This window comes from Simochromis diagramma, unplaced genomic scaffold (assembly GCF_900408965.1).
Source record: "Simochromis diagramma unplaced genomic scaffold, fSimDia1.1 OVJJ01000604.1, whole genome shotgun sequence".
NCBI lineage: Eukaryota > Metazoa > Chordata > Actinopteri > Cichliformes > Cichlidae > Simochromis > Simochromis diagramma.
The window spans coordinates 5,287,057-5,344,751 of NW_024387416.1; the positions used below are offsets into that span (position 1 = coordinate 5,287,057).

The 57,695-nt window shown below is 41.5% G+C and overlaps 1 protein-coding gene across 7 annotated transcripts; it reads left to right on the forward strand.

Moving 5' to 3' along the window:
- Positions 1-14,443: 14,443 nt before the first annotated feature.
- On the forward strand, positions 14,444-40,398 carry LOC120721703 (interferon-induced very large GTPase 1-like). Of its 7 annotated transcripts, XM_040012186.1 has the most exons (9): positions 14,444-14,661; positions 20,669-20,722; positions 20,815-20,923; positions 21,953-22,192; positions 30,311-30,568; positions 31,205-31,462; positions 33,213-33,470; positions 33,858-34,115; positions 34,312-40,398. In XM_040012186.1, the coding sequence occupies exons 2-9, from the start codon at positions 20,696-20,698 to the stop codon at positions 38,973-38,975; spliced, it is 6,072 nt and encodes a 2,023-aa protein (XP_039868120.1). In that variant the 5' UTR covers positions 14,444-14,661; positions 20,669-20,695; the 3' UTR covers positions 38,976-40,398. The 7 variants fall into 7 exon arrangements, with proteins under 7 accessions (XP_039868120.1, XP_039868122.1, XP_039868121.1 ...); XM_040012188.1 differs by lacking the exon at positions 33,858-34,115 and having other exon boundaries at positions 14,445-14,661; positions 34,312-40,397; XM_040012187.1 differs by lacking the exon at positions 31,205-31,462 and having other exon boundaries at positions 14,446-14,661; positions 34,312-40,397.
- The last annotated feature ends 17,297 nt before the right edge of the window (positions 40,399-57,695 follow it).

The following is a 57,695-nucleotide window of genomic DNA, read 5'->3' on the forward strand; positions in this document are numbered from 1 at the left end:
TTCTAACAGTACACTTGCATACCTCTGTGCTTGTCTTCCTCCCCCTTTTGTGGTGGTCTGGACACTGTGTCAACCCTCCACTTCCAGGCAGTCGCTTGTCTCCCCAGATGCTTTAACCCAATTTGATTCCCCACACTAAAACAGTAGCCTCAGCCCTCTTCTGCTCCTTTTCTTCTCTCCCACTTTTCAGTCCAATGGCAGTCAGTTTTCTTCAGCTTTGTCCCGTGTCTCTCTTTGTCCCACTGTCTCTTTCATTGCCATCTCACTCCAAACATGGCAAATGTCAAGCTCAGACAGTCTTCTCAAAAGTCCTTCACACACAGTGAGGTTGCAGCTTGCTGGAAACGCATCTCCATCCATCCAACCTAGATGGTGGTTCTTCTCTTTCTGATGCCGTTTGCCCACAGCGCTGCTGGACCTCTCTGCTCAGAACTCTGGTATTGTCTCTTGGACTTCTGTCCACTGTTGATGTTCATGCTTATGCTTCTGGAACTGCACTCGGTGTCTTCAGGGAGAGATTAGCTTCCTTGGAGCTTGCTTGTTCAGGATGAGGACGGGAAGCTGCAAAACAATTCAGCCAAAAATTCTGGCTGGGTGTTTCTATTTTTTCTAATGATTTTAACCTCTAATTTTCTTCCGACTGCTGCCCGTGGAGAATTGATCCAGGTCCGTTCCCCACCTGTAATCGACAGACTGAGAAACTTTCATTATTCACTGTGACTGCATATGTTTTCATCACTCCTAAAGCAACACATCTCAGCTTATTTTGCTTTGAACTCTACTGACTTTAAACCCCAAAATGAAATTTTTATTTGGTCTTAAATGCAAACACAAAAATCTTCTTGATGTTGTTGTTAATTATTTTCATGCACAACACTCCAAATTATGTTTTCTTTTGTGTCCAGCAGGGGAAGAAGGTGACCTGTAGCGTCACTGCTTCCCCCAGTTGGAGACAATTTCCCACTCACACTTCCACACTTTTTATTTTCTTTGTTTTCATCATTTTCTTTCTCTTTTTTTATTACCCCATTGTTTTACACCCACACATTAAACTGTTAACTCACTCCTCCAACCTCATTTTCCTTTCAGCCCAACAGCTCTCATACAGTCAGCAATCAAATTCTCCATTCATCCTTGAGTACTTGGTCACCTTTAAATGTCACTGTTAATTTTATCAATTTATTTATCATTAGTTTAACACTAATCCACTGTTTATTTTTTATTTACTTTAGTTCATTTTCTATTTGATCACTACGATTTCTTGACTATTTATTATTTCACAGAAAATCAACTAATCTACTTTGTCTCCCTCTTTGTCATCAAGGAATTCACACACACTCACAGGCTGGTCACTCGCCCCCACCTTTTCTTTCTCTCTCACACACACGCACATTTTACTCTTCGTTCATTCCACCTGTGAACCCGCCCCTCGAGGCTGGCTCACACACACTTCATGCTTCTCGCAGTCCCATTCAAACTTTCTGCGAGACACTAATGCTGATTAAGGACTACGCCCTAAGCGGCACACAGAGCGGGTGCCGTCCGCTCTTGTGCACCTCACAAATTATTCAAACTGCGCCACGGAGTCGATACCGCGGTTTCTCTTCCCCTAAAAAATATAAAACCAAATTAAACCCCCAATTGACTTCACAGTTTGCAACGACTCATGACACGGCCTCCTGCCGCGATTTCTGCACACCACAAACACACACTTTTAGACACGAATTATTTTATTACTTCAATTGACTCCCCTACTTCAGACGAGACACAGACTCTAACTGCGCTTTCACACACACGCAATCTACACACACTGCAATCAGTGGGCTGAGCCAAGCAGTCGTACTCTCACTAACAAAGCAACTTCCCCCACTCTCATGCAGGTTATCAACCACGACTAGGATCCAACACCTAGCTTTAGTTATTTAAGGCGTCCCCGGTGCCCAGGTCACCAACCTGGCTCCTGTCCCACAGGCCCAACGACGCGTCCGAAGATGGGTTGAGTTTCCAAACTCAGAACATAGACACGGCCCTCAGCTGAGACAAGGTTTTTTAAACCCCGCTTTCTAACTAATAGTAACACACGTTTCCTGCTTTAACGCATGAGGACGGATCACACACCGCCACTTTTTTCCTAATAACTAAGACGGATCACACACCGCCACTTTTTTCCTAATAACTAAGACGGATCACACACCGCCGCGGATGAAACACAGATTCTATTAATCCGTAACAAACGTCTCCTGCTTTAACGCACCAAGATGTCCTGACGGGGCGCTAAACATCAACCTGAGTTCTCAGCAAAAGTCTCTTGCTTTAACGCACTGAGACGGACGCTAGCCGCCTTTTTTTTTTCTACTGAGTGAATTTACACTGGGATACGTTCAACTTAGCGAACGATAATTTAGGCTTTAAACAATATGCATGGTTCGAAAATAAACAGGTCGTGCTTACCTTTTAATCATGTGAGCTAGCTCTCTGTTCGCCTCGTTTCACGATCTCAGCTCTGCCAATTCATCTCTGCGCCTCGAGCGAATTCCAGGGGTTTCGGCACCAAAACTGTTGGGAAATCAGTTTTACCCCGGTTCTTTTATTCCTCGAGCATCCAGAGATGGCACCGGACTCAGTAGTCATTTTCACAAAATCTTTATTCATCTTTACTCATCTTTTACTCATCTTCATTTACTCATCTTCATTTATCTTTACTCTTCTTCATTTAACCTTCATTTAAGCATGCACTTCTAGAAGGGAAGACGAGGCCGGTGTCCCTCTCCAAATCTTCACCCCTTTGTTAGTTACAGCCAACTTTATAGAAGCGTCCCCATCATAAAACCCCCTACGGTGTGCTGCAAACTCTGTGTCTGTGTCTATGTGCACGAGCACATGAATGCCTACATGTGCGCGTTCCCACGTGTCTATGTGAGTGCTCGTGTGTGACTGTGTACGCATACCTGGGTGTATGTGTGAGTGCACATGAGTGAGTGTGCGTGTGGATGTGTGTGCGTGACAGTTAAAACACTGTGGGTGTAGGTAACTCCCTAGAGGTCATAAAACCCCTCTCCCTTCCAAACCACAGTTATCCAGTTACAAATCCTCTGGGGAATTTCCACTCAGTGGGGGAGAGGCCTCCTACAATATACTCCTAAGTTCACGCCACAGTGAACCCTTTATTACTTTAAGGGCAGTATCAATGTCTCTACAATAGTTCTACATTCTATGATAACACATTTCTAAACTCTAAAATAAGCTAAACATTCTACACCAGACTGGAAAATCCCTCCAGATGATAATAATGGATTGGATTTATATAGCGCTTTTCAAGGCACCCAAAGCGCTTTACAATACCACTATTCATTCACTCTCACATTCATACACTGGTGGAGGCAGCTACAGTTGTAGCCACAGGGGCAGACTGACAGAAGCAAGGCTGCCATATCGCGCCATCAGCCTTTCTGGCCATCACCAGTAGGCAAGTAGGGTAAAGTGTCTTGCCCAAGGACACAACGACCAAGAGCCCAGGGATTGAACCGGCGACCTTCCGGTTACAGATGCGAGTCCCAACCTCCTGAGCCACGGATGAGAGCTTTAAGGCATCAGACTACTGGAAATATGTGATGGCGAAGTACAACAGAGACTTTGCCAAACAGTATAATACAGAAGCTGCTGATATTCCTCCAATTTGGTGTTGTTTCACAAAAGAGGATGTAAAAAAAAGACTCAAAGAGTCCTTTAGCGTCCAATGAGACTACTGGAATTTCAGCTAATTTTCTTCTGGTGTAAAGAAAATACAAATATAATATATAAAAAAAAATTAATTATAGTTTACAATAAGGAAAGAAAACAACTACAGTTTGTGTTCACCTTCACCTGAGTCTGCATTTAACACATTTATTAAAAAAAATCTAGGTACAGTGGGGCAAAAAAGTATTTAGTCAGCCACCGATTGTGCAAGTTCCCCCACTTAAAATGATGACAGATGTCAGTAATTTGCACCAGAGGTACACTTCAACTGTGACAGACAGAATGTGAAAAAAAAAATCCATGAATCCACATGGTAGGATTTGTAAAGAATTTATTCGTAAATCAGGGTGGAAAATAAGTATTTGGTCAATAACAAAAATACAACTCAATACTTTGTAACATAACCTTTGTTGGCAATAACAGAGGTCAAACGTTTACTATAGGTCTTTACCAGGTTTGCACACACAGTAGCTGGTATTTTGGCCCATTCCTCCATGCAGATCTTCTCGAGAGCAGTGATGTTTTGGGGCTGTCGCCGAGCAACACGGACTTTCAACTCCTGCCACAGATTTTCTATGGGGTTGAGGTCTGGAGACTGGCTAGGCCACTCCAGGACTTTCAAATGCTTCTTACGGAGCCACTCCTTTGTTGCCCGGGCGGTGTGTTTTGGATCATTGTCATGTTGGAAGACCCAGCCTCGTTTCATCTTCAAAGTTCTCACTGATGGAAGGAGGTTTTGGCTCAAAATCTCACGATACATGGCCCCATTCATTCTGTCCTTAACACGGATCAGTCGTCCTGTCCCCTTGGCAGAAAAACAGCCCCATAGCATGATGTTTCCACCCCCATGCTTCACAGTAGGTATGGTGTTCTTGGGATGCAACTCAGTATTCTTCTTCCTCCAAACACGACGAGTTGAGTTTATACCAAAAAGTTCTACTTTGGTTTCATCTGACCACATGACATTCTCCCAATCCTCTGCTGTATCATCCATGTGCTCTCTGGCAAACTTCAGACGGGCCTGGACATGCACTGGCTTCAGCAGCGGAACACGTCTGGCACTGCGGGATTTGATTCCCTGCCGTTGTAGTGTGTTACTGATGGTGACCTTTGTTACTTTGGTCCCAGCTCTCTGCAGGTCATTCACCAGGTCCCCCCGTGTGGTTCTGGGATCTTTGCTCACCGTTCTCATGATCATTTTGACCCCACGGGATGAGATCTTGCGTGGAGCCCCAGATCGTGGGAGATTATCAGTGGTCTTGTATGTCTTCCATTTTCTGATGATTGCTCCCACAGTTGATTTTTTCACACCAAGCTGCTTGCCTATTGTAGATTCACTCTTCCCAGTCTGGTGCAGGTCTACAATACTTTTCCTGGCGTCCTTCGAAAGCTCTTTGGTCTTGGCCATGGCGGAGTTTGGAGTCTGACTGTTTGAGGCTGTGGACAGGTGTCTTTTATACAGATGATGAGTTCAAACAGGTGCCATTCATACAGGCAACGAGTGGGGGACAGAAAAGCTTCTTACAGAAGACGTTACAGGTCTGTGAGAGCCAGAGATTTTCCTTGTTTGAGGTGACCAAATACTTATTTTCCACCCTAATTTACGAATAAATTCTTTACAAATCCTACCATGTGGATTCATGGATTTTTTTTTCACATTCTGTCTCTCACAGTTGAAGTGTACCTCTGGTGCAAATTACTGACCTCTGTCATCATTTTAAGTGGGGGAACTTGCACAATCGGTGGCTGACTAAATACGTTTTTGCCCCACTGTATATCATGTTTATTAAATGATTCTTTGTGTTTTTCTTCTAATTAAGTAAATGTCACATAATAACCTTTATTCATTGCTTTCATTTATGATCAAATATGATCAAATATTTACATTTATGTTTTTAATTCTCATTAATAAAACAATAAACAAATTGAAAGAAGCAAAAACTTACAGCAGCAGCAGCAGCATTCACATCACTGCTCCTCCTACCCCTTGCTAGAACCAGGCTGACCACCGGCCAAGATCAATGAACATTTACTCCTCTTATTTCTTTAGAAAGATAAAAGCCAAAGGAAGACACAGAGACGGTGAGAAACCCCGCAGAACACCCATCGGCCAGCTATCGGGATAGCTAACATCCCTCTGACGAGCAGACTGGCTCCAGCTCAACATTTCCTCTTAAACAGAAAACATGCAGAGGTTTGGAACTCTGTTGAACTGTATTGCACAATCAAGTCCTTAATAGAAAGCATAATGCAGTTTTGATGGACTCAACAGCAGCGGAGTCAGCAACGGGTTGGATTAAATGCATCATATATCTGGCACTGCTTCTGTTGACACATGACCAATGTATCTCTCCCTGTCACTGCCACGATGATCTACAAAGGTGTTGAGTCTCCTGGCAGTTGCCCTTCGGATTAAAGAACCACAAGTCTGGGACCGACTCTGTAATTTAAATAAACTTATAGGAAATAGTTTAGTCATATTATAGTTCATTACCAGCCTCTGGAGAACTTCACGATATGTTAAGTACATAATTTAGCCATTTAAATCAGCTGTGTTGGATCAAGGACATCTAAAACCTGCAGGACACCTGCTCTCGAGGCCTGGAGTTGTCTACCCCTGCTCTAGTGACTGTTGACATGACAGTCAAAGGTTTGGACAAACCTTTAATGGTTTTTCTTTATTTTTACTACTTTCTACAAAAATATATAAAGCAAGATATATGGAATTTTGTAGCAAAGAAAAACTTGATAAATAACTCTAAACACGTTTTATATTTTAGATTCCTGACAATAGCCACTCTTTGCTTTGTTGACAGCACTGAAAACCCTGGACTTTCTCTCAATAAGTTTCATGATGTAGTCACCTGAAATGGTTTTCACTTCACATGTGTACCTTGTCAGGGTTCATTTGTGAATTTTCTTGCCTCCTGGAGCTGGGACCATCAGTTGTGTTGTGTAAAAGTCAGTCTAGTACACCTGACCTCTGACTAGTAGTGTATACAGTACTATAAAACTAAACTGTATCTTTTATCAAGTCTAAAAGCTAAATTCAGATTTATTTGAATCATATTAAACATGTTTATGCGTATAATTTAACTACATCTGACCTTCAAAATGATTTGTTAAGCTGAAAAATGAAATAAGTGCAGCTCATTTGTAGAAATTTCTGCACATTCTGCTTATCCCTCCTCCAGGGTCCCAAAAGTTAATTTATCTTGGACTCAAGTTATCCATGTAGAGTTTTTAAGGAACAAAAAAGGAAGTAGCTGCATCCAGCAGATTACAGGAAACCAGAAGAATCAGACTGGCATTTGCTGGAGGATGGATCATTTATTGATGTTTTGTGGATCGCTTCACTTCTTATTAAAAACTGGATGTACAAAACACCTGAATAAAAACACTCACCAGCAGAAGTAACACTTCTCCATTCTGCTAATAAATATCACAGTACCTGGCACTTGTTTTGAAATTCTGGGGCTCATAACTTTTTGAATAATTAATGTTTTGGTTTTATTCATCATATCCTTTGGACCTTTAGGTTGTCAGTATTTTTTTTATATATTATGTTACTCTCCAGTGGCTCTTGTTATTTAGCTTATTAGTCAAGTCTTGCATTTTATGTTTTTGCCTACAAACTAGATTTGCCAGCCTGTTGGTGTGGCAAATCTAGTTTATAGGCTCGGAGAACTGGTGTGACTTGTTGCCATCATGGAAGTGGCAAGCCCTGCTGCCATTGTGCCAGTGATCTATAAAAGCCCCCAGAGTGCAGTTGTGGTGTGGCGCTCCTCCGTGACACACCCCCATTGCACCTATATTGTCATGCACCTATATTATAAAATGATCGCGAGAATTACATAAATGTCCTGGCAGTCTGACTTCATGTTACACATCTTTATTGTTTTTATCTCATATTAAAAAATCTGCCTCACTAATTCCATCTATAGAATAATTATAAAAAAAAATAAAACACTGTGAAACATTGTGAAACATTGTTGATTGTTCATTATATACTCTAAAGGGAAGATGATTTTTACATAAGGCAGTGAGGAAGTTGCAATGTGTTTATATGGAAATTGATATTGTCAGTTTAATTATCATTTTAATCTCACATTTATTTATTTCCCACATAATATGGTATTTATTAACAGTCAGTAAAAAGTCACCCCATGAATGATAGAGACCTGTAAGTATATTATATTTGAAAGAACACTAAGAGTAGACTTAGTGTCACAGGATTATTCCATTACTAAATGGAATAATGCTGTAAAGAATGTTATTAATGCAGTTATAATGATGCAGATTATATGGCAGCAATAAAATAATTTCTGTATCTCCACACAGGGTTTTTCAAAGTTCAGTTCTGTTAGTTTCCACATGCCAGTTGTTGTGTGCTAAAAACAATGGCCACCAGGCCAAAGCAATGGTTTTGACTCGATCAGTGTTAACCCCGCCCCCTAGGTTTGATGGGTGAGGTTGATAAAAAATTTTCATGGTGAGACCTGAAGGAGTCAACTGTGCCAAAATGAATTAATTAAATACACCATTAAATAATTAGTTAAATGTGTCAATAATTAATTAATTAAATGTGTCAAAAACATTTTTTTAATTAATTATTTCCAATTTTAATTAATTATTGCCACACTTAATTAATTATTTAATGGTGTATTTAATTAATTCATTATGGCAGTCCTGGCACTCCATACTAAAAGACTGGCTATCTGTCAAAAGTAATGGTTTTGACTTGATCACCGTTAACCCTGCACGCTGACTTTGATGGGTTAGATTGAAATAAAATCCAATTCATGAACACAGCAGCTGGGCCAGGAGTGCCAATGTGAATTAATTAAATACATAATTAAATTATTGATTAAATGTTTCAATAGTTTATTAAAATTGGAAATAAATCAATAATTAATTAAATGTATTGTGGAGGTTTGTAAGCACAACACGAGAGATCTCACTCCAACTTTAATCTCGGCTTATTACAACTAAACACTCAAGGCACCAAAACCTAACCCTCTCACTTCCCCTCACGCTGGAGACACCTGGTGGTCCACCACAGTATAAAAAATTAAATGTATCATTAATTAATTACAAATGGAATTAAATACAATTGATAGGTTTGTAGCTTAACCCTATTCGCTGGAACGTTGAAGACAATGTAATTACACAGCAAAGCAAGACACGAGTAGGCAAAGTTCTTCATGTTTCTCGTGCACGGGAGAGAACCGGACAAGCGCCGTTCCTTCGCTTGACCCCACTTGCTCTCGTCCGCTCCCCTGTAACACTGCTCTTTTATTGAGGTTACATGAATATACATAGGTTCATTAACATATGACGTCTACATACACACAAAGAGTACCTTGCCTGTGGTTTTGTAAGTGTGTGTGTGTGTGTGTGTGTGTGTGTGTGTGTGTGTGTGTGTGTGTGTGTGCGTGGGGTCAGAGTGTGACCCCATAAATGACTTCCCTAAACCTGCTGGTCTGGAAGTCCAGCAGTTCATCTAAACAAAAGGCACTTAGACTAAAACAGATATAGATACATTTATCTACCATAAAACAATAAGACAAGGTACGACCTCTCCCATGCTCCCAGAATGTGGGTGTGAATGCCAGAGCACTCTGGAATGCACACAATGTCTCTGCAGATTACTAAGGATCAAACCTCTATCAATCTACAACTAATTATAAAACTCTAAGCATGTATAAGTAGATATTTCTAAGCATAAATGATAATCAACAATACAAATCCAAGAACAATAATTAAACATTTTAAATTAAATGAATGACCATTAAATAATAACATATGTGTTTAACTGATTATTTCCAATTTGTATAATTAATTACACATTTAATCATTTAATGATTAATAATTAATTTATTTTGGCACTCAAGGCCCCCCATATGGGGCAACAACTAAAACCGGTCAGTTCAATCAACTCAACCTGTATTTGCTGTTATAAATCTCTTTAACGAGGATTTCTGAGTTGCACCTACAGAAGACTAACTTTCCCTTGAGGAAGCCCAGTATACATCAGCGTCATGCATCTGCACCTCCTTTTGAGTATGTGCTGTATCTTCTTTCCACCTATATGAGCAATACAATCAGATAAGTAAAATATGAAAATTAATGGATTTTTTTCTTTTTCTTTCCTTTTTCCTTTTCAACAACCACCAACTAACCAGCATTTTTTGTTTTGATATAAAACAAAACTGGTCAAATGGGTGGTTTTATTATGGTCCTTTAAGATTATAAACTTTGTTAATCACATATTTTTGTATGCCCCTTCTTAGTTTGTTTATCTTAATAAAATGTATGTTTGTGGAGATTTTCATTAAATTAACTAATTTTTTCCTATGAATGTAACCATGAAGTTTAATACTTCATTATGCAGGAAAGGTGTGTATTTAACCTGTTTAATTGTTTCAGAATTCTCTTTATAATAAATACCCTTTCATGTGCAACACAGCAGGAAACCTTTCTGCACCATATCAGATGCAGTTTACTGTAAAAGGCTTTAGAAGAAATCATGTGATCATGAGTGAAAGTGAAAGTGTTCACCTCACAGCATAAAAGGAGTGGTCACAATCCCCCTGTCACTACCCGATCCGTACCGGAAACCTGATCGGTACCCCGCATGCGCGAAAGGTTTCTACTTCCGGTCGTAGCGTTTTACGATAGTTATGGGTCAGAGTATCTGTTAAGATGTTAAGAATAACAAGTATATCTTAAAATGTTTGCAATAATGAAGCATTTCAGTACAATGTAGACAAAAACGAAAAATAAAAAGAAAGTTACGGATCAGGACTCTCCGATCCTTACTGCGCATGTGTAAAGTCTGACCGTACAAATCGGGTCTACCCGATCCGTACCGCGCATGTGCAGATGTTTTCTTCTTCTTCTGTTCGTTTAATGGCAGTTTACTCCCCAGTGTACGAGGATACCGCCACCTGCTGACCGAGCGAATAAACCCTATTATAAACTGAATTATCGTCATTACAAACGTGTGTTAAATCTGATTTAGCGATAGTCGAGTGTGTTTATGCTTGTCTGTGAGGAGAGGATTGTTGGAATAGTGATGATGATGTCCACTATCACTGTCAATTGTCAGTAAACACTTCATCTGGCTGATGAATCTACACGTGAGATATTACAAAGTCTGCATTATTAACTCTGTAATTAGGCGCCATTCTTCTTATTTTACGGCGCTGTTGTTCAATCGGGGGACGCTCTCTGTTGAGGAGAAAAGCATGAATTTCTTTGTATACGGATTATCCATTGTTTAAATGTCCCGGGCAGTCGAAAAGGAGGCAAAGCTGTTGAGAAATGCTAGGAGCTAACTGGGCGCTAACCGTATCATTCAAATATATTGAATGTCGCAATGTTGGCAAAGAGAGGAAGTGACGTAAGATTTGCGCATGCGGGGTACCGATCGGGTTTCCGGTACGGATCGGGTAGTGACACCCTCTGCTCCACTTTACCTGCCAGTGTTGGTCAAGTTACTTGAAAAAAGTAATCAGTAACTAATTACTGATTACTTCCCCAAAAAAGCAATCCCGTTACTTTACTGATTACTTATTTTCAAAAGTAATTAATTCCTTAGTTACTTAGTTACTTTTTAAAAACACGATTTACAACCTGAAGAGGTGATAAAGCGATAGATCTTTCAGCCCAATTCTACTTTTTTTCTAATTAATTAATTTAATTATATGCAACATTCTCTGACTTAAATAAATTAGTTTAACATTTAAACCTATTTTCTGCACATTCCAGCACATAAAATAAAATATTTTTTGTGTTTACACTCAGTCTTTCAAATAGATGCAAGTAAAACACAGCAGAAAATAAATAAAGTCAAAGACTAGTGGTTCTTTTGCTCTATTTTCACCTGTAAAGCAGGAGTAGGGTAGGCGGAGGTTTACCCTGGTGCAGGTGTGCCGCGGTCAGTTGAAGAATCCGCGAGTTTCTCTGTGAATTTCCCATTATGTCGTTGCGCACTCGGTGCTTGTTTAGGGTTTTTTTTCCGCTGTAAAAAGAAGTTTTCTTCCCACACACAACGGACGCTAATGTTTTTGTCACTTTTTTGGAATCAAACTCAAAGTAAGGTCAGTACTTCCATGCTTTAAACGCTGCACGCTCATACTCTCTCCCACAATCGATATATGATCCACTGTTGATCTGCACACAGCTGTTGTCACTAACGCCGCACTCGCTTACGTCACCGTCATGAGACATTCTCGCAAAAAAATCAGTTTTAGTAACGCAGTAATGCAGCATTCCTACGGGAAAGTAACGGTAATCTAATTACCGTTTTTGCAATAGTAATCCCTTACTTTACTAGTTACTTGAAAAAAGTAATCAGATTACATGCCCATCTCTGTTACCTGCTCAAAGATTTTTAACAGTAAGGGAAAAATAAATAAACTCACCCTATATTTGCTGTTACAAATTTCTTTTCAAAGTTGTGTGACAAGGTTTTCTGAGTTGCACCTATAGAAGACTAAATTTCCCTTGAGGAAGCCCTGTATATATCAGCATCATGCATGTGTACGTTCTTTTGAATGCGTGCATCTGCTTTGTACTAGAGATGGACCGATCCGATATTACGTATCGGTATCGGTCCGATACTGACCTAAATTACTGGATCGGATATCGGAGAAAAATAAAAAATGTAATCCGATCCATTAAATATCACGAAAGCACCTCACAAAACTTGTAACACGCCGTAACTCACCTCAGAACGTTAGCACGTTGGAGCAGTATGCATCACGTGATAGAGCGGCTGTGGCATGCGGGACCTGTCGGTGGTCTGGATAGCATTTGGAGCTTCGCTAGCAACCCGGCATTTCATCTCCAACAAAGTTATCCCTGAGAGAAGTAAAGCAAGTGTGTAAGTCCATCTCTGAATGTTTGTAAAGCATTCCTGCGTTAAGCTTAACGAGCGACTGCCTCTCGCTCTCCGGCTGCTACTTCAATCATGAAACTGCTTAACGGAGCACGGAGCATATGCTGATCGGCTTTTCTGTCGCGACTCCGTCTCTCTTGTTTGCTTTTGGCCCACTTTGCACCAGAAAGAGGAAACCAGCGGCTGAACAACAGCAGCACGTTTAAGCTTGATCAGCTGTTGTTAGAATTTATTTAATATTACTTTCTACTCGAGGATCTTTTTCTACACAGCTGACGGCTGTAACTGTGCAGGGGCGGATCTAGCAAAGTTTAGCCAGGGGGGCCGATAGGGCATTAACAGGGAAAAGGGGGCACAAAGACATACTTCTCTTTATTATTCTCATTTAAAATGTCTCGCTTTTAATTATTTAATATTTATCTGAATCTTACACCCAAAGTTTTAATCTGATGTAAAATGTATAGAAGTCCATTACTGCATATAGTAACTGTTAAGTCTAATATACCCTAGTAAGCTACAGTACTTTTTCCTTTGGGAAGGTACCATCTGTGCAGTCTGCAATTTTGTTGAAGAAAGATGTTGAATCTATTTAATATTTCTTGAAAAATAATTGATTTCTGTGCATTTTTTTTTCACACTGCATCAAATTAAGGTTGATTACGTCGATTAAGCATCATGAGGTGGAGCGTGAGGGGTGGTTCCCTATTTTTTATTTATTTATTTTTGTTGTTGCTGGGAGTTGGAACCCTATTAGTTAGGTTGCTTAATATTTATGCTAAGTACTCTTTAAAATACCAGAATAGGGAGGATGGTGTAGGTTTAAGTTTATCAGATTGATCAGTATTGCTGAACTATGAAATATTTTTTTTTGCATACAGGTATAACAGAATAGCTTTAGTGTAGTTGTTGTTTTAAACTTGAGTATGAACTTATACAAAATGAAGCAAGATATTTAAAAAACAGTTTTGTTGATTAAAAAACACTATATCGGATTCATATCGGTATCGGCAGATATCCAAATTTATGATATCGGTATCGGTATCGGACATAAAAAAGTGGTATCGTGCCATCTCTACTTTGTACTTGTATGAGCAATGACCAATCAAATTCATTGTTAGTGAAGCTTGAGTGTATATACAAGTTTGAACTGGTGTTAAGAATTGTGGTTAGTGTTCATGAGAAACTGAAATGTATGGATACACTTCCAACGTATATGCCCTCTTTGCCCTTGAACAACAGATTTGTACTATTAGTAATTTGTAATGACATTTAACTTTAGCACTCAAAATGTAGTTGAATGGTTCAAAGTGAAAGTCTATACAACTACTAAGTTTGCTCTTGTTAATGTACTTAACTTGCTGTCAAAAAGTGCAGCTTATAGAATACCTCATTTAAATGTGGAACACATTGATCTCCTTTTTAAAAAGATTTTTGTAAGAAAAACATGAAAATGAATAGACCTTTTTCTTTTCTCTTGTTTAAAAACTCAAACTAAACTTTGTAAATCACATATTTTTTATTGCCTTCTTAGTTTGTTCATCTTAGTAAATGTGTGTTTGTGGAGATTTTCATTATATAAACTCTCACTTTTGCACGTGAATGTAACCATGAAGTTTAATACTTCATTATGCAGGAAAGGTGTGTATTTACATAATTTCCCCTAGGGATCAATAAAGTATTCTGATTTAACCTGTTTAATAGTTTCAGAATTCACTTTATAATAAATACCCTTTCTTCTGCAACACAGCAGAAAACCTTTCTGCACCATATCATCAGATGCAGTTTACTGTAAAAGGCTTTAGAAGAAATCACATGATCTTGAGTGAAAGGGAAAGAGTTAACCTCACAGCATAAAACGAGTGGTCACAATCCCCCTGCTCCACTCAAAGACGTCAACAGTAAAAGGAAGAACAATTCTACTGCCAACACGGCAAAAACAGGAAACTCAAAACAACAAAACCCCCAAAAACTGGATGACAGAATGAAATGTTTGAAACTGACAGATCTCTTTGATAAAGGTATGCTTTTTTTGTCATTTTTAAGCCATTTTTTGTCACTGTTGTTTCTGTTATGTGCATGACATGGAAGACTAAAAACCAAAACCATAGCAGATATGCTTTGTGTAACAGCAATAATCAGCCTAATGATTTCAAATGCGTAGCCATTAGTGATCTGTCGGTTGCGAACGAAATGGCTCGTGAACGATGCGAGCCGGCTCCTTATTGGGAGCCGTGGGGTTTTTTTTTTCTTTCTCCTGCCCTCTCTTTCACTTTTTTTCGCTTCATGCTGCAAGTCATCCTTGTGTTTGCGCTGAGCAGAGACCAAACAGAGCCTTGCGTGTGCGCCCCCTCTGCTTAGCGCTGAGCTGAGGGGGCGGGCGGGGCGGTAGTTACACTGCAGCAGCAATAGCACACAACAAGAGCAGGAGGGAGAGGGAAAGAAAGAGAGCCGGGAGCAAGAACAAGAGACAACACCCTCCCATTAGAAAGGTACAGTAAAGAAAATGAGTGACACCAAGAAAAGAAGCAAAGTCTGGAACCATTTCAATCTTATTGACAAAACAAAGGCAGAGTGTAGAGTCTGCAAGAAAAGGATATCATATAGAGCCGGCTCCACAAACAACATGCACAGGCACCTAAGAACTGTTCACCCATCAGTGCAATGGGAAGATAAAACGCAGTCAGTTGAGTGTGATATTAATATTTCTAAATGCCAACTTTTCCCTTAATTAACGATCTGGGCGTTCTTTCCCCCCCCCTTTTCCCCCCCATATTTTAATTTATATTTTATTGTGTTGTGGTTTGCAGTGTTTTGTGTTGTTTCACTTTAAATTTGTTCAAAGGAAAAAGCTGAAAATTTAAGCAGTTAAAAGTTGAAATGAATAAAATGTAAATAGTTGGTTTCTGTATTTTATAATTTATTTATTACATTTTATGTGGAGTGAATAAATAAAAGTATATTTACGGTGGCCCCTAGAGACAAAGCATGTACAAGACAAATGCTTTCAATTGTGTAATTTAAGTGATCTAGGTAGCTATAAACATATATAAATAAAACCATGTTTTTTTACATTAGTAATTCCTTTTGTGCATAATTTTATTTTGTTCTTGATAATAAATTAATTAAAGCAACAAAACAACCTAAAGAGCTGGTTGGGAGCCAAAAGAGTTGGCTCTTTTTAGTGAGCCGAGCCAAAATAGACGGTTCTCTAAAAAGAGCCGGAATTCCCATCACTACAAAATAAAAGCTTCACAATAACAATCAAAATACAATTTCTATGGCTACTTATTTGTCTCATTAGCATATAAATATATTCAAGACAGAACAGTTTGCACAGTCTGGATTCAAATTTGTTTTCTGTTAAATGCTCCCACACTTTTCAAAGTCTTTGTCCCTTTATGCCTCCATATTCTCGACCCTTCTGTTTTGCCATTGCTCTGATGTTTTTGGTACATTGTGGTTTGTGGTGGTTTTAGTATTGAGTACTGAGATAAGACGCGATACTGCCATTCAGTGTTGGGAAGGTTACTTTTAAAATGTATTCCACTACAGATTACAGAATACATGCCCCAAAATGTATTTTGTAAAGGATTCCATTACGTTACTCAGTGAGAGTAACGTATTCTGATTACTTTGGATTACTTAATATATTATCATGATTTTTACAACTACATGAATGTACTATTGCTGTGTGATTTATTACTATTACTGAAGGTGTCATGGTCCGGAGTTTGTGGACTCCGTGTTTATGTTTAAGTTTATTATTATTCTGTGGTTTTGTTTATTTTGGGTTGCTTTTTATGATTATCCCTAGTGTTTGTGTCCGTTGTACTCTCCTGTTCCACGTTTCACGTTCCTATGTTCTGTCTCCCCAGTCTGTGTTAAGTTTGCGTGTGTAGAGTTTAGTCAGTGTATTTCCTGTTTTATTTTGAAGTTCTGTGTCTCTTGTCAGTGCTTCTAGATTCGCTTCCCCTTGTCTCGTTATGCCCAATTAATCCCAGCCATGTCTCCCTCCGGTCTCCCTTTTCCTGATTGCCCTGTGTGTATTTAAGCCCTGTATTTTCTGGTGTGCGTTGCTGGTATGTCCGTGTTCATTCCCTGCTTCATCCTGCATCATTTTCTGTGTCTCTCTGCGTCATCCTGCATCATTTTCTGTGTCTCTCTGCGTCATCCTGCATCATTTTCTGTGTCTCCCTGCGTCATCCTGCAGCATTTTCTGTGTCTCTCTGCGTCATTCTGCATCATTTTCTGTGTCTCTCTGCGTCATCCTGCATCATTTTCTGTGTCTCTCTGCGTCATCCTGCATCATTTTCTGTGTCTCCCTGCGTCATCCTGCATCATTTTCTGTGTCTCCCTGCGTCTAAGCTGCCACCTTAAAAACCTCACAGTAAGGTTATAGGATTTATTATTATATATATTTAAGTACTGAACAAAAATCACACCAAAGGGAAAGCACGACCTCCCCCTTCAGCCTCTTGTGTAATGTAATAAATGCTGGGCAAGATTCCAGAAAAAAACAATGTTTAAAAACAAATGTCAAGTAGTGTTGAGCAATAGTTTTTGTTGCCTCCTTTTTTACTCTTTGTGTTCTGTCCTTGTACCTGACCAAAGGAATGGTTATTCTTTTCACTCTTATGGTTCTTAAAAGGAAAATATTAAATAAACACTACTTGTTTTTCAATATATTGTGTTGATTTTAAATTTACCGTGGCCTAGCCAAACTCCTTCTTTTGAAGATCAAAACAAGTAAAAAACAAGAAAAAAGTTTTAAGAAAAGCAAAAAGTAAAAGTAAAAAAAGTAGTGGAGTGGGGGAGGTGTTCTGAGCTTTACAATTCAGATGCAAAGCTGTTGATTTACTCCACTTCAAGGAGCAGGGATGGGAATTGATAAGAATTTAGACATTTTGATTCCATTATCCAGATCACTTATCTATTTGATTCCTTATCAATTCTCATTTGGTTCTCATTGGCTCTGTATTGAAAGTGACCACCATCACTTAGCAGTAGGGCAGGGCAATGTGGCCAAAAAACTTAAAGAGGTGCTTTGCAACATTAAACTGCAGTGTGCCAAATAAATAAGTCAAATACGTATTTTTTGGACCATAAGGCACATTAAGCTAAGCAAAACAAAACAGCCAGATAAGTCTAACTTTACTCAACTCATTCTTCTTGCTTCCTCCACTTCTGTAACATTGATTCATTAATGCTGAATTCTTTTGCAGCTGCTCTGTTCCCATGTTCCACTTAGTTTAAAATCCGCTTTGTATGCATGTCTTAACAGGTGCCATTTTGAGGTCCTTATACACACACAGTATGGTAATATTATTTTGAAGCACAGTACGTTTTACGACGCAAGGCTCCTGACTACGGTAGCTGTAATGCTCCAACAATCCGTCAAGCGGTGCGGTTTCATAGCTTACCAAAGTCATGCTAAAACATTTTTTGACAGATTTTTAAGTGCCGTGTACCATACAAAATCGCTTCAGGGTCAGTAAGCACAACCATAATTGATACATAAGGAACACTGTCAATTTTTGAGAAAAATAAAGGATTTTAAGTGTGCCTTATAGTGGGAAAAATACAGTAATAACGACAGGTCGTTGCATGTTCTACAAAAAATTGTGCTTTGGTGTGTATCTGATGGACAAAAGCCAAACCAGTTCCACACCACTGAAGTTGCACCATTTTTACAAACCAATTCTGCTTCATCTATTTCATTCCACAATCCGCTTTTGCCCTTCTCATTCTCCGTCGCCGCCGTGCTTTTTCAGCCACGTGCGCATGAAAACAAAGGCACTGCGCATGTGCGTTTTATCCATATTCTATCGTGATATTTCATTTTCTTCCTTTTGCTAACGGTTAATCTAGCAAGCGAATTAACAAAGTTATTTTAGATGTTACAGAACTGTAAGATGTTAAGCTGTGTATCTTTTTCATAATAGCGATGTGGCTGTATTTACCTTAATTTAAGGTAAACTGAGTCATCAGTTGCAGTAAACCAATCAGCAGATAAACTTCACTCATGTGCGATTCATTTGCAGTTTGTACGCGTAGGGGTGAATATCACCTGCTCTGACATCAGCGCGGGGCGACTGCTGCATGAGGACTACCTGCCGCCTGTGCGCATTTTCGCACGGGCGAGGTGCCCACGGCAGCTCCCGCTGCTTGTTGAGAGTAAGAGCAATACGTGCTTTGACGTGAAAGAGTTGTCATAAGTCTCCAATAACACCAGAAAAAGTCGCCAGACTTGTCGCTAGTCGCTTTTTGGAAAAAAGTCGCTAAGGGGGTCTGAAAACTTGCTAAACATAGCGACCATGTTGCTAAGTTGGCAACACTGCAGCCAGGGTAAGTACAAAGTGTAGGAGGGGCATGTTCACAGTCACTCCAGTGGGTTTAGGGGCAGGAGCGTGACATAAACACTCCACCTCAAGTCACTATGCGCAGACTCAGGCTCAAAGAGCAACATTGCAGCTCCCACAAGTGGGAAATTTTGGCTAATTTTTGTACAGTGGGAGGAAGTGCAGTCAGATCGTCCATCTTTTCTACAGTCATTGGTCTTGACAGGTCCCAATTTGCAGCCAGCCCCATTTGTTAAAGCATATAGTTAGGGCTGGATCAGGTGACCCTGAATCCTCCCTTAGTTATGCTGCAATAGGTGTAGGCTGCTGTGCCATGAAATTTTGGATGTCACTGCCCCTTGGCTGCTCTGAATTATGAGAAGTTCTTTGTCCCCTGGCTGTATCCCTTCTTTTTATTAATTTTGCTTGTGACTTGGTTTTTCCTTCTTTTTTTCTCATTCTTTTGAAATTGTTTTTATTCCATTGTATAACTTTTAATATTTCTTCTTCTTATTGTTTGATACTAAGTCTAAAACTGCTATATGGCCTGGACCCAGAATACACACTCAAACTGCTGTTTCTGTCCCAACCAGTGCACAGCCAAAGATCATCAAACAGAAACCTATTAATCGTTCCCACTTCCTTCTTAAACACAAAAGGCAATTAGAGTGAATGCACTGCCTAAAAGAAATCTGGCTTGCATTATCAGTGACTTCTTTTAAAACCCTGTTAAACTCATTAATTTAGGCTTTTTTTGTATATTTTATTATAGTTTTGATATTTTGGCATTCTTTTAACATTTACATGTTTATGTTAATTTTAAATTGCTTTTTTTAGAATCTGTTTCTATGGGAAGCATTATTATTATTATTATTATTATTATTAGTAGTAGTAGTAGTAGTAGTAGTAATAGTAGTAGACCAGGCCTACATGCATCAGACCAGGCCTACAAAAGTGGGGCATGTTCACAGTCACTCCACTGGGTATAACAAAAGGCCTGGTATGATGCACTTCTAAATTTGTAGACTAAGAACAAATTTAAGTACGAAAATAGTGATGAATCACAGATTTGTGCACGAAATGTTTGTATACAAGCTTTATGCGTGAATTTGTGAAGCCCATTATACTTATTTGCTTCTTTTTCATTTTACTACTAAAGTTTCAGTCTGTGACTTAGTGCATTAAGTTGTATAAGCTTTATCTGTACACATCTTTTTTGCTGAAGATGCAAAGGGTTTTTATCATTGTTATGGTGATTGGTGAAATTTCATAGTATGCCAGATATTACTATATAATGAGATGATTATTACTGTAAATAATAGAGACTAGGTTTTTGAGTTCAGCAAAGAAAGAGGACGTTTCAGCTTAAACAGCTACAGACTGTTTTAAAACAGTCTGAGTTTACAATTATTCTGAGGCTAAGGCCTAAACATTTCACCAGAATCTAAAACTTTGATTAGACAAAAGTATTGAATAGAAGATATCATGTATCGTGAAATGGTATGTTAGATTATTGTATGCAGATGTATGCACAGGTATTTGGACCCAGGGTTACAAAGGAGCCTGAAAATCAAGATTAATGTGATGATGACAGAGTTAAAACTGTTCAATTGTTGAAGGAGAAGGCTACAGAATTGGGTGTCATTTTTTTCAAGATTTGATAATTGGTCTCTAAAACTGTCAACAGAGAGAAGCTGTCTGGAGCAACAATAGGATGGAAGACTCTGTAACAACTATGGAGGTAAAAAAAAAATTGAAACAGAAATTCTGTCCTCTTGAGATATTGTTTCTGCAATATGTATGTTTATGTGTTTACGTGTCACTTCTCAAAAGGCAATCAGTGATCAAGATTTATATTTTGAGCTTTACTGTGAGGAAGTAAATGAACCTCCATTACCAATATGCTCTACCTGCGGAGACTTTCAACACATCATTACAGGAGGTAAAAAATCATGTTTATGCTTTTCATTGCTATGCCAGAATCACACAATAAAACGTTAACATTAATAGCAAACATAGGTGATAGGGAACATACATACATATGCTACAGTCACTGAGTAGGTTATGATACATTATATTGTGAAACCCTATTCTATACTGTGATATTCTATTCAGTGCTCAATTACAATGTCAAACGTTACCAATATATTACAGTTGTGGGATTTTTATAATATATGTGTATACTCAAACAATATTGGCACTGAGTCCTAGGTAATGTTTTTGCTTCATCAAGATTGATCCGCTCATTTAGGAAGTATCACGGCCATGGCAGCAGTCGTGTGGTGTAGTGAAGGAGGACCCAAAATACAGGCAAAGGCTGATGATATGAGTGAGCGTTTATTTACAGTAGGGAATAGCCAACAAATACAGGAGTGGCGAGGACAGAACTAAATATAACCCTAAACTGGGGAAACTAATAGCAAACAAAACCCGAAACAATAAGTCACAGAATAACACGCAGGGAAAAAAACATATGGAGATGACACAGGGGATGAAAATGGAAAACAGAGAGACAAATTACACAGGTTACACAGACGACGCGACAAGGAACACAGGCAGGCACACAGTATGAATACACACAAGGTAACAAGGTAATGTCACACCAGAGGGGAACACAGCTGAACGTAACTAGACAAGGAAGTAAAACAGAACACACTAACATGAGACAAGACCTTCAAAGTAAAACAGGAAATTCACAAACTATACTGCAACACAAACTCAGGGGCACAAACAGTGCAGGGGAGGGAACACAGGTAGAAATAATAAAACACTGAACACAAGAACCAAACCCTAAGAACTAATACAAAATCAGAAGAAACTAGAAAATAATGACACTAAACTCAAAAACGCTTGGTCCGCGACCCAGGACCATGACAGGAGGAGATGGAGAACATACAAATAATACATACATGATGATACATACAGTATGATCATTATAGTATGATTTTCCACATTATTGTTACTTCCACAGTTCCTTGTTGTCACGTGAACACAACATTGTTTAATATCAGAAGTGAGTTCGTTTCGCAACATTTGGACACTCCTGCTGGTGAAACGAAGAACTACATTGTCGCCAGCTGCAGCAAGGGAAAAAACATTCAAGAGACAAACACGCACAGCCCAAAGCCCAGCAACGGGAAACCAGAGGAAGAAATGTCCTGCCTGAATCCAGAAGAAAATGAGGATGCTGTGCCCTGCCTTGCACACACAAGTAAGTAAAATATGCACAAAGTTAGAAAAAAGGTAAGAAAATAGCTCATAAAGTTAGAATACATGGACTCAGTGTAAACACAAATTTCAATGTGAGAAACAAATCCACAAGTCAATGTTTTAAAATCTCCCTGATCTGAACAAGTTGTCCATCACGAACACTATGTTTAAACATAAAGATGTCCATAAGTGCACATGGCACCAGGACACCCTAGAACTCAGCTCAGTGACCAATTTTGTAATTGTCTTATTGGATCTGTGGCTGTATATTTTGGACACTCAGGTGAAGAGGGAAGCTGAGTTGTTGACTGGCCACCACCTGGTGGTGAGTTGGATCACATGGCAAGGGAGTATGCAGGACAGACCTGGCACACCTACACGTATTTTGAGGGTGTGCTGGGACTGCCTGGCAGTGCCCCCGGTCTATTCTTGCATTCGACTTTTAACAGAAAAGTCATTTCATAAATTTCAAACTTTGCTACAATTGTCTACATGAGCACTGAAGTCTCTCAGTAGCACCCTCAAGCACACCACCCAGTGACTTCTGAATTATCGTTTGACACATAAGCACAAACAATTGTCAGGACCTGTTTTCCAACCTAGAAGCACAGGGAAACTTGTCCACCAGAAAAAACCTCCAGTGTGCAGTCAGAAAACTGAGGGGATACAAGAGCCCCTTTCCAGGAGACTGGTTCCAGAGCCCAAGCCCAACTATATCTAGCCAGTATCTCTCAACCTCATGCGCTAGCTCAGCTCAGCCACCAGAGAGATGACATTCCATGGCCCCCAATCCTTGACTGGCACCCGACCCATAATGCACCTAACCCCTACAGCACCTCCTAGAGGTGGTGGGCCTACAGGGGAGCAGACCAATAAATGAGTAGAGGTCATAGAGGTCAACCACTAGGTGCCCCCCTCCTTCCCTTGGAGCCTATCTACTTGGTATCACCAAGCAATGGCGCTTTCTTCAGAAAAACTTTGACTTGGTTAGTTAGCTATAGATAGCTCCCAATATCAGTATCATTGTAGTGTCTTTGCCTAATAAATATATGTAAGTAAATATAAATGAATCTGAGTTGAATTTCATTTTGATAGCTTTCACTGCAAACCTCTTAACCCATTAATTTAAAAACTCAAAGTTAAGTTCTAAAAATATAAAGTGAATGGATTAAACTTTACAGTTAGTTTGACCATTCAGACATTTAATATATCCAGCCGGGCCCCATGGGCTAAGACCCATTAATCAGGCGCTCTCCGTTGAGCTCCTTCCCCAGTCCTGGTTCCAAGGTGAGGCCCCAGTAACCCTGCACCAGTCAGGGTTACTGGGGCTGAACAAAATGAAAACTAAAAGACTTTCAAATAACATGAGCCAATCGTTTATTTACACCAGAACATAAGTAACATAACAAGTGTTTAAACTGAGAAATGTTTACAATTTTATGCACAAAATGGGCTCATTTTATATTTTTCATTTTGCTGTTGTTTTATACAACTATTTCTTCTTCTGGCTGGTTCTTTTTTTGCAAGGTGTCAGAAGAATGTGAGAATCTCCGGCATGTTTGTCACAAATGGAAATAAGGGAAGTCGTTGTGTCTGTTAAAGCGTAGAATCAAATAAAAAGCAAGAAAATCCCCAGCCATCCCGCCCAATGTTCCCTCTAAGCTCCGTGCGTGCGCAATTGCACACTGCTGGCACGGTCTCTGCGCACAGAAAATCTACGTTGCTCTCAAAAAAAAATCTAACCTGAATTGAAATTAAAATTAAAACTTTAACAATTCTGTTTTTCAGTGTTAGTTAGTAAGTGACTGGCTGCTCCTGTATGGGATTAGAACGATGCCACCTTATAGTCCAGCCATTTATGCGATTCACATTCGTATACACGCAGCTAATCAACGTGGTTGACAGGCAATGACAGCGTCCTTATGTGCAGACACCAGTGTTTTAGCGAGCAAAGCCGCGTGGCTGATGTGGAGTGAAGCCACGTTAATGACAACGTGTACAACCATTGGAGATGTGAGCAGGACAGACGGAACAATTGACGGGAAAAGTGTGAACTTTATACCAGTTTTTAAATGGTGTTGATCAGCCACGTAAAACCAGAGTTATGATAAAAACATCTGCAATGTTTGGTTTTCTTTCTGAATACTGTCGTTGTTTATATTTACTGCAGGAAGAAACGGTAAAAACGGCATTTTATAAGGAAAACACTCGAAAGCACTCTCCGCCTGCGAGCAAAACCAAAACCAAAAAAACCCCACCCTTTCCTATTGGTCGAAAAATGTACCATGTTGACCAATCAAAAAATGATATAGCAACATGGCCATGACCAGTTGTTTAGGAAGGGGGAAGTTTTAGGAGTGACGGCGGTGTTTTGAGATGTGAGAGATTTGTGACGTTTAGCGCAAATCTTGTGTAGTTAGTGTGTAGTGTAGTCAATAGTTTTGTTGTGTGTGTCAGAACAATGAGGCGACTGCTGAATGCTACAGGTGTTACAGGAGTGATACATCTCCTGCTGTCAGGCCTGCAGGTATCAGGCTGTTGTTCTCCTTTATCTCATAGTGGACAGAAATCATTTTTTGGAGGGGAACAAATAAACCTGATTGTTCTGTAAATAGTTTGAAATATTTAAAAAAAACCGCCTTGGCTGCATTTTTAGGCAAACATGTGCAAAAATATTTATTGTTTATTGTTTGCAAAACTCAGTTACTTTTTTGAAGAAGTAACTATATAATTAATTGCCCAGCATTGGTCATTATATACTGTATTTTGCAGACAGAGAGTTACAGACTCTCTCCCAGACCACAGACTCATAATACAAGTCAGAGCTTTATTTACAAAAAAAACGAAAGTTGTGTTTTCAAAATTGGAGTTCAAGTTATTTTTAATTTCAATAGTGTTAACATACTACACAGGTCTTGAACAATTTTTTTTTGAAATTTTCATTGTAAGTGGGCTAAAGCAGTTAATTAAAAGTAGTCTAACATAAATGTAAACGCTGTAATTTGATTATTTTAATAAACCATGTAACTTGGATGGATTCGATGCTGGCGTGACCACAGTGCACACGTCTGCTGTTGCTCACAGTGGTCCAAGGGGCCGCTCAGGGAGTTTGTGTGTGCGCTCAGACACATGAAAAATTAGAGGGAACATTGATCCCGCCCCTCTCCTCCCTGTGCAGCAAGCAGCAGGCGCACCTTGTAAATGGAGGGCACTCTTACTCCTCGCAAATGGGTAATAGAAAATCGTTCGGTGCCTATGCATTCCCCAAAATGCGGTGGCATGATGCCGGGGCAGCATGGGTGCGAGCAACTTTTTTTTTGCCGATGCTATGATGCTGCCCCCACAATGATGCCGCCCTGGGCAACAGCCCATGTCGCCCATATCAAAAACCACCACTGATCTGAGGTATTTATAGTCCCCCACAATGTCCACGTCCCTAGATTGAAACAGGGGTCTTGTCTCTTCACGCTTACTGAGTCATCAGAAAATTTCTGATGAAAGCAGATCTCATCAGAAATAGCAGATCTCGGTGCAGTGGCTGAAGTCTGTGGTGTAGAGGGTGAAGAGAAAAGGGGAAAGGACAGTCCCTTGTGATGTCCCTCTGCTGCCGATCACCTTGTCAAATACACAGTGTTGAATACACATATATTGTGGTCTTCTTATCAAGTAATCAATAATCCAAGACACGACCGAGGCATCCACCTGCATCACTGTCAGTGTATCACCCAGGAGGGTCGGCCAGATGGTATTGAATGCACTGGAAAAGTCGAAAAACATGACTCTCAGTTGATTAAGCACGATGAATATGATGGCGTCTTCAGCTTCAAGGTAGGGCTGGTTAACGAACTGAAGAAGATTCTGATGTGGCATGACAATAGGTCAGAGGTGGACAAGGATGAGTTTTTCCAGGGTTTTCATGACATGGGAAGTTAGTACCACAGGTCTTTAATCCTGGGGGACATGGCGTCTTTGACACAGGAATGTCTTTCACAGCGCTGGGACCCTCTGCAGACTCAGACTCATCATGTGTCATTTTGACCCAGGGTTCTCAGTTTTCTTGTGTTTTTCTATTATGTTAATTTCATTTGTTATTTTAAGGATTTATTCTGTGGTTTCTAGGGTGTTCTGTTTAGTTTTTGTTTATTAGATTCCCCCTTGTGTCTTTGCCCTCTGTCTCCCTCTGTGTGTCTGTGAGTTCTTGTGCCTTGCTTCACTTGGTTACCTTGTTTCCCTCCTTGTGTTTTATTCCATCATGCTTCCCCAGCTCGTCATGTTTGTGCTCTCCCTTGTGCTCCTCCATGTTCTCTCTCCATCTCCAGTCTGCATCTGTGTGTACCCTCTGTTTTATTTTGATAGTCTCCCTTCAGTGTACGTCATGTTGTGTTTGCTCCTGCCCTGTCTCATTATTGTTATTCGTGTCAGCTGCTTTCCCCGTGTGCTCCCACATTCCTCGTTATCTTTCAGTGTATTTATGTCCGCGTCTCCCTCCGTTCCATGTCGCGTCTTCTCTCATGGCTGCGTGTCTCTCCCTGTGTCCCCCTGAGTAAATTAATATTAGAATTTCCCAGTTTAGTTTTGCATAGTTTCTTTTTTTGCCTTTCATCAAGCAATAAAGCTTTGAGTTCACGTCCTGCTTCCGTGAGTTTTGCATTTGGGTCTTTCTCTGCCTGCACACAGCTGATTCTTGACATCATGAACAGTTTATGAAAGACTCCACAAAGCTGGGGTCAAAGCCCTTGAGGACACAGGCAATCACTGCTTCTGGTTGAGCAGACTTGCCTGAGTAGAGTCTTCTGATTGCCTCTGAACTTGGTCATGAATGAATGTGACAGGTGGGGGAGGAATGTCAGGATGTTCACAGGAGGCTATGGTGCAATGTGGGGAGAGAGAACGGTGTGGCTGTGGATTACAGGCTGACTATAGTTAAGTCAGTATTGAGGTGAGCATTTACAGCAGTGTTGAATCTGTTCAAAAGTCCATTCAACTCATTGGCTCTAGCCTTACCGATGGCATGAATTGAGTGGTGGGAATATTGGCCTAGTGAAATTTTCGTTATTTTTATTAATAAACCGTGACTAGGGTTACACTTTTTAATGTTTCTCAGCTTGCTCTAATGGAACTAAAGGTGGTTTGTAAAGGGTCCAGCCCTAGTTTGGGGGACCTCTGGTGCATCGATGGAAGTGGGAGCCTCTTGAGCTGGCAGGGAGATTGTTACCATCCTTTTTGGGCGGTGTCTGCTCTCCACGAGTTCACTCTGTATTTAGAGGAAGGATTTAGTAGAGGTGGAGGATGAACTCGACCTGGGTGTCTATTGTCTTATGTAGTCTGGGAGCTCATTGAATGTAAGGGTGGGTGTACTTTTCCTCTGTGGCAGGGTCGGGTGGGCTGCCCCGGGCTCATTGGGGCTTGGCAATGCTGCTGCTGTGGCCCCCGGTACGGATAGGCCTGGTCCCCTGCCCTTGGTGGATTCCAGGGAACATGGGTGCCTACCGGGTTCAGCGGAGAAGCTGGCTCCAGGGAGGGGGTACTTTGACCCCCACCACCACCACCACCAATCCTTCCCTTCCCATCCCCACATGCCTCCCTACTCCTGCTCCAGCACACCACCACACAGCACCAGACATGCAGGGCCAAGAGGTACAGGTGTGTCACTGAGGTGCAGGGGAAGCATTCCTCCTCTGTCCCCTCTTGGCCACCTGTGCCTCAATTATATTCCACAACCGAGACATCCACATTACTTACACTCTCATAACACATACATAGCCAGGGACACTGCGCTGATCAACGCTGACTCTGCATTCACCAACGAGCTGAATCAGTTCTACGCCCATTTCGAGGTTAGCCAGGCGGCTAATGCTATCTACCGCCTGACTACTGAGGACAGTGACGTCATCAGCGAGAGACCGGTGACCAGCATCGCGGAGCATGACGTCCGAGCGGCACATAGGAGAGTGAACACAAGGAAAGCGGCGGGGCCAGACGGCATCACCGGCCGTCTGCTGCGCTGCTGTGCTGACCAGCTAGCAGGTGTGTTCACTTACATCTTCAACGAGTCCCTGGCGAAGTCTGTGGTCCCCACATGCTTCAAAAGATCCACCATCATCCCTGTGCCCAAGAACAGCAAACCCTCATCCCTGAACGATTACCGGCCAGTTGCACTGACCTCGGTAGTAATGAAGGTGTTTGAGAGGCTGCTGAAGAACATCATCTCCTCCTCCATCCCAGACACCACAGATCCGCTGCAGTTCGCCTACAGATCCAACAGATCCACAGAGGATGCCATCGCCCACGTCCTACACACCACTCTCAGCCATGTGGACAAGAAACAGGGTAACTATGTGAGAATGCTGTTTGTTGATTACAGTTCAGCGTTTAACACAATAGTGCCCTGCAGACTGTTCACAAAGCTGAGGGATCTGGGACTTAACAGCCGTCTGTGTGCATGGGTGTTGGACTTCCTCACTGGCAGAACTCAGGTGGTGAGGGTGGGCAGGTGCTTCTCCAACAGCATCACCATCAACACAGGAGCACCTCAGGGATGTGTCCTCTCACCACTGCTCTACTCCCTCTACACTTCAGACTGTGTGGCCACCCATGGCTCCAACACCATTGTGAAGTTTGCTGACGACACAGTGGTGTTGGGTGCCATCTCCAACAACGATGAGGCGGCCTACATGGATGAAGTGAAGAATCTGGCATCGTGGTGCCAGGACAACCACCTCCAGCTGAACGTCAGCAAGACCAAGGAGCTGGTGGTGGACTTCAGAAGGGGTCAGCACAGAGACTACAAGCCCATTATCATCAATGGAGCTCCAGTGGAGAGGGTGCAGTCCTTCAAGTATCTTGGTGTCCACATCTCCTCAGACCTGACATGGGCTGCCCACATTCAGGTCCAGACCAAAAAGGCTAGGCAGCGCCTGTATCACCTACGACAACTGAGGAAGTTCAGGGTCTCTCCAAAGATCCTCAGGATTTTCTATACAGGCGCTGTGGAGAGCATCCTCACACAGAACATGACATCGTGGTTTGGGAACAGCTGTGTGAAGGACCAAAAAGCTCTCCAGAGAGTGATCCGTACAGCAGAACGCTGCTGCAGGATTGCTCTCCCCCCGCTTCAGGACACCTACACCAGGAGATGCCGGACTACAGCAGCGCAGATACTGAAGGACCCGTCCCATCCTGGCAACAAACTGTTCCAACTTCTGCAATCTGGTAGAAGGTTCCGCATCATCCGGGCAAGGACAGAGAGACTCAAGAGGAGCTTCTATCCCCAAGCCATCCGTGCCCTAAACACACACACCCGCCCTCTCACATCATCTATAATTGACTGAGTCAGGACTCTTCCAGACACTAAACCAAGGCACAATGTACATTTCAATTCCTTTAATTTTAAATATGTTTATATTGTCTATCCTGTAAAATAGTCAGATGTCTATTCATATTAATGTACAGAATTCACCTGCTTGCTGCTACTACTGCACATTCACCCAATGTATATACTATATATATATGTATATATACATATATATATATGTTTTTCCTCTACACCCCCCCCCCCCCCCCACAATTTTTTTGCACATGTCGAGGAGCGTGTCAGGCTACATTTCACTGTGTGTTATACTTGTATAACTATGCATGTGACAAATAAAGAACCTTGAACCTTGAACCTTGAATATAGGGTCTTGGGGGTGGGCACACTAAACGGTGTCCAGAGGATGGCCTGTTTAGTCAAACTCACCTCTGTTGTCAGTGCCTACCAAATTGAGAGGCGGACACCGGCATAATGACTCAACAGATAAACCCAGTCTGAATGAGTAACAATACAAATTTGCACCAAAAATTAATGTTTTCATATTTTGTGCAAGGATTATTCATGAGTTGAAAATAAAATGTAATGCAATTCTATAATGATATTATCTGTTTGATAGCAACTTTATTATATATTGAAAAAGAATAAGATTAAAAAGTAAAGCTAATACTCAGCATGAGATTTCACTCTTGTATAAAAAATGGACAAATGATCAAACAAAAATGTTATAGTTAGAAGTTAGAACTCATTTAGTTAGTTTGATATTTAGATAAAGCCGTTGATTTTTTTCCACCCTTATTCCTGTTACAGCTCCTCCAAATTCTGACAGTTTCATACCAGTAGAACATCATGAGAACAGCATCACTCTGCAGTGGGATAAAGTCAACAACAACATCAGCTTTGTTCTCGGGTGTAATGATACAGAGACAGACATCAGTGTGCCAGATGAAGATGGACCAGTAACTCACACAGTCTCATCTCTCACTGCTGGAACTCAATACACATTCACTCTCTACTCTGTGTTTGAGAACATCAGAAGCAGTGGAGTCAGCATTACTGCAGTCACTGGTGAGTTAATGAAGTTGGTTTGGTTTAACCCATTTGTAAGACAACAGTGATGGGAAACCCATTACACAACTCCAACTTTCAGTTCAACTGTGCAGGTAGCATTTATTCTCAAAATTACCTCAGTGTGCTGCGTCTGCAGTTATTAGACATTACAAGGTCATGTCCTCCAGCATCTGTCGCCTCTGATATCCTTTCCATTAAAGTCCAAGGTCTGTTAGGCTATAAGCTGCCTGATGTAACCTGCTTGGATGAGGTGAATTAAGGGGCAGGTCAGCTCTGTAAAATTCAGAATGAACCAGTAGCAGCCAACCCGCCCCAACATCCACCTCACCTCTTTTTTGGTCTTGGGGATGCAATGGTCGCTGTGTTTCTATTTGAGGGCACACCTGCCCAGCCCTGAATTGGTACCCCAGATACTGTAACTTTCTCTGTCCAATCACATTTTTCTTTGGCTTGGCTGTGAGCCCCGACTGCGGGCTCTTGATAGGAAAGATATCTTGTGTTCCACCTTAAAACTATGACATGATGTACTGATGTCAGCATACAAAATCACCAGTGGTTCTTTTTCTAGACAGTCACTATAACAATAGTGACAATAAGCTGATCAAGTCATCTGTTGCTCCTTTTGTTTTTAAGCTCCTCAAAATTCAGAAGACCTCATATCATCAGGACAAACTGAGAGCAGCATCACTCTGCAGTGGAATAAAGTCAACAACAAAATCAGCTATATTCTCCAGTTTAATGATACAGAGACAGACATCAGTGTGCCAGATGAAGATGGACCAATAACTCACACAGTCTCATCTCTCACTGCTGGAACTCAATACACATTCACTCTCTACTCTGTGTTTGAGAACTTCAGAAGCAGTGGAGTCAGCATTACTGCAGTCACTGGTGAGTTACAAATGTGTAATCAATAAGGAGAGGTGAAATGTGTTCTTTATCCTCACACACTTTATATGCTTAAAAACCTTTAAATTGATTAGAAATCCCAGTCTGCAATTAATACAATACAAAATACTACATACAGTGCTCTATACAGGTCAACGGATGTTTAAGATGGGCTTTAGGTCTTCTAACAACTGCTCACACTGTCAAGGCAATACACCTGACAGTTATATCTACGCTCTTTGGTTCTGTCCACCAGTTTAGAGGCTTTGGCGCTGGATATGTGACGACTTATCAAAGTGTCTGAAATGTAACATTCCAGCCTCCCCTGTAGTTTGCTTGTTGGGCACCTTGGATGATGTCACTACAGATATGAACACTTTCCATATGGTTCTCACCGCCCTATCCATTGCCAAGAAGACTGTCCTCATGAACTGGAAAAAAAAAATCTTAATTCTAACAAATATAGAGACCATCTGATAGTCCATATTAGTCTTGATAGAGCATCTACCACCACATTAGATCAATCCCTCTGGGCTCCTTTGATCAGCTCCATCACCTACTGGAGGTGGGGGGTCATGGTTTTGTTCCGCCTTTGTTATTGTGGTTGATGTGGGGGCAGATACAGGCTTGGGGTGTCTGGGGATTCCCTAGGGATGGGTTTCTTGGGGGATCAACCTGGGGGGCTGTGCAGATGACCTGGATGGGGCTCTGGTGGCTCTTGGGTGGTGTTTTTCTAGCGGCTGAGTTCGGCAGGTCTGGGGGAGGATCTCTGCTGAGGTAGGTTACCGGCCTGATAGCCTATCTGCCCCTGGGTGGGTCCACGGCGGGCTTGGGGACTTGGGGTTCTGGGGTTGCTCCTCCTGCTCCTCTGGGCTGGGGCTCTGGCTGAGCATTGGGGGCTTGGGTCCTGGTTGGTGTGTCAACAGGGTTGTGGGTGGTGGTGCATTGCAGGAACTGTGGGCTTCTTCAGCTGGCAGGGAGGTTGTTACCATCCTTTGCAGGGGGGTCTGCTCTCCATGAGATCATTCTGTAGGAAGGGAAGGGATCTAGCAGAGGTGGAGGATGAACTCAACCTGGATGTCTATTGTCTTATGTAGTCTGGTAGTTGATTGAATGTTAGGGTGGGTGTAGTTTTCCTGTGCGGCGGGGCCACCCTGGGCTCTGTGAGGCTTGGAAATGCAGCTGTTGCAGGCCCAACTCTTCATTCCCCTGTTGAGATAGGCCCGGTCCCCTGCCCTTGGTGGATTCCAAGGAATGGGGGTGCCTATCAGGTTCAGCGGTGGAGCTGGACCCAGGAAGGGGGTACTTTGACCCCCCCACCCCAGCTCCCCACTCCATCACACCACCAGACATGCAGGGCCAAGAGGTACAGGTGTGTCACTGAGTTGCAGGGGAAGCATTCCTCCTCTGTCCCCTCTTGGCCACCTGTGCCTCAATTATATTCCACAACCGAGACATCCACATTACTTACACTCTCATAACATATACATATAGGGCCTTGGGGTGGACAAACTAAACGGCGTCCAGAGGATGGTCTGTTTAGTCAAACTCACCTCTGGAGCCAGTGCCCACCAAATTGAGAGGCGGACACCACCACAATGACTCGACAGATGAACCCAGTCTGAATGAGATTTCACTCTTGGATACAAAATGGACAAATGATCAAACAAAAATGTTATAAACTAGAACTCATTTAAGTAGTTTGATATTTAGATGAAGCCGTTGATTTTTTCCACCCTTTTTCCTGTTACAGCTCCTCAAAATTCTGACAGTTTCATACCAGTAGAACATCATGAGAACAGCATCACCCTGCAGTGGGATAAAGTCAACAACAACATCAGCTTTGTTCTCGGGTGTAATGATACAGAGACAGACATCAGTGTGCCAGATGAAGATGGACCAGTAACTCACACAGTCTCATCTCTCACTGCTGGAACTCAATACACATTCACTCTCTACTCTGTGTTTGAGAACGTCAGAAGCAGTGGAGTCAGCATTACTGCAGTCACTGGTAAGTACATATATTTCAACAATATGCACTGTGGCAAAAAGAAAGCCATTCTCTGCAGTTCAGTGAATTAGTTTAGAATATATTCACAGGTTATAATAGGTTTTTCATGATACTGTGCTGTTTCACAGAAAATATAGTCTGAAGACAGAAAATACAGTTAATAATTCTAACGGTAAACTCAACAACCAGATAACTACAGTAAGCATACTTGCATTGTTACCTCATAAAATGTATGTAAAGTTGACTGGTTGGCCTTTTTAATGATGTGAGGAGGGGATGGACGCAATCAGATACTGGATTAATTGTTGCAGGTTTAGATATCAAAGATTAGTTCAGTAGAAATGTACTTTACACAGATGTTTTGTCTTTCTTTTCTTCCTGTTCCAGCTCCTCCAAATGCTGACAGTTTCATAACAGTAGAATATCATGAGAACAGCATCACTCTGCAGTGGGATAAAGTCAACAACAACATCAGCTATATTCTCCAGTTTAACGATACAGAGACAGACATCAGTGTTCCAAATGAAGATGGACCAATAACTCACACTGTCTCATCTCTCACTGCTGGAACTCAATACACATTCACTCTCTACTCTGTGTTTGAGAACGTTAGAAGCAGTGGAGTCAGCATTACTGCAGACACTGGTGAGTTAATATATTTCAGAAAAAAACAAATTAAAAAAATGAAGTGTACACAATTGTAACTTAGTACTTTGTACTCATTCTTGATAGAATGCTATGAGAATGATTGTATTTAAGATCTTGAATTAAAAAAGATTGATTTTGGATATGTAAAATGTTGTAAAATGACAATGAAATAACAGATTTTTTTTATCCACAGAGACACACCTGGAGTGCTTACTAAAAGATCTTGGTTTACAACAGTACTACACAAAGAAACTGTCACTGAGCAAAATACTTGAAATTGATAAGACGACCATCAATGATGAACCTGCCAAGAGTAACTCAGACTTCCCATGGTATTTTCTAAAGAAACTGATGATGGTTAATGTGGCAGCTAGGAATATGACATGTACATCAGATTGTGAGTCTGATGATGAAACAGGGAATGCAGAGGATTTGGACAGTTCAAACACAGATGACATGCCAAACCCACTCGACATAATCACTGCTCTCTTTCTGTGTTCTGATGGTTTTCTGCATCAGGAAATGGCACTAAAAATGTCCACATGTCAGTTTTCTGTGCCTTTGCTGCTTCCGAATTGTGATACAAAACAGTGCACACTCATGCTGTGGGCCATGAGAGACATTGTTAAAAAGTACAGACCTCCGTCTCTGTTAGAATCCAAGGGCTTCATTGAAGACAGAATCGTTCTCTCTGAACTTCCAATGATCTCCTTTGTCAGACTGGGTGAGTGCTCCTTGTCCAAGTCAGCACTTCTCAATAAGCTTCTGAGCAATTCTCAGCAGTACCATGACACCTTTGTTCACCACAACATGGAGTGTGGTGACAGTCCAAGAAGAATCTCAAACGGACTGACTGAAATTACTTGGTATCTTCCTTGTGGAAACACAAACATTGATATTTTCAGTCAACCAGTGGCTTTAGCTAACCTTCGTGGGGACATTGCTTCATTTGAAACACAATACTCCTTTCTGTGTCAGACATCTGCAGCAGTTTTTGTGTTCTTTGACAATTTGGACTCTGAGTGCAGTCTACTTACTAACCAACGCCACAAGGCACAGATCTTCTTGGTGGGTAACAGTGAGAGCAAACGCTGCACTTTGGATGCTTTAAAGAAGGTAGAAACTAATTTGCACTTAACTAAGAACAATATCATTATTAGGAAAAAACAAAGAAATGATGCAGACTTTGTGAAATATTTGAGGCAAAAAGTTAGAAATGTAATTAAAGAAAAGAAAGGGAAGATGACAATAGAGCAGATGGCAGACGTTGCCCATGACCTGGGAATCCTGGTTGATGAAGACTCTCCAGAGTGCCAGACTGCAAAGACACATGCAGAAGCCATCACTGCAGAAATTCAAGACATCCTTAAATACAAAGAAGATCACCTTCCTCGGCAAGGAGAAATATGGAAAGAACTGACCTGCTTAGAGAAAGAAGAATTTCGCCTTCGAAAAGTTGGCTCTGGAAATATAGAAGATTACAAAAGTCAACTTCAGGAAGACAGAAAAGAACTGCGGAAAAGGCAGAACTCTTATGACATGTCGACAGCTATGACATGTTTCATCAATGCAATATCAAGCCCAGGAACAGAGAGGTTTTATTTCCTGAAATGGATGCGAATGAACCTCGATAACCTGTCTCGCATAAAACTTTCTGAACTTCAGGAAAAATATAAAGAAAAATGCAACAATTCTGAGAACAAAGAGGAGATCAAAGAAATTGACAGACAAATTTCCAACAGCTCACTGGGGACTGAACACTTCTTCCGTGAAATGGGTCAGATCTATGAAGCTTCACTGTCCCTTTCACAAACAGATCCAGCACGTCAACAGCTGCAGCATCTGCCCAAACTGTGTGCAGAGTTGTTGCTTGATGGATTTCCTCTTGAGCTTGTAGATGGAGATGCATCCAACATCCCTCTCAGATGGGTGAGTGATGTTCTCTCTCAGCTCAGTGACTTGGTGTCTCCAAACAGAAAGATACTTGTAGTCACAGTTCTTGGAGTTCAGAGCACAGGAAAGTCCACTCTCCTTAACACCATGTTTGGAGTGCAGTTTGCAGTCAGCAGTGGTCGATGTACTCGAGGTGCCTTTATGTTGCTCATCAAAATCAATGAAGACATGAAAAAAGTCCTAAACTGTGACTTCATGCTGATCATTGACACCGAGGGCTTAAAGTCACCAGAACTTGCACAACTAGACAACAGCTATGAGCACGACAATGAGCTTGCTACACTTGTTGTGGGACTGAGTGATATCACCATTGTTAATGTTGCAATGGAGAATTCAACTGAAATGAAGGACATCCTACAAATAGTTGTGCATGCTTTTCTCAGGATGAAGGAGGTGGGCAAAAAGCCGAAATGTCAATTTGTTCACCAGAATGTGTCCGATGTTTCAGCCCATGAGAAGAACTTACGAGACAGGAAACTGCTCCTGGAACAGTTGAATGAGATGACCCAGGCAGCAGCCAAAATGGAAAAGAAAGAGGAGAACAAGAGCTTCACTGATGTGATGGAGTACAGTCCAGACACTGGGAACTGGTACATTCCTGGACTCTGGAATGGAAACCCACCAATGGCACCAGTCAGTGCAGGGTACAGTGAGGCTGTATATGAGCTCAAGAAAAACATCATCCAACTGCTGGGAAACTGTGAGTCATCTGCTAATGATATCATGGATTTTAAAGAGTGGGTGACAAGTCTGTGGACTGCAGTAAAGCACGAAAACTTCATCTTCAGCTTCAGAAACAGCCTCGTAGCTGATGCATACACGAGACTCTGCACAGAATTCAACAAATGGGAGTGGGAATTCAAAAAAGAGATGTACACCTGGGTAACAACCGCAGAAACAAGAATTTCCAATTTTGGTACAGTTGCCGCAAAATCTGAATCTTCTAACTTGACAGAATTTCTCACATGTTTGAAAAGTGAAGCCTCCACAGTGCTGTCTAAATGGGAGACAACACTTCTTGAAAATCTGACTCAATATTTCAAGCAAAAAGAGGGTCATGTTTATCTGGTTGAAGGATACAGAGAGGAATTCTCAAACTGTGCAAAGAGCCTTCGAAAAGAAATTGAGAGATCTGTTTTTAATCAGCTCACAGCAGCAAAAGAAATCAGAGAGGGAAAGGCAGAAATTGATAAAATCAAAGAGAACCACACAAAACAGATTGAAGGTGCAGTTTGTGCTTTGATAGATAAATGCAGAAAGAAAAAAGCCCAGATGAACGACAAAGAGCTGGAAAAAGAGTTTGATAAGATGTGGAATGAAACACTGGAGAAACTTTCCTTCTCCAGACAAAAGATTACAGATGTCTTCACAAGCGTATCTCACTGCCTAAGAATAAATCTGTCATACAAGGGAAGTCATGCATGTGAATTATTAAGTCAAAGAAATCTGCATGATTGTGGTAATGAGCCTTTCAAATATACAGCTAAAGGACTGTACAACCAATTAAAACACAAAGTCAGCAAGCTGTTCAACACTGAAGATCACACAATGGCTGTACAAAAACTGGCTGACAGCATCATAGATGCCTGCACTCAGTTCGTGAGAGAAAAGCTGAAAAAAAAAAGCAATTACTCTGACACTTACATCCAGGAAATCCTACACATCATTGATGAGAAACTACAAAACTATAAAGATGTTCAAACAGACATTAAGTTTGAAGTTTCTCTGAAACAGCACATTTGTGGATTTGCAGCCAGAGAGTTTCAGAAAATGCACGAAGATTTCATCCAAGAAAATGATCCCTACATATGTCTGATGAAAAACAAGGAAAAGTTTTGTGATGATTTCATTGATGTGTACCATGAACGAGACCAGTGTCAGAAGAAGGCAGAAGAATTCACCAACCGATGCTTGAAGCCTGCTGTTGTAGACTTTATCAATCGTTTCCTGGGACAGGATATCACTAGTGAAATGCTGACACGTGAGCAGCTCAGCAACAGAATGTCCTTCCAGTATTCAGTTTTACTGGATTTACTTTCAAAGGATGATTTTAAAAGCTACCAGAGATACATTTGCTCATATGAGGGTCATGTAAAGAATGCGATACTCAACAAAATACTGGATCACTTCTCAGCTGCGTCAACAATATCTGAGTTTGAGCACCAACATCTCCAGTCATGTATCAGAAGCATAAATGATGCCATCAATAAAGCCAAAACAGGAAATACTGATTCTGAATTGGGGACATTTGTTAAAGATATTTGTAAAGAACTTGGTGAAAAACTGGTCATTTCCCAGGATGCTCTTGGTACTTTCATGATCCTGAATAATGCTGACAAGGAACAGTTTGCTCGCTGGCTCACAGAGTGTGTAAAGGACATGGCAGAAGATCTCAAAAAAGAGTTTCAAATACTGAACTTTGAAACAAAACTACAATGCCTTCATGTGCAACCTGAAAATGAGCTTTTTAACAAATTGGTTGGTTGTGGCAAACAGTGTCCATTCTGCAAAGCTCCCTGTGAGGCAGGAGGAGGAGGCCATACTGAGCACTTTGCTTCAATGCATCGGCCAAAGGGTCTGGGTAATTGTAGGTGGAGTGGTACAAAAAAACTTGTCACTGACATATGCTCTTCCTCTGTGGTCAGTAACAGACACTTTCAATGCTGTGCTACAAACTATGAATGGCACCCTTACAAGAGATACAAGGAAATTTACCGAGACTGGAAAATCCCTCCCGATGTGAGCCTTGAGGCATCAGACCACTGGAAATTTATAATGGCAAAGTACAACAATGATTTTGCCAAAGAATATAATGCAGAACCTGCTGATATTCCTAAACCTTGGACAAAAATCAGAAAAGAACAGGCAGAAAAAAGTCTCAAAGAGTCATTTAACATAAAGTAACAACTGGCATTCTGTGTGCATCTTTCATTTTGTTTTTGTTTTGTTTTTTCATTTTAAAAAACAAAAACAAATTTAAGGCTTTATAATAAAACCTGAGAAAAATATATACATTCAGTCACTAATGATCTTTTGAATTATTAAATATGTGTGTCATGCTCACATGACACACATAACACATGACTCAAATGTTATGGAAACTCAGTACAGTAGTTTTTCTGTGAGGAATCTGGTGTCAAATATTTACACATTCAAGATCATTTGAGTATGTGATTTTGTTGCTCTATATGTGAATTTGCCTTTCTTTTACTTACATACCTAATGTCACATAATTACATTTTTACCATAAGAAGGCTTTTGAAAAATGTGTAAGGTGATGATTAGGTGGAGAAGAAGCTGCCTCCTGTTTCTGGTGCAGCAGACAGAGATTATTACTAGACACAAACTCAGATCAGTGGATCAAAGACTCTCAGTCCTTCTTAAATTTTTACTCTTACAGACCATTGTCAAATGAATTGAAGTCAGCTGCCACTTATCCAGACTCAATTTCACAGTAGTGCTTCTCCTTCATTGTTGATTATTATTCAACAGACCATAAAAATCTGTAACTGTATCTGTAATCTGTAACACACACACACACACACACACACGCATGTATGTATGTATGTGTGTGTGATCTTTCATTGTTATATAAAGCGCGATGACAAATAACAATTAGACTTATTCTACCGACAAACTTAAGGTATGTATTTTTGTGTGTGTAAAAGAGAGACAGAGGGGGAAAAGCGTTTTCACAGAGGGGTAATGCCTCATATTATTTTGGGGAAATTAAGAGAAATAAAGCCCTTGTACCATTTGTTTTTTGGGATTTTTTTGTAGTAGTTACTGCAGCCATGTGAATGCATGTGAATTATTAAGTCAAAGAAATCTGCATGATTGTGGTAATGAGCCTTTCAAATATACAGCTAAAGGATTGTACAACCAATTAAAACACAAAGTCAGCAAGCTGTTCAACATTGAAGATCACATAATGACTGTTGCAAAAACTGGCTGACAGCATCATAGATGCCTGCACTCAGTTCGTGAGAGAAAAGCTGAAAAAAAAAAGCGGAAAAGAGAGTCTAACAGGCTTAGTTGTTAGCCGAATGTTAGTATTTAGCTGTACACTGTGTTCACTGCCTCCAGATAAATAAAGTTCTTCTGGTGCAAACTTATGACGGCTCTCTCCATCTCTTCACTACCATAAGTTTACCCAGACCAGAAAGCTAGTTACCAGCTATGAGCCAAAGTCAGAACAGAGTGTGCAAGCTGAGCAGGTAACTGAGCTGCAGGCTGAGCAGATGGCAAAATGGATGACTGAGCTGCAGGCTGCACCAACAGCTGAGCAACAGACTAAGCTAACAGCAGAGCTACAGGCTGAGTGACTGACTGAGTAGAGCCTGAGCTGACTGACTGTATTTATGGTTGTAGAACAAGTGGAGCAGGTGAAAGACTTCAAATCCTCAGAGCCGAAGTTAACAGTCTCAGTGCTGACAGACACAGAATAAAGTGACTCAGAGTTAACTGACTTTATAATTTCAAGCTCTGAATTAATAAGCCCTGGGTTGGAAGGAGCGAAATAAAGTCTTTTAAACTTGAAGTAGACTAAGAAAAACCAGCCCTTGTGATTCCAGTTACAGGTGAAGCAGGGAAACCACCACTATCCTTGTTTGCCACACAAATAACAACCCCAGAATAAACAGGCCCAATGTTTGAAATAACAAAAAAGTGTCCTTTTTACTCACCGCAACTGGCTGTGGAGCGATGCGATGGCAGCACAGCCACCGCTTCCTCCCCGGACATGGCCGGGTAACACCACATCCGGTGGCCCGGGCCGGAAAACCTCTGGCTAGCCGGGCAGAATATCCTCCGCTGGGCTGGGCAGGTAAGCGGTAGCAGCTGGGGCTGAAGATGAAGTGTGTTTAGGAGGAAATCCTGTGCGAGTAGGGAAAGAGAATCCAGTAGCAGGGGAGACCAGAAATCAGTCGCTGTAGCCGGCTCACTGTAGCCGGCTTGCTACAGCGCAATGAAACTCCCTCCCCTCATGATTTAGCCACAGGTTGGCCTACCTTTCAACAGAATCAATAAACTCCTCTTGGAGCTCCTTGGACAGGGCGAATGCTGCTGGTTCCATTATTGTAGTCAGTCCGTATTGTCACGGTTTGCGAGTCAAGCTGTGTGGAGATGAGAGAAGGACCCAGAATGCAGGAACTGGCTGAGATGTGAGTGAGCTTTATTTACAAGGTGAGGATAACAAACAAAACTGAGGATGGCGAGGACAGAACCAAGAAATAACCTGAATTGGGACAAAACAAAGCAAAACAAACCTGAAAACATAATATGCAGGGAGTTTAAAAATGTAACAATGAGGATCAGTAGGAAAACATTGAGAGTGTTATGGCCAACTGTGACTAGTCCAACAAAGGGTTAATTCAACTTGGCACTCCTTAAGTATGCGCATAGGACCCCTTCGGGGCATGCAGCTGCATTTAACTGTGCTCCTTCACGGCGTGCAGTGTTGGGGAGTAACGGAATACATGTACCGCCGTTACGTATTTAAAATACAAAATATGAGTAACTGTATTCCGTTACAGTTACCGTTTAAAAAGGTGGTATTCAGAATACAGTTACTTTGTTGAAATAAATGGATTACACTGCGGTACTTTCCTGTTTCATTTTGTCGCGGGTCAGGACTGTTTGGGTTTTGTTTGACAGCTACATTCTGTTGTTCCAGGCGGCAGCGTAACGGTTGCCATGGTTACAGGGCGACGCTCTCTCTCTCTCTCTGCGACTGTGTGTTTCCTGGGTGAGAGAGCGCCTTTTCGTTGTTGTTGTTGTGCTAAGCTAACAGGCAGAATGCTACAAGCATAGCTCTAAAGAATGTAGCATCATGGGCAGTGTAGTCCGTGTTGCAGGGAGAATGCACTGCCATACACGTTTATGTGTCTGTGAGCGAGGAGGGAGAAAAAGGGGAGTGGAAAGGTACGAGTTGTCATCGAGGAAAAACGGGAGCTGGAAGCATGTAAATATAATAATAACCACTTCAGCCAAGAAGAGTGCCTGACGAGCCCAGTTGTAAGTAAGCTATTAAGACTCGACTGTACACCGTGTTCATGTTTTCCTCCGAAAACAATAAGTTCCGTTGGGGGAGCCTTTCAACGCCTCTCTCTGTCTCTCGCAAGAAAAGTTGACCCAGACAACAAAGTAAAGCTATTTTTGGGCTACGAGCCGACAGGGACCCCGCCGTATTAGTCAGAGGTCCCTTTACTACAGTTTGGAGTCGCGGACCTTCAGTAATAGTAATAAATCACACAGCAATAATACATTCACGTTGTTGTAAAAAGCATGATAATATATTAAGTAATCCAAAGTATTCAGAATACGTTACTGTCATTGAGTAACGTAACGGAATACGTTACAGAATACATTTTGGGGCATGTATTCTGTATTCTGTAATGGAATACATTTTAAAAGTAACCTTCCCAACACTGACGGCGTGACTATAAAGCAAACATGTACAGCCCTGTCAATGAAACATGTTATGGTAAGCTGACAGAGAGGGGGCCAGTGGAAAGGATAAAAGTAGCTCTGTCTAGATGTTGATATAGTTTTTGATATTAATTAGATATTGATACTTTTTTCCTAAATGACACAAAAAAGGAGACAAATATTATTTTTTTTATAAAGTTCATTTACTATAAATTATCAGTGAGTTGTTTAACTATGTTGCTGTCTGTCTGTAATTTTGGTAGCACCATTGTGCCCTGTTACGTCCCCACTTAAAAACTAGGCGATGAGGGTGGGGGACAGTAACAGTTAGATCCAGGTGGAATGAAAAGAACGCCAGGCAGAGGTATTTAATATAAAATAGATCTTTATTGTAGGCAAACACCTCAATAATCATATAAATGGCAACAACAAAAGGAGACAGCACCGCTGCTTTAATGAGAAATCAGGGAGGTCAACCCAAAGTGGTAATGACCACTTCAACAAAGAAAGCAACAAAAAGGCTTCAACAAAAAGAGACAGCAACGCTGCTAGCAAACAATATCCAGGCAGGCCACACAAACTAATGAAGGCCGCCGTCACTCATGGGCAATCACTGCTCAGTTAAGCACTACTCACAAAGAGCCACACACCAGAAGGCTGGTCACACACAGCAGGCTGTTCCACACCTAAGCCAGTAGCACACTCTGACCAGCACAGAGGAAATCCACCAGAAACCTCTCCCTCCTCCTCCACACTGCTCTTCTCCAGCTTATATCACCCCTGAGGGTAATTGGTTGTAACGAGAGCAGATGAGCAGCAGGTGTGACCTAAAGGAGAAGGCCGGGGCAGAGAGAGACAAGGGGAGGGGCCAGAACGAAGGAGGAGGAGAGGGAGAAGACAACACCACGCCCACACACTCCCACAGCCTCCTAGGATGTAACATGCCCATATACAGGGTCGGCCATTTATATGGATACACCGTAATAAAATGGGAATGGTTGGTGATATTAAAGTCCTGTTTGTAGCACATTAGTATATGTGAGGGGGCAAACTCCTCAAGATGGGTGGTGACCATGGTGGCCATTTAGAAGTCGGCCATCTTGGATACAACTTTTGTTTTTTCAATAGGAAGAGGGCCATGTGACACATCAGACTTATTGGTAATGTCACAAGAAAAACAATGGTGTGCTTGGTTTCAATGTAACTTTATTCTTTCATGAGTTATTTACAAGTTTCTCTTTGTTCACAGCCATTGACATGTCGAAGAGGTTAACACGTGAGGAGTGGATCGAAATTGTGTTGATATCTGGTGAACGCAGTAACCGGGTCATTGCAGCAGATTTCAATGCAAGACACCCTACGAGACCACCCATCTCCCATGCTACAGTTAGCAAACTGCTTACTAAATATCGTGATATTAGCTACTCGCAAATGGCACCCTTACAAACTCCAGCTACTGCAGCATCTCAACGAGGATGACCCAGATCGGCGCACAGAATTTGCAGAATGGGCAAAACAAAAATTGGAACAGGACCCTCAGTTCACGCAGAAGATTTTGTTCAGTGATGAGGCAAACTTTTATGTGAATGGTGAAGTTAACAAACAAAACCACCGCTATTGGTCTGACACTAACCCACATTGGATGGATCCCTCCAAGACTGTTGGAACAACAAAAGTGATGGTTTGGTGTGGTATATGGGGTACAAGGATAGTGGGTCCATTCTTCATCAATGGAAACCTCAAGGCCACTGGATATTTGAAATTGCTACATGATGATGTGTTTCCCTCTTTATGCACTGAAGCTGGCACGTTCCCTGAGTTTTTCCAGCAAGATGGTGCACCACCACATTATGGGTGCCAGGTCCGAGCATTCCTAGATGAACAGTTTCCTGGAAAGTGGATTGGTCGTCGTAGGCCAGTTGAATGGCCCCCAAGGTCTCCCGATCTGACTCCCTTAGACTTTTATCTTTGGGGTCATCTGAAGGCAATTGTCTATGGTGTGAATATACGAGATGTGCAGCACCTGAAACTACGGATACTGGATGCCTGTGCTGGCATTTCTCCTGCGGTGTTGCTATCAGTGTGTGAAGAGTGGGAGAAGAGGGTTGCATTGACAATCCAACACAATGGGCAGCACATTGAGCACATTTATCAGTGGTCAGAAACTTGTAAATAACTCATGAAAGAATACAGTTACGTTGAAACCAAGCTGTTAAGAAATATACTCTAAAACACTTCTTCAGTAGAGACTCAGAGAAGAGAAACACACGGAACTTCTTGCTAGCAAGGGCAGCCTCCAAAACTGAGACTCGCGCTGAGAAACTGCCCCGGTCTTTATTTATACTTCAACGGGTGCTTGTGTGTGTGTGTGTGTGTGTGTGTGTGTGTGTGTGTGTGTGTGTGTGTGTGTGTGTGTGTGTGACTTCCCTTAACCTGCTGGTCTGGAAAATCCAACAGTTCATCTATATGTAAAAAAGCACTTAGACTAAAACTGACACAGCTACGTTAATCCTACCATAAAACAATAAAACAAGGTACGACCTCTTCCCATGCTCCCAGGATGTGGGGGTGGACGCTAGAACACCTTAGAATGTTACAGACCCCCTAGGATGAGACATTCTTTCAATATGTCACCAACTATATACTTCTAAACACAAATGATTACATGCAGTATTCTACCATATGCAAACTTATATCATTAAAATATTATACTGACTACTAAGTACAATTTTTCTATTGACATTCCCTCCTGTTGTCAGTAAAAATTTAAATGAGCTATCAGTATGTAACACCTTGTTGTACATTTTCTGTCACATCATCATTAATCACACAAAGTCTTCGTGTTCCAACAGGTTGGGGTCATTATCATCATCACTTGTCATGGCTATGTATGCAGCAACAGTGGAAAATATTATGCGGTTAATCATGAGTTTTAGACATGGCAGTATACATATTACAAAGACACAAAATAAAAGTAAAAATATTTCAACTCCGATGAGTCGTCCTTTTAGCACCTGTAACCAGGAGCCAGTGTAAAGCCAGGAAAACCAGTCACTTGTATCACTTACATAGTCCTGATTTTGGGCCTGCTGGATCTGTCTCAAAACATTCAGGGTGTCAGTCATGTTTAATGAGTGTACATCGTCCGGTATGTAAGTGCAGCAGGTGGTATTGAAGAGGACACAAAGTCCCCCTTTCTCTGCTAGTATCATGGAGTAGTTCTTTCCTGGGAGTTGGTCCAGGAACACATATAGTGTGGGGTGTGTTGACGTACTGGCATATGAGAACAGACATAATAGTCTGTATTTGCCGATTCTGTCTCTGTCCTGTCGTGGATATACTTATGGCTCTTCTACTGTCCATCCTCTGCAGAAAAACCCCTCTGTGGAAAGGGTGCTGGGTCCAGTTATCTTACTGCTGTTATGATCCCGGCAGTCTTCAGTGTGCCATCGTATGCACAGTATAGTGACACAGCATTAGGTGATGTTCATAGGAAACTGCTGTCATCACCACCATAGCTTCTGGTTCCTGTGCTTTCACAGAATCATGATGCCATCCTTAGACTCCCTCTGCATTGTCGATGGAGCTTGGCATGCTCCCCTCATCCTTCAGGTGCCCGTCCGTTGTCCACAATCTCCTCTGTTGGCCTCTGGAAATCCCCCTTGGCACAGCTCTCATTCCAACGCAGTTTCATGGTCCTTGCTGTGGCTCCAAAGTTTGATCTCATGATGGGCCCCAAACAGCTCGACCTTTGACCTCAACCACTGCCTGGGCTGTCAGCTATGCCTGGAATGGTTCTCGCTTCTCACTGGGCCTCTGAAGATTTCTCAGGAGATTACTGCTGCACCTGTATTTCCTTGCTAGGAGGAAAAACTTCTATTTGGAGAGCATGTCAACAATCATCAAACCGCATTCTTTTGTTCAGTGAACTTCACATATAGGCCATCAAAGCCTCATCTGAACCTGGATGCACCACTTGCATAGGTTTAATACCCGTTGAATGAACTGTTAATCACACAAATCGCTGCAAAAATCATATAAAACAAAATTTAACGTTAATTCATTGTTTCATGTTAATCCTGGATCCCTCCTCTTGACACATGGACACTCCCATGAGTCAACTCATCAAAACCAGATTCCTGTCTTAAAGAAAAAGGTTAGTTAGATCATGTCCCAGGCATCATCAGGGCATCTTCTCCTCTGGAGCAGCACCACCCTGGACCTATAATCCTGCAATAAAAGATGTTAGTGTGTTTTGCATATTAAATTTGCTTAAAAACTGGCTCCGCCAGGAGCCTGCATACACGCCATCATGGCCTGGAAAGCAAGATCTGGAAGTGAAATCAAACTTCACACCTATAAACAATTGTATCATAAGAGTAATAAGCATTCAGCATCAGCAAGACAAGTATCATGTGCAGGTTTTCTCAAATCAGTAAACTACAATTATTTCCATAAGTCGCCTCAGACATGGATCATCCCATGTACTCAGTCAACATTAATGTAATCGGTGACTTCTCTTAGGCAAAGTCACTCAACTCATCAATCACTATGAGCTCAAAAAGTGGCCAGCTAATGAGCACCATATTAAACTATTCCATAAACACTGCATCTGTTATTTGTTTTTCTCATGTCACTTGTCCACTTCTGCTGAATCCTCTACATGCATTCTTAGAAAAACATACATTAGCAACACACATTGACCATCGGTGGTCAGGCGCAGGTCGACAGGTTCCAGAGGTGCCATAAAAAGACCATAAAGTTAGCCATCCATAGCTGTGGAAAGAGTGTTATTCACAACATCAAAGTAACCTTCACATTTTCCCAACAACACAGTGTAACAGCATCACCAACTCATAACCTGTAAACACAGTTTTCTTCACACATAAACCCAGAAATCCTGTAGTGGAAAAACATTAACTAGTCCTGGTATAAATCACATGATCATACACATGAAAAACTGTAATGCTGTAGAAAAGAAAATGCAAATGTTAGCGCTGCGCAGGCGTATGCATACTTTGTCACAGTTACCTCTGTAAGCAACACAAGGTAGTGAATAACACCCCTGGTAGATGCACAGACACAGAAAGTGGCATTTAAAAGGTTAAATCGTCATGCAACCTCGAATGTTGCTGTCATCTTTCTGCTCCTGTAAAAGGAAACACATAAATTCATCCACCCTTTTGTCCTGTCTAGGTGGAGGTTAACCTTGAGTCGTGGTCAAGTCTTGTCAGCTTTTACCAGTCAGTCAGTTTGTTTTTTATTTCCATTCATTCATTCATTCATTCATTCATTCATTCTTTCTTTCTTTCTTTGCTGATAGTGGAACCTATCGTCGCATTTAGTTTCCACTCTCAGCAAAATGACGTCATTTCAAAAAGAAAAAGAAGAAGAACTTTAGATCGGATTACCTCGCTGAATCCTTTTTGGGCAGGGACTCTCATTTTCTAATTGTCCCAAATAAGTGGCTTTCTCCAGAGCCCATTTTAAATGTGGAGAAACTCACTTGCAACAATTTTCTCGACGACGTGTAGCGCCTTTAATTCCCGACGTGCAGATCTGCTTAAAGAAAAGAAATTCACAAACAGAAATCAGTGCCTGTTCAAAAAATAAAAATAAAATGAAAAAATAACAGAGATTATTGAACAAAACTTTCAGTGCACTGTGAAAGTATCAAAATAAAAAGGCCTTGTTAAGTCATGACACAAGCTCCTCATCTCAGGAGGGTAAATCATACCATTAGCATGGTTTATCATACTATCATACTAATTGGCAGGCTCAACTTTACAACAAAAGAAAAATCATCAGCTAGATTCACTCCAAACCAACCATCAGCTGCACAACACACAACATAATCCTAATATGTTTTATTAGCTATGAGTTTAATCCCCAGGTCTGTGCTTTTCACTCATTTAGGCCATAGATCTATTTTATCCAGTTTTCTTTTTTTTCCCGTCATCATAAAACGTTTGACATGTTTTCATGCACTTCACAAAAGAAGTTTGTTCTGACGTATTCAGAGTTGTGTATCTAGGTACAGGATTCACTCGCACATCAAAACAGGAAACTCAGTGTTTTAGAGTCTCCACTCAACACACAACAAACATCTCATTCACTCGTGCTAGAATTCAGTCACCTTTCCTTAATCTAAGAACAATCAACTAATTTGCATATCAGCTATTAACCCACTAAGATGACAGGACAACAGAAATGCATGTTCAAAATGTTATCACAAAAATAGAATTTCCCTCATACAGTAAATTACTTGTGCTGCATCAATCAAGCAGGAAGCATCTCCCAATTTACTATATCAACAACTAAATTTATTGTCTGATCACTGGTTGGTCAAACCAGAATCCTTTTTCCACAAAAATTAAACTGTTGTCCTGCAACCTAGAGGGTTAATTTTTCGCATTGGATAAATTCGGTATTTGATAACAAGTGTCTGGTAAATCGACACTATTTTAACACTGGTGTGTGTGTGTGTGTGTGTGTGTGTGTGTGTGATCCTGCTAATCAGAGGGTCATATAACATGAAAGCACAAAAGGAACATCCTTGGTCGTAAAGGTGGGGGGGGGGGGGGTAGTCTCCCCCTCACCCTAGATGGTTCATCCTAGATAACACAGTGAAGAAGTCCAGCAGTTCATCTAAACAAAAGGCACTTAGACTAAAACAGACATAGCTACGTTAAAACAATAAAACAAGGTACGACCTCTTACCATGCTCCCAGGCAGAGCGTTCTCACTCCCGAGGCGTAACATGTCGACGTTTTGTCACGTCCCGCGACGTTCCTGAGGAACGCGAAAGGAGACCTTCGGCGTTCTTATGGTACGCGGCGGGTTATGGCTGGAATCCAGTGCAATGACGCTCCCGCGGTAGTAGACGTTCCAGCCCTGTATTCCAGCCCTAAACCTAACCTTATCCCTAGCCCTGACCATAACCTTATTCCTGACCTTAACCAGGACTTTAATGATGTTAAATAGCGTGTTTCTAAGCGATTTGAAGAAAAAGAGCGAACATGTGTAGGTTCAGTCCAGACGGTTCTCATATTTCCTCTTTTTCCGAGGTCGTCATTTAGGAACGTGGTGGGTAGCCGAAAACGTAATATGGTGACGATTTGTCACCTAGCGTAAAATGTTACGCTTTGGGAGTGAGAACGGGTTGTCCCAGGATGTGGGGGTGGACGCTAGAACACCTTGGAGTGTTACAGGCCCTCTAGGATGAGACATTCTTTCACTATGCCACCAACTATATACTTCTAAACACTAATGATTACATGCAGTATTCTACCATATGCAAACTTATATCATTAAAATATTATACTGACTGCTAAGTACAATTTTCCATTGACATTAGTAAAATATGAAAATTAATGGATTTTTTTCTTTTTCTTTCCTTTTTCCTTTTCAATAACCACCAACTAACCAGCATTTTTTGTTTTGATATAAAATAAAACTGGTCAAATGGGTGGTTTTATTATGGTGCTTTAAGATTATAAACTTTGTAAATCACATATTTTTTATGCCCCTTCTTAGTTTGTTTATGTTAATAAAATGTGTGTTTGTGGAGATTTTCATTAAATTAACTAATTTTTTCCTATGAATGTAACCATGAAATTTAATACTTCATTATGCAGGAAAGGTGTGTATTTAACCTGTTTAATAGTTTCAGAATTCACTTTATAATAAATACCCTTTCTTCTGCAACACAGCAGAAAACCTTTCTGCACCATATCATCAGATGCAGTTTACTGTAAAAGGCTTTAGAAGAAATCACATGATCTTGACTGAAAGTGAAAGAGTTAACCTCACACCATAAAACGAGTGGTCACAATCCCCCTGCTCCACTCAAAGACGTCAACAGTAAAAGGAAGAACAATTCTACTGCCAACACGGCAAAAACAGGAAACTCAAAACAACAAAACCCCCAAAAACTGGATGACAGAATGAAATGTTTGAAACTGACACATCTCTTTGATAAAGGTATGCTTTTTTTGTCATTTTTAAGCCATTTTTTGTCACTGTTGTTTCTGTTATGTGCATGACATGGAAGACTAAAAACCAAAACCATAGCAGATATGCTTTGTGTAACAGCAATAATCAGCCTAATGATTTCAAATGCGTAGCCATTAGTGATCTGTCGGTTGCGAACGAAATGGCTCTTAGAAGTGAACGATGCAAGCCGGTTTTTTTTTCTTTCTCCTGCCCTCTCTTTCACTTTTTTTCGCTTCATGCTGCAAGTCACCCTTGTGTTTGCGCTGAGCAGAGACCAAACAGAGCCTTGCATTTGCGCCCCCTCTGCTCAGCGATGAGCTGAGGGGGCGGGGCGGGGCGGTAGTTACACTGCAGCAGCAGTAGCACACAACAAGAGCAGGAGGGAGAGGGAAAGAAAGAGAGCCGGGAGCAAGAACAAGAGACAACACCGTCCCATTGGAAAGGTACAGTAAAGAAAATGAGTGACACCAAGAAAAGAAGCAAAGTCTGGAACCATTTCAATCTTATTGACAAAACAAAGGCAGAGTGTAGAGTCTGCAAGAAAAGGATATCATATAGAGCTGGCTCCACAAACAACATGCACAGGCACCTAAGAACTGTTCACCCATCAGTGCAATGGGAAGATAAAACGCAGTCAGTTGAGTGTGATATTAATATTTCTAAATGCCAACTTTTCCCTTAATTAAAGATCTGGGCGTTCTTCCCCCCCCCCCCCCCTTTTTTTTCTCTCCCCATATTTTAATTTATATTTTATTGTGTTGTGGTTTGCAGTGTTTTGTGTTGTTTCACTTTAAATTTGTTCAAAGGAAAAAGCTGAAAATTGAAGTAGTTAAAAGTTGAAATGTATAAAATGTAAATAGTTGGTTTCTGTGTTTCATAAATTATTTATTACATTTTATGTGGAGTGAATAAATAGAAGTATATTTACGGTGGCCCCTAGAGACAAAGCATGTACAAGACAAATGCTTTCAATTGTGTAATTTAAGTGATCTAGGTAGCTATAAACATATATAAATAAAACCACGCTTTTTTACATTAGTAATTCCTTTTGTGCATAATTTTATATTGTTCTTGATAATAAATTAATTAAAGCAACAAAACAACCTAAAGAGCTGGTTGGGAGCCAAAAGAGTTGGCTCTTTTTAGTGAGCCGAGCCAAAATAGACGGTTCTCTAAAAAGAGCCGGAATTCCCATCACTACAAAATAAAAGCTTCACAATAACAATCAAAATACAATTTCTATGGCTACTTATTTGTCTCATTAGCATATAAATATATTCAAGACAAAACAGTTTGCACAGTCTGGATTCAAATTTGTTTTCTGTTAAATGCTCCCACACTTTTCAAAGTCTTTGTCCCTTTATGCCTCCATATTCTCGACCCTTCTGTTTTGCCATTGCTCTGATGTTTTTGGTACATTGTGGTTTGTGGTGGTTTTAGTATTGAGTACTGAGATAAGACGCAATACTGCCATTCAGTGTTGGGAAGGTTACTTTTAAAATGTATTCCACTACAGATTACAGAATACATGCCCCAAAATGTATTTTGTAAAGGATTCCATTACGTTACTCAGTGAGAGTAACGTATTCTGAATACTTTGGACTACTTAATATATTATCATGATTTTTACAACTACATGAATGTACTATTGCTGTGTGATTTATTACTATTACTGAAGGTGTCATGGTCCGGAGTTTGTGGACTCCGTGTTTATGTTTAAGTTTATTATTATTCTGTGGTTTTGTTTATTTTGGGTTGCTTTTTATGATTATTCCCTAGTGTTTGTGTTCGTTGTACTCTCCTGTTCCACGTTTCACGTTCCTATGTTCTGTCTCCCCAGTCTGTGTTAAGTTTGCGTGTGTAGAGTTTAGTCAGTGTATTTCCTGTTTTATTTTGAAGTTCTGTGTCTCTTGTCAGTGCTTCTAGATTCGCTTCCCCTTGTCTCGTTATGCCCAATTAATCCCAGCCATGTCTCCCTCCGGTCTCCCATTTCCTGATTGCCCTGTGTGTATTTAAGCCCTGTATTTTCTGGTGTGCGTTGCTGGTATGTCCGTGTTCATTCCTTGCGTCATCCTGCATCATTTTCTGTGTCTCCCTGCGTCATCCTGCATCATTTTCTGTCTCCCTGCATCTCCGGTTTCAGGTTTGTTTTTGCTTAGTTTTCCCAGTTTAGGTTTTCTCTCTTCTGTTTTCGCCACCCTCGCCTTTGTATGGTTACGCTCCATAAATAAAGCTCCCTCACCTCAGTTGTGCTGTATCTTGGGTCCTTTAATAATTCCACACGGTTTAAATCTTAATATGAAATGAGTAACAGTAGGGTGGACATTAGGTAAGGCTGCACTTTTTGCAGCAATCACGTATAAAAAACTATACGTATATAAAACAGGTCCGTGGCTCCGAACCGTAGTAAAGGGACCTCTGGCTAATACGTCGGGTTGTGTGTCGGGCTTGTAGCCGAAAACTAGCTTTACTTTGTTGTCTGGGTCAACTTTGCTTGCGACAGACAGAGAGAGGCGTTGAAAGGCTGCTCCGACGGAACTTATTGTTTCGGAGGAAAACACGAACACAGTGTACAGTCGAGTCTTAATAGCTTACTTACAACTGGGTTCGTCAGGCACTCTTTTTGGCTGCAGTGGTTATTATTATATTTACATGCTTAGTGTGTACAGCTGACATTAGTGTCCACTGTACACTCTGCGTGGGAAGAAAACTGTTCTACAAAAATTTAACTTCAAATCTGAGCAAGCAGCTAGCACACTGCCACGGGAATGTGAAATTCACAGAGAAAACCCACGGATCCCTCCACTGACCGCTGTGGCACCAGGCAAACCTCCACTGGGCCCACTACTGCTAAACGGGTGAAAATGGATTTAAGAGCGACAGGACTTAGTGCCGCTGAATCTTTGATTTTATTTATGTTTTCCTGTGCTTTACTTGCATCTATTTGAAAGAGTGAGTGTAGACGCACACAAAGAAATTTATTTTATATACTGGAATATGCAGAAAATAGGTTTAAATGTTAAACACATTTCTAAATTTAAAAATACGTAATCAGGAAAGTAATGGGATTACTTTCTTGGAGAAGTAATCAGGAATTAGTAACTAATTACTTTTTTCAAGTAACTTGACCAACACTGGTCGACAATATGAATTATATCATCAAATAGACCAGATTCCTATCTGAACAGCTTGCTAGAATTTTTATTTAACACTGTAGATAAACATGTAACACGGTAGACTAATGTGCCTGTGTTAATTCAGCTCCATATTATTGTGTGAAGTTGCACTGGGTTGGGAGTGGTTTTGTGTGTGTGTGTCACATTTTTGGTGAGCCAATGGCTGGAATGGGGTTGGACTAATTAGAGGCAAGTGTACTTGATTGCACTGATACACTGGTCTACTTATAGCCCACACTACAAACACTGCTGTGTCTAGTGATGGCCAAATGAAGCTTTCTGGAGCACTGAAGCTTGTGTTGAGAAACGGTTCATTACTCAAAGCTTTTCAACACAGTCCTATCTGGTGACATCTGGTGGCCTAAAATATGAAGAGCAGCTTGAATCCACAAAATAAAACCAACTGCTTCATTATGATTGCCCACTCTGTCTGATATTGGGCCGCCGTTGTGTTGCTTTGAACGTGTATTTTTTGGTGGTTAAAAAAATGTGTTTTATTTGTTTAATAAATAGTTTTGACAAGTAAACCCTCCTTGTTATGCTCCATTGTGTGGTCTTTCTTTGTTTGTGACTTCTTGATGTTGGTAAATACAATAATTGAAAAATGCCACGTTACATATAATATATACATATAATAATGTACAACACATTATGGAGTATGCTTCAGCTGTGAGGTCCTGCCTCCATGCACTTATGCAATTAATCGCTAGAATCAGAATCAGAATCGTCTTTATTGGCCAAGTGTATGTGCAGACACATACAAGGAATTTGGTTCCGGTAGATGGTGGCTCTCAAGCACAGCAATGTAAATCACACACACACACACGTGTCTATATATACATTACACATGCGTACACATACATGCACAAAGCTGTGTAAACCAACTATAAATAACTAATCTAAACTTATATACATAAAATACAGAAATTAAATGAGGTCGAATGAATACTACAGAATGTACATAAGGTGCAGTTGCAGTCTGGCAGTGGACGGGTGTATTTATAAATAATATTATATTAAACCATATCCCACTTTTAAAGAAGGTAGAAGATGATCTGGCTAGATGGAAATGTCTACCCATATCACTCATGGGAAGGGTTGCCGCTATAAAAATGATGGTCTTACCAAAAATAAATTATTTATTCTCAATGATCCCAACTAAACCGCCACAAGATTGGTTCAGATCTCTAGATTCATGTATGTCCAAATTCCTTTGGAAAAATAAACCCCCACGTATAAGCTTAAAAACACTACAAAAGACCAAGGATAAAGGAGGACTAGAACTGCCTAACTTTCAGCACTACTTCTTAGCCAACAGGCTTCAGTTTATCTCAGGATGGCTAAAACACACCCTCTTAGATGAACCTTGGCTAGATGTAGAACAAGCACTCTGCAATAATCTAGAGATCTCAGACCTACCATTTATCAGCTCAAACATCCAACGACATGAATGCTTTAAAAGCATCAACATCAGCTCTTCTCTGACAGCATGGTGGGAGTTTCTAAAATTGACTGCGTCTTCATTAATCCCATGCAAACGTACACCTATCTGGAACAACCCTGACATATTACAAAACAATAATATGATAAACTTTTCAGATTGGAGTGATAAAGGAATCAAATATTTAGAACATATACTAGAAGGAACAGAATTTATTTCATTTGACGGACTAGTTACACAATATGGGATCAACAAGAAAAGATTTTTAGAATATCAACAAATTAAATCCATAGTAAAAAAGAAATTTAAACCGGGTCAAGTTGAACTACAAACACCACCAAGTGTGGTTCAATTTCTTACTCTTAAACCCCCCAAATTACTATCCAAAATATACAGAATGCTTTCTGAAACAGATGAATCAATATCACTTCCTATTGCAAAATGGGAAGCGGATTTATCAGTTAACTTAGACCTAAACTTCTGGTCTCAGATTTGCTTAAAAACCTTTCATCTAATTAGAAATCCCAGTCTTCAATTAATTCAATACAAAATATTACATAGAGTACACTATACAGGTCATCGGATGTTCAAGATGGGCTTTACGTCTACCAACAACTGCTCACACTGCCAAACCAATTCACCGGACAATTATATCCACGCTCTTTGGTTCTGTCCACCAGTTCAGAAGTTTTGGTGCGAGATATGTGAAGACTTATCGAAGTGTCTGAAATGTAACATTCCAACTTCCCCCTTAGTGTGTTTGTTGGGCAGCTTAGATAATGTCACTTCAGAAAAGAATATCGCCCATATGGTTTTCACTGCCCTATGCATAGCCAAGAAAACAGTCCTCATGAACTGGAAAAATAAAAATAATCTCAATTCTAACCAATATAGAAATTATCTATTAGATTACATTAATCTTGATACAGCCTCTGCCACCACATCAGATCAATTGCTCTGGGCTCCTTTGATCAGCTCCATCACCTAGTGGGGGTGGGGGGTCATAGTTTGGTCCCGCCTTCACTGTTGTGATTGGTGTGGGGGTAGGGACAGGCTTGGGGCGTCGGGGGGTTCCCCGGAGGCATCTTCCTTGGGGGGCTCAACCCGGGGTAGCGGTCATGTCCGGTTAGGGGCTCTGTTGGCTCTCCGGTGACTGTTTCCTCGCGGCTGCGTGCAGCGGGGCTAGGGGAGGGTCTGTGCTGACGGACGTGGGTTACTGACCTGGTAGCCTGGCTGGCCCTGGGTGGGTCCGGGATGGGCGTGAGGTTCTGGGGGCGCTCCGTCTCTGGGCTGGGACCCGGACCGGGCCTCGGGGGCTTGGGTCCTGGTTGGTGTGTTGCCGGGGTTGTGGGCGGGTGGGTGCATGGGGGCCCAGCCCTGGAGCAGGGTGCCGCCGGTGCGTCGAGCCACCTGGGGGGCTCTTCAACTGGTGGGGGATATTGTCACATCTTGCAGGAGCTTTCCTCTCCTCAGGAGCTCCCTCTGCAGGAGGGGGAGATACAGGAGAGGTGGAGGAAGATCTCAGCCTGGGTGTTTATTGTCTTATGTAGTCTGGAAGATGAGTGGATGGTGGGGTGGGTGCAGTTTTCTCTGTGGTGTGGTTAGGTTGAGTGTCCCGGGCTCTGTGGGGCCGGGCGGCGCTGCTGCGCTGGGCCCCGGTCTGGATGGGCCTGGGCCCCCTTTCCCTGGCGGGTCGCGGAGTATGGGGGTGCCTACTGGGGTCAGCGGGGGAGCTGGCCCCAGGGAGGGGTCACTTGCCCCTCCCTTCCTTCCCTCCCCATCTCCAGCTGCCTCCCTCTTCCCGCTCCACCACAACCACCCACACATGCAGGGCCTTGGAGTTGGGGTATGTCACCAGGGTGCAGAGGAGGCTACCCCCCCCTCTGTCCCCTTCTGGCTGCCTCTGCCTCAATTTTATCCCACAACTTAGACATTCACATTACTCACACTCTCATTACACATACATATAGGATCTTGGGGGTGGGCACGATACACGGAGTCCAAAGTACCATCAGGGTGTACACCCCACCCCTGGCATCGTTGCCCACCTCTCAATTTTAAATACACGTAGACATTGAGGGCTAGCAGGAGGGACCATGCGCTTACCTGCTGCTCTCTGGCAGGTAGCTCCATGCCCTCCTGGGTTTTAAATGCACCTTAGAACACACATGCATCAACATTACAATGAGCGGGTGGAGGGAGGTTTGGAGTCTTCTCTCACCCCCGTTCTCTGCGACCTGCTGGAGCAGGGGGGCTAGGAGGAGGAGTTGGCCGTCCGACTGCGGTCTGGAGTGTGGAGCCTTCCTGCTGCTGCGGAGTCGGGGCGGTCTGCCTCCCCCCACCGCAGGGAAAAGGGAAACACCACCTGGGTCTGGGTGCAGTTCCCCCCTCCAGGGGCGGGGGCACCTAGACCCGGTTTGTAGAGTACGCTTGGGGAGTGTGATCGTGTGTACAGCGTCTCTTTATGTCTGTCTCCACGTTGGTTGAGTGTGGAGTAAGTGCATATGAGAGCATGAGGGTGGGAATGGATGTTTGTATCTGTGTGTGCCTGTATGTCTGTGTCTATATGTCAGGTTGGGTGTC

What these genes read in the sequence shown, in the direction of transcription:
- LOC120721703 (XM_040012186.1), top strand. Translation starts at nt 20,696, where the DNA reads ATGGAAGACTCTGTAACAACTATGGAG. An exon ending in CAGCATTACTGCAGTCACTG is followed by an intron (nt 33,471 to 33,857) that starts GTAAGTACATAT and finishes TTCCTGTTCCAG; the next exon opens with CTCCTCCAAATGCTGACAGT. An exon ending in CAGCATTACTGCAGACACTG is followed by an intron (nt 34,116 to 34,311) that starts GTGAGTTAATAT and finishes TTTTATCCACAG; the next exon opens with AGACACACCTGGAGTGCTTA.